The sequence below is a fragment of the Leucopleurus acutus genome, assembly GCF_964270905.1.
Source record: "Leucopleurus acutus genome assembly, chromosome: 15".
Lineage (NCBI taxonomy): Eukaryota > Metazoa > Chordata > Mammalia > Artiodactyla > Delphinidae > Leucopleurus > Leucopleurus acutus.
Window position 1 is genome coordinate 30152107 of NC_139157.1, and position 72089 is coordinate 30224195.

The window sequence follows — 72089 nt, forward strand, 5'->3', positions numbered from 1 at the left end:
TAGACTTCTGTGGTATAAGTGTTCTCCAGTTTGTAAGTCACCCACCCAGCAGTTATGGGATTTTATTTTATTGTGATTGCGCTCCTCCTACCGTCTCACTGTGGCTTCTCCTTTGTCTTTGGATGTGGGGTATCTTTTTTGGTGAGTTCCAGTGTCTTCCTGTTGTTGATTGTTCAGCAGTTAGTTGTGGTTCCGGTGCTCTCACAAGACGGAGTGAGCACATGTCCTTCTATTCTGCCATCTTGAACCAATCTTGAAACTGGAAGAGATGCATTTTTAAATAGTTTAAGAGTAAAAGGATGAGAAAAGATATACCATGCAACCAATAAACAAAAAGGCTGTAGTGACTATGTTAATATCAGATAAAATATACTTCCAAACTATTACTAATGATAGAGGTATTTCACAATCAGAAATGACAAATGAGCAAGTTCACTGGGGAGACATAACAAATATATATATATATATATATGCAGAAATTAAATGGTATGAGAAACAAACTCAAAATTATGGTTGGAGATTTGAACATCCGCCTCTTAGCAATTGACAGAAAAATTAGACAAAATAAGTAAGATCATAGAAGGTATGAAAAAATCTATCACTCTGACCTAATAACTTTTATAAAATACTACATCCAACAACAGTAGAATATTATTATTTTCAAGTGCGCATGATACTGTTTACAAAGATGGAATGCATGCCATGCTATAAGACAACTTTCAATAAATTTTAGGAGATTGAAATTTCTAGGATAGAAATATTCCACAATAAAATTAAATCAGAAATCAATAATATAAAGATATCTGGAAAATCCCCCAATAATTGAAAATTAGAAACACACTTCTTATTAATCCATGGGAAAAATAAATAAATAAGGAAAATTAGAAAATATTTCAAATTATATGATAATTTGCAGGATGTAGTTAAAGCAGTGCATAGAGAGAAATTTAAAACCTTTTGTGCTAATATTAGAAAAGAAGAAAGGGCTAACATCAATGATATGTTTCTAAAGTATAAAAAATAAGGGCAAAATAAGTCAAAAGAAAGTGAAAGAAGTGGTTTCACTGGTGAATTCTATCAGACATTTAAGGAAAAAATAACACTAATCTCATACAAACTCAACCAGAAAATATTGGGAGTAGGCAAAACTTCCATCTTGTTTTACAAGTCCAGGATTACCATGATACCAAAACCTGACAAAAGAAAAGAAAATTACAGGACAACATTACTCACAAGCATAGGTAGAAAAATCCTTATCCAATTTAGCAAATTGAACCCACCTTATATAAAAAAGATAATACTGTATGTTCTGAATTGGGTTTATCCCAAGAACGCAAGGTTGGATTAACAGTAGAAAATTGATCAGTTTATCATATCAAAAAAATAAATAAGAAAAATTATTTACAATAAATTCAAAAGACACTTCTGATAAAAATCCAACACCAATTCATGTTAATGTCCCTCAATACATTAGAAATATGAGAATTTCCTCAATCTGATAAAATGTACATATGAAAAATCGACAGCTAACCTCACACTTAATGGTAGAAGACCTAGTGTTTTCTTCCTAAGATTGGGAACAAAGTGAATATCTCCATTCTCAACCCTTCTATTCAACATTTTCCTGGTAATCCTAGTCAGTGCAATAAAGTAAGTGAAAAATGAAAGCATACACTTCAGAAAGGAAGAAGTAAAACTCATTCATATATGACATGATTATGCAGAAAATCTAAAAGAATCTATAAAACAACTGTTTGAACTAATGAGGAAATTTAGCAAGATTGCAGGATACAAAATTAATATAAAAATTAATTTACTTTTATATATAATCAACAAGTGATTGGAAAAGTTAATGTAAAAAATCCATTTTAATAACTTCTAAAACCAAAATATTTAGGAATAACTTGACGTGAGGCATGTCATAGATACCTCTACAATGACAACTGCAAAACATTTCTGAAAGAAATTAAAGAAGATTGATGTCAGTGGAGAGATATATCATGTTCATGAATAAAAAAAACAATATTAATTGGATGTCAGTTCTCTCTAAATTGATCTATAGAGTCAACAAAATCCCAATAAGAATCCCCCCCAGGTTTTTTTGGAGAAATTGAGAGCCGATTCTAACATTTCTATTGAAATTCAAAGGACCCAGAATATTTAGACTGCTCTTGAAAAAGAGCAAAGTTGGAGAATTTTCACTCCCTGACTTCAAACATACCAGATTTTGACACGTGATGGAAGCAAGTAAGTGGAAGTAGATGGCCTCACCTGAAATCCCCCCGGTGCAGGGAGGGCAGCATTCCAGGGGAGTAGGGATGAGATTCTGACTGTAGTGTCTGGTGCCTACCTCCAGCAGTGCTGACGCAGTCTGGGTACTGGGCCGCTCCTGTGCTGTGATTTTAGGCACGTAGCCTCTAAGTGGTGTGCATAATCCTCCTGATAACCCTGTGCCTTACCTAATAACCTGTGATACATTCAGTGTCTGCTTAAATGAGCAAAAGTTGTTTCTTTTAATAGCAACAGGGAACCCTGATTGCTACAAATGCTAGGAAGAAAAATAAAGAAGGATGAAGGCACAAAGGGTTACGGGTGTATCAATTTACATTCCCATAACCCTTTGTCCCTTAATCCTTCTTTATTTTTCTTCCTAGCATTTGTAGCAATCAGGGTTCCCTGTTGCTATTAAAAGAAACAACTTTTGCTCATTTAAGCAGAAAATGAAGGGTGGGACTGGGAGGGTGGGAGGGAGACACAAGGGGGAGGGGATATGGGGATATATGTATGTATATGAATAGCTGATTCACTTTGTTATACAGCAGAAACTAACACACATTGTAAAGCAATTATACTATAATAAAGATGTTAAAAAAAAGGGTTATGGGTCTGTGTTTTGATATGGGGTAAGAATGAACTCTGAGGAAGTGACATTTAAACAGAGACGATATTATTCCATTTTAGTTTGTAAAGAAAAAATGTTTCACATGTGTATATATGTCTACATGAACATATAAAAATATGAATAGATGATTGTGGTAGGCTGATAATTGATCCCAAAGATATGTCCATATCCTAATCCCTGCAAGTTATAAATGTTACCTTATTTGAAAAAAAGGTGATTAAGTTAAAGATCTTGAGATGAGATCATTTTGGATTTTGGCTCAGTGAAATTGATGTTGAACTGCTGGCCTGCACAACTGCAGCTTATTTTAAGCTCCAAATTTGTGGTTATTTGTTATAGCAGCCACAGAAGACGAATGAGATAATATTTTCGACCGTAACACTAAGGATCTGGAAGGAGGATGGGAAAGAGAGGTTAGATGTGAGAGGAAGATAGGAGTATGAATATGTGTACCACAAAATCTTATTGTAAATTAAAAGTAGATGGATGTGGGCTTTCCTGGTGGCGCTGTGGTTGAGAGTCCGTCTGCCGATGCAGGGGACGCGGGTTCGTGCCTCGGTCCGGGAAGATCCCACATGCGGCGGAGCGGCTGGGCCCGTGAGCCATGGCCGCTGAGCATGCGCGTCCGGAGCCTGTGCTCCGCAACGGGAGGGGCCACAGCCGTGAGAGGCCCGCATACCGCAAAAAAAAAAAAAAAAAGTAGATGGATGCAAAACAAGAACATGCATTTTATTAAAATATATAAAAACAAAAAAATTGTATTAAACATGCAAGAAGGATTGCTGATGGGGAGGGAATGGGAATGGGGATAGAGGGAAACACATGACAACAGAAATGAAAAATTCAGTTGAAGGATTGGAACATAAAGTTAAGGAAACTTCCAATAAGATGAAGCAAAGAGAGAAAGAGATGAAAAGTAGAAGAGAAAAAGAGTAATAAGTAAGAGGACCCAACAGTCTAGCGACCCAATAGCTACATAAAGAGCAATCCAGAAAGAGAGAGAAAAAAAAGGGGGTGTAGTCATCAAAGAAGTAATTCAAAAAAATTCTCCTCTATGACTTGATGTTAGACTGGAGCGAGAATGCAGAATAAAATAAGATTGGGGAAACAGGCAGGGATTAGATCATAAAGATTCTGGAGGCCGCTTCAAGGAACCTTTGCTAGAGCTAATCCTGTTTAGAATGGCTCTAAAACCTCTCCTAACCTGCCTGCTCACCCAGGAATTTTTACATAATCTTCAAGACCCACTGTAACATCACTTCCTCAGGAAGCCAGCCTGGACTCATTTAGCCAAAGTAAACAGTTCTTCCAATATGTTTCTCTTATAAAACTCATTGCATTATAATAAATTGTTAATCAGTGTCTGTTTTATCTGCTAGAAGGAGGTATGTATGCTACTTAGGGGCAGAGGCTGGATGGGGCTCACTTATCTTTGAACTTGCAATGCTTGGCACTAGGTAGTAACTCAATGGTCTTGAGTTACTTTATTTTACCTTGGCCCCAAATTAAGAATTTCCCAGTCTTCAAACATTAACCCTTCCCAAATAGTAAATAAGTTGAAGATAAGTGAAGCCCCTTATTTTTTTGTGCCAGAAAATTGTGAGGGTGAGAGTAACATAGCAGCCGTCATGTTCCAGTGCCAAGCCCTTCACATAGTTTATCACCAGTGCTCACAGCCATCTTACAAGATAAGCATTATAATCCCAGTCACACAGATGGAAAAACTGACCTGTGGTCCAAAGTCACACACAGCTAGTACAGTCATCCCTTGGTATCAGAGGGTATCGGTTCCCCGGTGCATATGCTCAAGTCCCTTATACAAAATGGCATAGAATTTGCATATATCTTACAGCACATCCTTCCATTTGCTTTAAATCATTTCTAGATTACTTATAATACCCAATACAGTGTAAACGATGTATAAATAGTTGTAAACAGAATTTAAATGATATGTAAATCGTTGCTACTGCTTGGCAAATTCAAATTTTGTTTTTTGGAAATTTCCAAAAAAATTAAAAAATATATTTTCAGTCCCCTCCCTCCTTGGTTGAATTCGAGAAATGCAGAAGCAGGATACAGAGGGCCGACTAGTGCCTTGAACTGAACCTCAAGCCTCTGCCTCCAGGGAGATACTCCCAGCCACTCCGCCATGCGTCTTCAGCATTCCCGCAAATATTTTTCTAATCCGGGTACTTCACATCAGTTAATTCATTGCCAGGTTACTAATGTCTGGCTTCAGTGATTACAAACACCACATCGTTTACCCACTACGAAGAATAACACACTTTAAATAAAAAATCTGGGCTGCTCTTGCCTTCTGAGACGGACTGCATTCTGCCTATGGAATGTGTATCTCTCTAAATAAACTTGCTTTCACTTAAAAAAAAAAGGGGGTCGTTATGAACCTAATTTTCTAATTCACATTTGTGTTTTTAATCTTAGGTGTTCCCTATATTTTCTGTGTCTACCTAGCTTCCTTTCTTACTCTTAGTATTCCTAAATTTTACTCATTTTAAGGTAGGGGGTTCAACTATATGAAATATAGCCTCATCCTTTTTTTTTTTTTTTTCCTCTCATACAGAGAGAAAAAGTACAGCACATCCTAAGTGGTGGACATAAACAGCCTATGCCTTAAAAAAAAAGTCCTTGCTCGGCCCTCCGCCCGCCCCCGCCCAGCCCTCGCCCCGCCTCCCGGAGCTCCTCCCTATCCTCTAGGGCTGCGTGGAACTCCCGGGGTCGCTGCCCGTAGGGAATCCGGGATGCCTGGGCCCGGCTGAGCAATCGCCGCCCGCCTTTCCGCCCGTTCAAGGTCGAGTCCGAGGGTGCGGGCTTGGACCCGGGAGCTGCGGCGCAGGAGTCCGCGCACTGCCCATGGACTCGCCGGGGGACCCCGAAGGCCCACGCCCCCCAGGAGGTTACAGAGAGCAGCGAGGCCGGATGTACCTCTGTGGCTTGGGTCGTGTCTCTAACAGCAATTCAATTAGCTTTAGCGTGCTTTGTTTGCGAGAGATTCGAAAAGGAGGGGCCTGGCAGTGGGGCTCGGGTCAGCGTGTTTTTTCTCTCTGGAAAGGGTTAAAGTTTGCGCACTGGGGTGGTGCGGATGTGGTCTCTAATGACTTTCTCTCTGTAGCTCTACTTTTAAGTACTATGTGTTTAAGAATGCATTCAAATAAGTGTGCCTGTTAGACAAACGAAAACGAGCCCCACTGTTGTCCCTCTCGCCCCTTTAACTTTCTCTCAGTTCCCTTCCTCATCCACTACCAAAAGTTTTACACAGATTCTTAAGACTTCCTCCTGTTGCACAGATTTCTTTTTCTAGACAACAATGGCAACCTCTGAAAAAATAGAGCAATTCAAATATACTTTTCTTACTTAAATTTCTTTTATCTCAAAACCATTTAATTTAAAAATAGCAAATAGATTTACTGGATGTTTGGAACTGAGTAAATGACCTCGTGTCTTTAAATTAAATGGAAATTTAGCCCTGGGAATAAGTATTAAATTAATTGATGCAGAAGACCTGTAATTATTGTAAAACACTGATTTACAGATTCATGGCACTTGTCTTTCCAGGAGCTGCCATTGTAAGTATTAATTCTCCAGTTGAATGATTTAGCTTATTTTCTCCTACTTACACTTCACTTGACTTCAATAGTACCCTCTTAATAAACCGCTAACATGACATGCTTAAAATGTGATTGAGTCCATGTAGCATATGAAGCTAGTAACTTGAGAAAGCACACTATACTTCAGAGAACAGTACTCTGGAGAGCACCCTGTGGCCTCATCCTTATTGAAGGAATCTATTAAAGGTGAAAGAAATAGACCTTATGGTGAAGGCAAAGCAAAGCAGATGGTTTGATAAATTGTGCACTGAAATCCTAATAGGGAATAGTATGTAAATGAAAGTGATATAGTTTGAAAATTGCAGTGGTATACAGGGATTGTGTTACATTTGATCAAATGTGCTGTATTCAAAATAGCCCTTAGCTCAGCAAATGTTATCCTGAGTGCATTTCTGTGCACAGAAGTGACATTTCTGTACTTTGATCAGTAGCCCCAATTACGTGTCTGTAATTGCAGCATGTTTGCCTTCAAGGTGATGGCCCTCCAGGAGGTGCAAGGGAGACATCCAGGCAGCTTTCAAGAGAACAGATTTTTGTACTGATATCAGCAGCTTCCATTAACTTAGGTTCCATGATGTGCTATTCTATCCTTGGACCTTTTTTCCCCAAAGAGGTAAGACATTTTTATATCCTTATGAACTATTAGTGCTTTTAAAAAGCCTTTGAAATATTTCATTTGGGGGATGTAAAAATCTGCATATGGCAAAGACGATGTATAGAACTTCAGCCAACAGAAGACTTCTTAGAGAATATTTGATACCAGAAAAAAAAAATTCAGTAAAAATAACATCATCTTGGGAAGTAATTCACCTAAGTATAATTGACCTTCTGAGGATTACTTTGCTTACCATGTAGTCTGATTCATCTGTTTGTTTTCTGCAACTGAAAAAAAAAAAAAAGGAAGTGCACTGAATAACTGAGATTTTAACATTATTGCAAAAGATCTACGTGAAGACAGTGTTTCCTGGAGTTTGGGTTTATTAATACTTTGGAATTAGGAAGGCATGGTCCACTAAATGCCCTTTTCTGACTTGAATTTCATATGGAATCTAGTGGCAGTGTTTGTGCCAAGGAGGAATTCTGATTAGTATTGATTAGGTCCTTCTAATCATAGTGTTTTATGTGGTGTTAGGGTCTATGGATAATGGCACAGACTCGAAGGAATAACCCCTAGAGAATCCACCTGGAATCTGGAGGTTGGTGAGGTATAGTATGGAAGGAATGATACTGACTTGGCTGAGTGGAGATAACCTGCCCATGTGTTTTGCTTCATGCTCTTTGCCAAAGCCTCTTGATGCACGGGCCCCTCCCAGTCCTCTGACTTCTTTGATAACATGTGGTCCTTCCTTCTGTGTGCTACAAAAGACGAGAAACATGGCTTCTCTGCTAAAGAAGCAGTACAGCTCTGTAGCCATAAGTACTTTTTAGTTTTCAGTGTACTTTCCCACACATTATCCCATTTGGTTTCCATAGCAACTCCATAAGATAGGCAGAATAGCCAGAATCTCATAATGTTGCAAATGAAGAAACAGATTCCGAAGTTAAGTGACTGGCCCAGTTCAATTCCATTTACTGAACGGGAGTGGGAGGTTTAACGACTTCCCACCCTAGAGTGGGAAGGCTTGGATGTGTTAGGGCTGGAAAAAAGATGATGAAAATGTCCCTCTCTCGTCTGTCCATTGGGAGTGAAAAAGTATGACAACAAAAAGTTGCAGAGGGGCTTCCCTGGTGGCGCAGTGGTTGAGAGTCCGTCTGCCGATGCAGGGGACATGGGTTCGTGCCCCGGTCCGGGAGGATCCCACGTGCTGCGGGGCGGCTGGGCCGGTGAGCCATGACCGCTGAGCCTGTGCGTCCGGAGCCTGTGCTCCACAACGGGAGAGGCCACAACAGTGAGAGGCCCGCATACCGCAAAAAAAAAAAAAAGTTGCAGAGTATTTGGATCTCCTTGAAGAGGATGTCCAAAATGTTAGGAGACTCTAGGGAAGGGAATTGTTAATTTTGCCACGGGAGAGGCTGGCTGGTGTGGAAGGGAAGGAGAGAAGGAGTAATACTGAAAGGGGCTTGGCCGAATAACCCTAAAATGAGTCAAAGAGGTTAGAAACCCGCAGGGGATAGTCACGAGATTAGCAAAGTAAATAGCGTGTTCTTAGGGAAGCACGGACGAAGGTGGGGCTTAGGCCTGGGGTTCAGTGAGGTCCGATGGGAGCAGAGGATCTGAGAAAGCAGGTTGGTGCTCGAATGCAAGGGTCCTTCCACGCAGGGCAAAGATGTAGTCAGTAAGAAGTCATCAGAGGTGCTTGGGCAAGACAGAGTAAGTAGACTGAGTAGATATCGGTTTTGGAAAAAAATAGTGATGGATGGAGCCTGTAGAATTACGATGGAGAAGAACGGGAGTAAGTGGGCCATCAAGTTAGAAGGGTATCCCGGCTCAGCTGGAACTCAGCAAGGGCACCTAGTGTTAGACTCCTCTTAGTGGAGCACAGACAAAGGAGAAGGAGGCTGTTGCTGTGTGCCTTTTTTGTTTTTTCTTTCTCAAAGTTTTTGATTTAGTTTATTGCGTCCAAGAGGCAGGGGAGAGAGTGTTCTAACTTTAATTGGTGTAGATTTGAAGAGTGGGCTCTTTTTCATTTTTAATAACAGCCTTAGGGTTGACAAATGCACTGTCAAAACTTGCTCTTTCTCCTTCGTATTCTGTTAACCTTCCTATTAGCTAGAGCTAACTAGGTCAAGGGAGAGCAAGGCCCTTCTTCTTTTTTTTTATTTTTTGCGGTACGCGGGCCTCTCACTGTTGTGGCCTCACCCGTTGCGGAGCACAGGCTCCGGACGCGCAGGCTCAGCGGCCATGGCTCACGGGCCCAGCCGCTCCGCGGCACGTGGGATCTTCCCGGACCGGGGCACGAACCCGTGTCCCCTGCATCGGCAGGCGGACTCTCAATCGCTGGGCCACCAGGGAAGCCCAAGGCCCTTCTTCTTAATTTCTGGCACAGGATTCTTATTTCTACTCATCCTTTTTCTGGCCCCCTCCTCCTTTGGCAGAGGATTATAAGTGAACTAGAAATTGCTTTTAATAGCTGTTCTTGCTGTCCTAATGTGAAGCAGGATCCTCATGCCAAAAGTGGTATTCAGCTACTGCTGTGGTATGTGATTCTAGGACATCCTAAGTCACCATCCTGCTTCCACAGAGAATGTGGGAACCCGTGCAAGATGGAAGCTGACATGACTGCTGGGACCATGACACAAGTAACTTTTGCAAGTCTGTGTCCTCATCTGTAAAATGGGGCCAGCTAAAAATACATCCCTTATTTAATTGTTGTTAGAAACCACGTAGAACAGCATGGCTCATAGTGAGGGTTCAATAAATGTTAGTTGCTGTGACTATTATATATTTTCTGCCAGACTCTAGAATTAAATACCTTTCAGAGCTATTAAGCAAAGAACATGGATGTGACTTGACCAATGAATGTTCTTTGTACATCTTAATTCACCCCTTTGTTGATACCTTCCCTTCAAGGTACCTGTTTTATGTTACTAGGGCTGCTGTAACAAAGTACCACAGACTGGGGACAACAGAAATTTATGGTCTCACAGCTCTGGTGGCTAGAAGTCCAGAATCAAGGTGTCATTGGCAAGGCTGGTTCCTTCTGAGGGCCGTGAGGGGAAGATCTGTCCCAGACCTCTCTCTCTGGCTTGTAGATGGCCAACTTCTCCATGTGTCCTTTCATACCATCTTCCCTCTACGCGTGTCTCTGTGAAGAAATTTCCCCTTTTTACAAAGATACGAGTAATATTGGATTAGACTCCACCCTTAACGACCTCATTTCAACTGATTACCCCTGCAAAAACTATATCTCCAAATAAGGTCACGTTCTGAGGTACTGGGAGTCAGGACATCAACATAAGAAGTTTGAGGGACACAATGAACCCTGTAACACCACCTGACCTTTGTGTAGTAGAAATGTGGACTCTGTGTTCCTGTCTACACACAGTGTAACCTTTTGCTAGGATACCAATGAAGGCATCGTTCATAGTGAGATCTCTCTTTTCTCCACACCATTAACTCATGTGATGATTAGTAATGGAAGGGTAATGGCTAATCCTGAGTCTCACAGAATTATGGGCTGAAATCCTGCCCAAGCAGTTTGTACAATGCTCTGGGTTCAACTTCTCCACTGTCTCCCACCACCAGGCACTTAGGGACCACACTTCAGGGGTAGGGGGTGCTTCCTAGAGTGAGGGGACCTTTCCTGCCTATAGTTTAGCCATGAAAAGTAGAGTTCACCTATCTGATTTCCTGTGGTATGCTGCTTTGAGAACTGTAGGGTTTATTTAGAGACAATAACATAAGAAGAACATTTTCTTTAAAAGACAAGGTTTGAATGATAATCATAACTTCGTATGGGAAGCAACAAAGTAAATTTTTATCTTAAAATTGTAGTCAGGGAGAAAAGGTAAAGAAATAGAATTATGGCTGTTGTCGAGGACGGATTTTAAAGGGAGTGTGTGTATGCACATGCATTTCTGTATTCAGAGTAAAGTGATTTGTGGAAGAGCTGAAGCTCTGGCAGAAGGATGAATCTAAGTCGGATCTTCTGACCGTAGCTATTCACTGCTGGCTCCTGGGTACCACGCATGATGCATAGAAGGTGCTCGGTAAATGATTCCTGACTGCCTGAGAGGACAGATGTGTGTTTCAGGCTTAGTGCTTCATGGTATGCCAAGTTGCCAATCTTATCTTTAAGAAATTAAACTCATATTTTAACCCCTTACATGGTTATAGCTAGAACCTGATCTAAGGATCTACCATAGTTCCAGGGCTTTAAAAAGGTTTTCAAACCTTTTGTCTATTCATTTGTACATCACAACTAATAGTAGCATTTGAAGTTCAAAAGAAGTAGATTTAGAATAAATACTATATCATCTGTAGCAAATTTAGGAGCTCACTGATAGAATAGGCTACAAATATTAATAGGGATCATTGATGGGCAATAAACTACTCCAAATGTTTCAGGAGAACAGAGAGAATGTCGGGAGCTGGGGGAGCTTCTTTCATCTGTGTTATTGATGTCAGGAAAGGAAACTTCATCTTCTCTGAACTGTCAGGTGGTTGAGAGTGGGTGTTAGAAACAGAACCACACTGAACAGTCTTTGGGATGACTCATGTGCCAGCTTAAGGAGCTTCCTGTTCTTGAGTTTTTTTGACCAGCAAAGTGATTTTTTAATTTATTTGCACTCAAACCTTCCTCCTGTGTGTTTCTCCTTTTTTTAAAAAATTTAATTTTATTTATTTATTATACAGCAGGTTCTTATTAGTTATCTATTTTATATATATTAGTGTATATGTATATGTCAATCCCAATCTCACAGTTCATGCCCCCATCCACTTTCCCCCCTTGGTGTCCATACGTTTGTTCTCTACATCTGTGTCTCTATTTCTGCCTTGCAAACTGGTTCATCTGTACCATTTTTCTAGATTCCACATATATGCATTAATATACGATATTTGTTTTTCTCTTTCTGACTTACTTCTCTCTGTATGACAGTCTCTAGGTCCATCCACATCTCTACAAATGAGCTAATTTCATCCCATTTTATGGCTTTATATATTCATCTGTCAGTGGGCATTTAGGTTGCTTTCATGACCTGGCTATTGTAAATACTGCTGCAATGAACATTGGGGTGCATGTGTGTTTTTGAACTATCGTTTTTTCTGGGTATATGCCCAGTAGTGGGATTGCTGGATCATATGATAATTCTGTTTTAGTTAAGGAACCTCCATACTGTTCTCCATAGTGGCTGAATCAATTTACATTTCCACCAACAGTGCAAGAGGGCTCCCTTTTCTCCACACCCTCTCCAGCATTTGTTGTTTGTAGATTTTCTAATGATGCCCATTCTAACTGGTGTGAGGTGATACCTCATTGTAGTTTTGATTTGCATTTTCTCTAATAATTAGTGATGTTGAGCAGCTTTTCATGTGCTTCTTGGCCATCAGTATGTCTTCTTTGGAAAAATGTCTATTTAGGTCTTCTGCCCATTTTTTTTTTTAGAAGATGTTGGGGGTAGGAGTTTATTAATTTATTTATTTTTGCTGTGTTGGGTCTTCGTTTCTATGTGAGGGCTTTCTCTAGTTGTGGCAAGCGGGGGCCACTCTTCATCGCGGTGCGCGGGCCTCTCACTATCGCGGCCTCTCTTGTTGCGGAGCACAGGCTCCAGACGCGCGGGCTCAGTAGTTGTGGCTCACGGGCCCAGTTGCTCCACGGCATGTGGGATCCTCCCAGACCAGGGCTCGAACCCGTGTCCCCTGCATTAGCAGGCAGATTCTCAACCACTGCGCCACCAGGGAAGCCCCAAGATACTTCATATAAATGGAATCATGTAGCGTTTGTTCTTCTATGACTGGCTTACTCCGCTTAGCATAATTTCCTCAAGGTTCATCCATGTTGTTGCAAATGCCAAAATTTCCTTCTTTTTGAGGCTGAATAATATTCCATTTTATGTGTATACCACATTTTCTTTATCTATTCATCAATCAATGGACATTTGTGTTGTTTCTATATCATCTTGGCTATTTCGAATAATACTGCAGTGAACATGGGGGGTGCAAATATATCTGAGACCCTGCTTTCAATTCTTCTGGATATATACTCAGAAGAGGGATTGCTGAATTATATGGTAGTTCTATTTTTAATGTTTTCAGGATCCTCCATATTGTTTTCCATAGTGGCTGCACTATTCTGCATTCCCACCAACAGTGTATAAGGTTCCAATTTCTCCACATCCTCATCAACACTTGTTATCTTTTGTTTTTTTCAATAGTTGCCATCCTAACTGGTGCGAGATGATATCTCATTATGATTTTAATCTGCATTTCCCTGACGATTAGCGATCTTGAGCAGCTTTTCATATATCTGGTGGCCATTTGTATCTCTTTTATAGAAATGTCTGTTCACGTTCTTTGCTCATTTTTAAATCAGGTTCTTTGTGGTGGTTTTTTGGACTATTGAGTTGTAGGAGATTCTTACATATTTTGGATATTAACCCCTTATATAGAGGTGGTTTACAAATACTTTCTTCCATTCTGTAGGTTGCCTTTTCAGTCTGTTGATGGTTTCCTTTGCTGTGAAGATTTTTGGTTTGATGTAGTTCCATTTGTCTGATTTGTTTTGTTGCCTAAGATTTTGGTGTCAAATCCAAGAAATCATTGCCAAGATCAATGTCAAGAAGCCCTCACCCCCTGTTTTCTTCCAGAAGTGTAACAGTTTCAGATTATATGTTTAATTTGCTTTGAGATTATTTTGTGAGTGGTGTAAGATAGGGGTCCAATTTCATTCTTTTGCATGTGGGTATCCAGTTTTTCCAACACCATTTGTCGAAGAGAATATCTCTTCCCCATTGTGTGTCCTTGGCACACTTGTGGAAGATCAATTGACCATATTTATGTGGGTTTACTTCTGAGCTTTCTATTTTGTTCCATTGGTCTATATGTCTGTCTTTATGCCAGTAACACACTGTTTTAATTACTGTACCTTTGTAACTTATTTTTGAAATCAAAAAGTGTGATTCCTCCAGCTTTGTTCTTTTTTCTCTCAAGATCGTAAAGCTAACAATTTTTTATAGGCTTGGTGAGTGAATTACTTTCATGTCAGAGACTAGGTTTAATAGTTTCCTTTCCTTCCTCACCCTGTTTATTTTAAAATAATAATCTTTGAAATTACTCTGCAGATAAAGGTTACAAGAAGATGATGCCCTGATCTAAAAGCTCCATTTTTCTATATTGGTGCTAATTTGCCTTTCAAACTTTGTTTTCTTTTCTGTTTCTTTAAAGGCTGAAAAGAAAGGAGCCAGCAATACAGTTATTGGTATGATCTTTGGATGTTATGCTTTGTTTAACTTGCTGGCATCTTTGGTATTTGGAAAATATGTAAGTATTAATTTTTTAAAATTGTGTAATGAGTTATTCTAATTTACTAGTCTAGAACTTCCACTGATACAGAAATAACCACCATTATATTTTATGAATCGTGCTTCAGTTGACAGTTCCATTCCTAAAGTTGATTGATTTTTAACTTCTTCCATGTTTGTAAGCAATGCATGTTGTCATTCCATTAAAGACTTATAATGTTTTGTTAACTGTACATATCTTCCCCAAATCTTTTGTTTCCTGATACAGTGGATTTGTTTATGTCACTATAGACTTGTAGCAGTCATCAATTTACACTTTTCTTTGACATTTATTATAGCTTGTACATATTGGAGCAAAATTTATGTTTGTAGCAGGAATGTCTGTCTCAGGAGGAGTTACAGTTCTCTTTGGGTAAGTCATGTTCTGATATGTTTGGGAGCTTGAACAGATTTCATAATTTATCTTCAGTTTAAAATGTTAATGGTTTATGTAAATCAGTCAATACCATGTGACTAATGTTGACGGGAGTTGAATGATACAGTGAATGGAATGAATGACATTGATCTTAAGAAAAGAGTCCTCTAGGGGATCACCATTAAGCCGGCTGCTGAATCTGTTCTTTAGGACTCCTGTGATCGTGAGAGACAGAAACTTAACTCCCTTTTCGGAGTCACAAAACCTTTTTGGCTTAAGCAGAAAGGTGAATTTCTTACCTAAAGAATCAGCTGAAGGACATAAGGATACAAATATTAAGATAATGTCATCAGAAATCTTTCTCAGGTTCCTGGTTTTGCTTTCCTCTTCCTGTGTTTTTTTTATGTTTGGGGGGAGACCTAAAACTAAGAAAGCTTTCTACATGTGTTCTTATCAGAGTGACTCTACGTTTTTCAAAAGGCCTACTTAGTATTATTATTGAGGGCATCAACTATATCAGTAAAAAAGCGCAATGAGGCTGTCATTATGACTCAGATTCCTCCCACTAAAAATATAACAAAGAAACTCTTAAAAAATTTGTATTCTGAAGAGATTTATTTTAATAACTGTGGTTGAGGTACTACTGTTTTCAGTGAGTACAGTTAAAAAAAAATCAATTTGGCACTTGAGAGTCATCTTATTCTTTTTTTAGTGTATTGGACCAAGTTCCAGAAGGACCCGTGTTTATTGCTATGTGTTTTCTAGTGAGAATAATTGACGCAATCAGTTTTGCTGCAGCAATAACCGCATCTTCTTCTATCCTTGCAAAGGCTTTTCCAAATAACGTGGCTACAGTAATGGTAGGTATTTTATACACTTTTCCTATTTTCCTTTTAGTGTAGGCTAAAATATTTATTTGGCCTTTCAAGTTAAACCTGGGGCCCATTCTTCTAGACCTGCCTTTTTTCTACTTTCTGTTTTTGTTACCTTTTACCCCAATTTCTGCCTGTAGCAGCAGGCTGTCAATAAATATACCCTTAGTCTACTTAGGTGCTCTTCCTGGGCTTAGAAGCCCCTGAATGGGCAAAACCAAATGTTCTTTTTACCCCTTAAAAAATAAAAAACCCTCTCTAATAGTATTTTGTTGTCTCTCTATAGCCTAGATTGTAGCTAGGCCGCCTGAAGCAGATTTATACTAGAGTCCTTCCTCCCCTTTTCCCAGGTTTACGGAAAGGACCTTAGAGATCATTCTGAAGTCCATAACTGCTTCTGTGCAGTCAGTCTGAGGAGCGCCCTCTTATTTTACCAAAAAAATCCAGAGCCTGGTAGCATCGTATTGGTGTACATTCTCATATATTGCCTCCGCGCCTCGACACCAGGTATTAGTGACATACCAGGTTCCTGTCCTAGCTCTTGGCTGCTGTCTCCCTGATCCCAACTAGCCTTTCCCATAGCTCACTCCTCTGGACCCAGACATCCCCGAAGGACTCCTGGTTTGCATCGCAGAGCAGGCACCACCCTCAGAGACCTCAGGGTCTAATCAGCTCAGTACCAAGGATTCTCCCATTTACCCATATTAATACTACAGTTTGAAAGTTTTGACACTCAGGTAAACTGTTTGCTGTATAAATATAAATCTTCACACTTCTATTAAATATATGTACACATATATTTATACACCCATGTAAGTATATATATATATATATATGTATGTATATATATCTGTATAGATTCACTTTAGGTTCTGTAGTCATTTGCCATGCAATGGTGGCCACTGTAACAGGTGTACTCTTTACATTTCTCAAGAAGGGTTCAGAAGGATGCTAATCCATTGACATGCTCTGTAAGACAAGGTTTTGTGGCTAAACATGTTTGAAGTGTGCCTTTGCTGTCCTGAAACTTAGAGATGGCCAGTTCACATTAGAGCTAGTTGTATTTCATTTTATGTGTCAACAGTCTATTTACAACATTTTCCCATTTTCCCATAGGATTGTGTTTTTTCTTTTCTCTAAATTTTTTTAAATGTTTATTTATTTATTTGGCTGCATTGGGTCTTCGTTGCTGCACGCAGGCTTTCTCTAGTTGTGGCGAGCAATGGCTACTGCTTGTTGTGGTACACGGGCTTCTCATTGCAGTGGCTTCTCTTGTTGCAGAGCATGGGCTCTAGGTGCGTGGGCTTCCGTAGTTGTGGCATGCGGGCTCAGTAGTTGTGGCTCGTGGCCTCAGTAGTTGTGGCGTATGGGCTTAGTTGCTCCACGGCATGTGGGATCTTCCTGGACCAGGGATCCAATCCGTGTCCCCAGCATTGGCAGGCAGATTCTTTTTTTTTTTTTTTGCGGTGCGCGGGCCTCTCACTGCTGTGGCCTCTCCCGCTGCGGAGCACAGGCTCCGGACGCGCAGGCTCAGCGGCCACGGCTCACGGGCCCAGCCACTCCCTGGCACATGGGATCTTCCCGGACCGGGGCACGAACCCGTGTCCCCTGCATTGGCAGGCAGATTCTTAACCACTGCGCCGCCAGGGAAGTTCCTCCCATAGGACTGTTGCTTTTTCTCATTGGTTAGTAGTTGCTCTTGTGATGCATTTGGGAAATTAGTTCTTTGTCAATATTTTTTCCCCATTCTTCGTTTGTCTTTTGATTTTTTTTGCCATTCATAGTTTTTCATATTTTCATGTAATCAGATTTATCAGTCTTTTCTTTTGTGTCTTCTAAGTTTTTATGTCATAATTAGAAAATTTACCTCACCATAAGGATTAGAAAACAAAAAACTCTCATTTTTAATTTTTCTAGCACTTATATGATTTTAATATGTATGTTTAAATTTTTGGTCCATCTTGGGTGTGTGTGTGGTATGTGTATAAATTGTAAAGTGGATAGAATTTTTTCAGATCCTGCCCATTAAATCTTTGTTCATTTTTCAAACAAAATATATTAACTCAATTTTCTTTCGTTTTCCCATTTGTAGGGAAGTGTTGAGTCTTTTTCTGGACTGGGTCTAGTACTAGGGCCTCCTTTGGGTGGCTTCTTGTATCAATCCTTTGGCTATGAGGTGCCTTTCATTCTTCTGGGATGCATAGTTCTGCTGATGGTTCCCCTCAACATGTGTATTTTACCTAATTATGGTAAGGCCTCATATATTACTCACTTTAAGAACCTTAAATTTAAGTATTTTTATGCTTTTGTAGGAGACCAATATCTCCTCCCTCTTGCCTTTCCCTCCCACCCTCCCTATCCCACCCCTCCAGGTGGTCACAAAGCACCGAGCTGATCTCCCTGTGCTATGCGGCTGCTTCCCACTAGCTATCTACCTTACGTTTGGTAGTGTATATATGTCCATGCCACTCTCTCACTTTGTCCCAACTTCCCCTTCCCCACACCCTGTGTCCTCAAGTCCATTCTCTACGTCTGCATCTTTATTCCTGTCCTGCTCCTAGGTTCATCAGAACCATTTTTTTTTTTAGATTCCATATATATGTGTTAGCATACAGTATTTTCTCTTTCTAACTCACTTCACTCTGTATGACAGACTCTAGGTTCATCCACCTCACTACAAACGACCCAATTTCGTTCCTTTTTATGGCCGAGTAATATTCCATTGTATATATGTACAACATCTTCTTTATCCATTCATCTGTCTATGGACACTTAGGTTGCTTCCATGACCTGGATATTGTAAATAGAGCTGCAATGAACATTGTGGTACATGACTCATTTTGAATTATGGTTTTCTCAGGGTATATGCCCAGGAGTGGGATTGCTGGGTCGTATGGTAATTCTGTTTTTAGTTTTTTAAGGAACCTCCATACTGTTCTCCATAGTGGCTGTATCAATTTACATTCCCATCAGTAGTGCAAGAGGGTTCCCCTTTCTCCACACCCTCTCTAGCATTTGTTGTTTGTAGATTTTCTGATGATGCCTATTCTGACCGGTGTGAGGTAATTCCTCATTGTGGTTTTGATTTGCATTTCTCTAATGATTAGTGATGTTGAGCATTCTTTCATGTGTTTGTTGGCAATCTGTATATCTTCTTTGGAGAAATGTCTATTTAGGTCTTTTGTCCATTTAAAATGGTTTGGCAAACTTTCTGTTTATCTAAAGAAGGATCTTCTCTTTAGATTGAATGGAAAAATCTGGTATTTTTTTTAAAATCTCAAAAATAGATAATGTTAAGGGTATAAATATTGATTTAGGGGTTCCCATTGAGTACCTTTAAATATTAATGTTTTAGGAAAGCTTATAGATAGAAGCTAGAAAATTAAATTTCCTTTTATTTTGATGATATTGGCAGAATTTTGTTCTATAGGTTCCACCTCACTCATTTAACTGCTTCTAGATCCATGAACAATGTAGCTTTAGGTTTGGGTGTCTAAGAGTCAACTTCGGTCCCTCCCTCTCTCTCATCCTTTATATCTGCTCGCCAAGTCACCTCTTCCATACTGCACTAAAGAAATATTTTTAAAACACAGTCAAGTACATGACAATCCTCTTAATAAAAATCCCTAAATCCATGAAATGAGAGCTTTATCCTGAAAGCCACTGGGAGCTGTTGTTAGGTGTCAGCAGGGGAGTCACATGAGTTGAACTATCTCCCACTTCTACTCTACCTAACTCCTACTCATCCTTCAAAACTTAATTTGTATGACCTCTTCTGGGAAGTTTTTCTGAACCTTCTCAATCAATGATCTAAATGCTAAGTCACTAGTGCCACAGTGCTCTGCATTTTTCCTGCCCCTTCACACCTGAGGGCCACACCACTTCCTCATCTCTAAGAGCAGTTTCCTGTGGCAGGCATTGTCAACCATGGAGTTCTGTCCCTCCAAGAAGAATGTATCAGAATTGGAGGAAGCAGAGAGAATACCTGAGTAGCTTGGAAAAACTTCCCAGGTGATTTTGTCACGTGCCTCTGGAAGTAGGTATCACCATAAGTTTTCATTGCTTGGGCTTCATCAGCAGCTTAGTTAAACTCATTATGTGTTCATTTTCATGTATGTTCCTGTATGTTCTTATTGCGATAATCCCCTTTCCCACTTTGGATTTAGAGAAAGGGACCATTTATGCCATAATAATTTGTCTTATAGCATACATCCATAATACCTTCTATATGCATAATAAATGTAATTGATTACAGTTGATCTTTTATCATTTATATGTTAAAGGTGACTAATAAACATCTGTAATATACAGTCCAAAATCCACACCCAATGAAGTCTCCCTGCTGGCACTGCCACACTGAGCCCCATGGTGGTGCCTATCCCCGTTCTAAGTCAAATCTGTAGTTAAACATCCTAGGCTGGGCTCACAATTGGTTCATCATTGAATATTTGGCTAATAGTTAAGAAACTAACACCACAGTTTAACTTATCCCTCATCTCCTGACAAAGTCCAACTGTAGTACTTAAAATAGTTGAACTACACTTCATGTTTTTTTGGTACTTTGCTCCCTACTGGATCATTATTCACCAAGAATTTATTGAGTAGTGAACTGTGGTGGGTGCTTTTGGAGAAATGAGGATATGTCAGTGCTGATTTGGCCCTCAGAGAGCTTCCTGGCCTGGCTCAGTGCACAGTCTCCTAACTCGTTCCCCTGTCTCCATTTCCCAGGAGACCACAGAGGGGTCTCTTTAAACCACAAATCTGATTCTCAGTCTTTGTTTGCAGTGTCTAGTGATTTCCCGGGCTTCTTAGCCTATTTTACAAGTGCTGCATAATCTTATCACTACATCCTTCTCCAATGTGATCTCTCTTCCCTACCCTCCAATTTCCATCCTCCACCTTTGCTTCTGCTCTTTCATTTCCTCAAACAGAATAGTTTTCCCTCACTTCTGAGTCTTGGAATGAGCCATTCCTGGATAATATGCCTGGATTATCCTTTCCTCCTTCTTTGCTTGTTCATCTCAAGCTCATCTTTTAGGCAGCAACTTAGATATTACTACTTTTGGAAATTCTTTCCTAAACAGCTTTCCCTGTTTTTTTAAGGCAACCCTCTCATGCTCCAATCCATACCCTCCTAGCTCCATCCTAGCTCTCTCCACACCTTACTGTATCTTCTCTGTGAGGTCAGGGTCTGGGTTTGTCTCTTTTCCCTTTGTCTGCCCAGCATTTTGCATGGTATCTGACTCAGCATAGATTTTGTTCAGTAAATTAGTTGGAAGATAGGAAAGTCATCAAACAGTAGTAAACCACGTAAAATGAAATACAGTTTAAGTGCTAAATTACATGGTATAGATTAGAAGTGCAGTAGGAAACAGAGGTAAAATTTGTGGGGTAATTAGGGTCACAGCCAGACTTACCGAGTGAATAGAACTTGAAAAATTAGCAGGGGAAAAAGAAGGGAGTTGTAGGATGTGATTGGCGGCTTGGGAACAACCATGCCTGGTGTTTGGGACGGTGCAGAAGTTGTGTTGCTGTTGGAATGGCAGGACATGAGGTTGCTGTTCAACTGACCTTTACTGCCAAATGGAATGTACACATGATTCAGTAGCATCTCATTCTTTTTTTTTTTTTTTTTTGGCCATACCACACGGCATGCAGGATCTTAGTTCCCTGACCAGGGATCGAACCCATGCCCCCTGCAGTGGAAGCAGGGAGTCCTAACCACTGGACTGCCAAGGAAGTCCCGAGCATCCCTTTCAATCCAGTGTTTTTTTTCACGAGCAGAAAAAAGTTGTTTTGTATTCTTTGATTAACTCAGATTCCTCCTCAGCACACACACATTGTTCCCTGATAAAGCGTCTGGCTTTTCCTATGCACCAAATCAAACTTTACATATTCTCTACCCCATCTGGGAAGGCCTCACTGACTTCTAGGTTATGACCCGTAACCAAGACTGCTTCTTCTCACACTCTGATTGCAGTTGATTCTTCTTGAATTAGAGAAATTATTTTTAAGAACACTGAAATGGCCTCTAGTTTTGAATAACTTATATGCAAATTTTAGGCAAACTCAAAAGTGTGGTTATTTTGATTACTGGATAAAGGTGACCTTACCAATTTTACTTTTCAAAATAGATTGAAAGATAAAGTTAAGCAATTTTCTTTACTCTAATTTCTTTTTTTATTTTTACCCCACAGAGTCTGATCCAGGGAAACACTCATTCTGGAAACTCATCATTTTACCCAAGGTTGCCTTTATATCCTTCGTCATTACCTCACTCAGCTCAGGTTTTGGCTTCCTTGATCCTACGCTGTCCCTCTTTGTTTTGGAGAAGGTGAGTAGCCTGGTGATGCAGACCTCCACATTGTAGCGGGTGGACATAATTGCTTGCTCTTGGGCCCTGCTTGATGGAAAATCCTAGGAGTGGCTTCAAGAAGGAGGCAGAATGAGAGCTACTCACCAAGACAGCCTGTACCTTCCCTCTGTGATGTCCCTATAACTAGGGGTCTGATTTGGTGTAAATGAAAGAAGCCTTTCATCTGGTCTCCTTTTTCCAAGGCCTTGCTCGAGTCATCATAGGTCTGGCTTGGGCAACATCCTGGCTGCTTAATAAGGATACTTTCCTCTGTTTTGATTCCAGTGAGGCATTTGGGATACTTAGTGGCTCATTTAATGTGAGGTGTCCCTTCTTTTCTAACAGATCCCCTCTGGGTCCATTTACTTTTTAGTCTATTGCATACATATTCAAAAGACTATGGGCTATATTAATCTGAGATGAGAGAAAGGAACCAAGAATCTCTCTCCATCTTTTTTTTTTTCAGTATGCGGGCCTCTCACCGTTGTGGCCTCTCCCTACTGCAGCTAGTAGATTTCTGTCTTTATAAACACAGATTAATTCTCCAGGATAATTAACTATCAGATTTAGTAATTTATTGCATTATTTATTAATAATCTTTTTTCAAAAATATCTAAGAACAAATTGCTATAACATCAAACTTTAAAATTCAGTATATAATTTTCAGCATTAAAAAGATGGAGGGCTTCCCTGGTGGCGCAGTGGTTGAGAGTCCACCTGCCGATGCAGGGGACGCGGGTTCATGCCCCGGTCCAGGAGGATCCCACTTGCCGCGGAGCGGCTGGGCCCTTGAGCCATGGCCGCTGAGCCTGCGCGTCCGGGACCTGTGCTCCGCAGCGGGGGAGGCCACAGCAGTGAGAGGCCCGCGTACCGCAAAAAAAAAAAAAAAAAAGAGTAAGACAAAAATTAGGAAGGTTGCTGACTGTTAGTAGTAGCCTCATGGCAGATAGTAAGAGCTGAAGAAATGGTAGAAGGAAAAGATAGATATTTATTGAAAAAATGACTTAACCATGTAACTTTAACACAGGATTTCTTTTACAGTTTAATTTACCAGCTGGATATGTGGGACTGGTATTCCTGGGTTTGGCACTATCCTACGCCATTTCTTCACCACTGGTGGGCCTACTCAGTGATAAAATGCCAGTATGTATGCTCTATCGATATTTAAGAGTTACTTTTGTATGTCTAGACTGGTGGTTGTCCAACTGTCCTTCCTGAACTCTAGAGGTCCACTGATTAGAATTAAAATAATCAGTTTTTAAAAAATTTTATCTTTATTGAGGTATAGTTGACAAATAAAATTGTAAGATATTTAAAGTATACATCATGGTGATTTGGTATACATACACCCTGAGAAAGGATTCCCTCCACCTGGTTAATTAACATATCCATCACCACAGTTACCTTTTTTTGGGGGGGGGGTGGAGAGCAGTGAGAACATTTAAATTTTAATGTATTCAATATTTTAAGCTGATGGAGAGGTTCCAGTGTGAGGTCTCAGTATGTGCCAACCTGCCATCACCCTGAACAGGTTCACTTTTTAATTGCTTCATCTGGGAAAAGAGGAGGAGTCTTATGCTAAAACTGTTGAAAAACTCTTGGATTAGACTTTCTAAAGGAAAAAGTTCCCTTGATGCAAAAAAGTGGTTTGACCTTAATAAGTAGGGCAGAGCCCCAAAGTAGTTAGGACTTGACCAATTTGAGAGGATAGAATTTAGTTTTTCTGTGGGAGTGAAAGGATTGGTCGTGTAAATATGCCTCAGTTATCCCATAGCCATCCTGACAGAAAATCCTTTCTAGTCTCCTTTAACTAGGTCTAAACCATTCAGTCCAGATGACTAGTATACAGAGCTAGTACTGTTAGCCAGGTCTCAAGCTTCTATGACTTTAGTGCTCATTTTTGTGTTTCCCCTCTTAATTAGATGTGGGTATATACTTATGAAGACTTATTACATGGAGATTACTTGGTAATCCAGGTGGAAAAAAACAAGTGTCTTAAACAGTGTTTGTAACTTAGTGTTAAGGCATAGCCTTATATAACTGAATAGATACCGCACCCCTATAACTGTTAGCCTGTGTTTGAGTAGTTTATAAAGAAACATTTTATTTGGTACTTTTTAATAATGTGAATTTTCTAGATAGTGCATCTACTTGGTCATTCCTTGTGGTGACTGCTTTTTAAATTGTTATATTTGGAACAGTTTATCATGTGCAAAATCTACAATACAATCCCTTTCCAAGGAATACTTGTCCTTTGCTCAACCCCTGTCTTGGGGTATATTGCACTTGCTTTTGTGTTTACCATCTACCTGTTTTCTCTTACATGTAAAATTTTGTTTTCTCCAATGTATTTGGATTTTTTAATATCATGACTTGTGTTCTTCAATGATTTCGTTATTTTCCTGAACTATGGAAGATCTTTACCTCTAAGAGTTTCTGTGGTCTTTCTTTATCAGCATCTAAGGAAATGGCTTCTCGTTTTTGGAAACTTAATCACAGCAGGGTGCTACATGCTCTTAGGACCTGCCCCATTCTTGCACATTAAGAGGTAATTTTTTTTCTTCTTTTGAATTTGTGGCAAAATAACATTAGGAATTATTTTAAAAATTTTTGGTGTAACACTGATATGCTTAGTATCTTTGAATCTTATTTAAATAATTACCAGATTTAGGACTATATTGAATTGTTTGTTTTACTGACAGTATTACTGGATGCTAGCAGTGATCTAGGCAAACAGGAATGCATAAAATCTGAATCAAATGATAAAAATGCTTATTCTCCCTTTGTATTTCAATTGCACATTTGTACTTTATTTTAGTTAATTTTTTAAAAATTTATTATTTATTTTTGGCTGCGTTGGGTCTTTGTTGCTGCACGCGGGCTTTCTCTAGTTGTGGCGAGCATGGGCTACTCTCTGTTGTGGTGTGTGGGCTTCTCCTTGCTGTGGCTTCTCTTGTTGCGGACCACAGGCTCTAGACGCGCGGGCTTCAGTAGTTGTGGCACACAGGCTCAGTAGTTGTGGCTCGTGGGCTCTAGAGCTCAGGCTTAGTAGTTGTGGCGCACGGGCTTAGTTTCTCCATGTCATGTGGGATCTTCCTGGACCAGGGCTCGAATCCGTGTCCCCTGCATTGGCAGGCGGATTCTTACCCACTGCTCCACCAGGGAAGTCCTGTACTTTATTTTAAAAGTAGCATTTGTTATCTACCTTTAGCTGATAGTTCTTAGAATATACTTTTGTTTTTTCTATTCCTTCTTGCCCCTTGAGGAGGGAACTAAATCATTTTTGTTTCTGTATCATCCTTAGCATATGGTAGCTACTTAATAAAGCTTGTTTATTTTTTTTAACGAAGATGTTGGGGGTAGGAGTTTATTAATTAATTAATTTATTTTTGCTGTGTTGGGTCTTCGTTTCTGTGCGAGGGCTTCCTCTAGTTGTGGCAAGCGGGGTCCACTCTTCATCGCAGTGCGCGGGCCTCTCACTATCGCGGCCTCTCTTGTTGCGGAGCACAGGCTCCAGACACACAGGCTCAGTAGTTGTGGCACACGGGCCTAGCTGCTCCACGGCATGTGGGATCCTCCCAGACCAGGGCTCAAACCCGTGTACCCTGCATTAGCAGGCAGATTCTCAACCACTGCGCCACCAGGGAAGCCCAAGCTTGTTTATTATCATTTATTTTCTAAAATAAAATGAGCTACTTAGAGCTTTTTGGGTACCTCTGGGACAAAACATGATATGGATAAAGGAATGATTTCAGAGTCTTTCAGATTTGGGTTTGTATTTGGGCTTTGCCCCTTCCTTGGTATGTGAACTTGAGCAAATAATTTAACTTCCAAGAGCCTCAGTTTTCTTATCCACCAAAAAAGCCAATAATAGTACTGTTGAAATAATTTTCTAGGCTCAAGATAGAGTGACTCCAGCCCAGGGTGCCATGTCCGCAAACCAAAACTTAGAAAACTTTCATGTCCCTGTAAATGCTCCTCTTGACCAGAAAAGCAGTCTATCCCGTCACCCAGTCACCCCCAAACGCCAAGCCACCAACTGTGGGCCGCTCACCCCAAACAAGATGGACTGCATAGCCCCAGGCAATCAGATATTACCTGTTTTTCTCTTCCTTGTTTTTTTTTTGTGTGTGTGTGGTACGCGGGCCTCTCACTGTTGTGGACTCTCCCCGTTGCAGAGCACGGGCTCCGGACGCGCAGGCCCAGTGGCCATGGCTTACGGGCCCAGCCGCTCCGCGGCATGTGGGATCTTCCCAGACTGGGGCACAAACCCGTGTCCCCTGCATCGGCAGGCGGACTCTCAACCACTGCGCCGCCAGGGAAGCCCCTCTTCCTTGTTTTTTTTTCCTTATCCTGTAAAAGCTTCCTGCCTTCTATCCCATTTTTCAGTTCTCCAAAATGAGACCATCCACTTCATGAAGTGTTAAATAAAGTTTGTTTGTATCACCTAGATTGTCTTCCTTAATCATTTTTAACAGACTTACATGGCAGGGTTGCTGCAAGCATTCAGTAGAATAATGGATATGAAGTAACTGACGTAGGGCCCGACATGGAACACGTAGCAGGTTCCTGTCACTTCCTTTACCATTTTCCGTCTCTGCCATTTTTCAGTCAGTGGAATTTCAAAGCCAAGTGCTTGAAGGAGCAACATTGACATTTTAACCAACTTTGAAAGGCTTTTACATGGTGATAAGAAGGCAGGTCAACTCTGGGCATGTGACATGTGTGACCAAAGATATTGGGATAGCAGGAGAAATTGATCGTTGGCCCCCCTCAAAAACGTAAGGAGTTAAAAGGTGCTTTCACTGAACAAAATGGGATCAGATGGGGGTAAGGACCAGACTAGTCATGTCATCCGTGAAACGAACTTGTCTGAGATCCTGCCCACCCTCCTTGGCGTGAAGCTTTGCTGTCTCTTTAAATGTTAATTTTTCTCCCAAACTCTCTTGCAGTCAGCTCTGGTTGTTGGTGCTGATATTAGTCATAAATGGTATCTCTGCTGGAATGAGTTTAATTTCAACTTTCCCGGAGATTCTCAGCTGCGCACAGTAAGTTACTTCCATGCCTTGAAGAACTGTATCGTGATTAGCAATAAACATCACAAGCTTCCTTGAATTTCTCAATTTTGTAGGATGTTGGATATTTTTTTACAATACTAAATCTTCATGATTTCATGTCATGCAATATTGTGATATAAATAGTATAAGCAAAAGTACAATAATATAAATGATAATATATAGTAATGTTAATACAATGATAGGTAAAATGGGTTGTGACTAGAGGCTTAGGTTAGTTTATACCTCGGTATAGGTATATTCTAAAAAGCCAAAGCACATGTATGTATAACTGAAGCACTTTGCCGTACAGTAGAAATTAGCACAGCATTGTAAATCAACTATACTTCAGTAAATTAAAAAAAATAAAGGCAAAGCACAGTGGGAAGCCCTCAGCATCATTTCCCTCTCATCGAGGAGGTCCACACAGGGGCACAGAGTGACCAGGTAAATGGATTCTAGTAGCAATTCCAATTCCCTCACACCACCAAGCTGGGTGTCCTGCAATTCAACTAATTCTGACACTATTTACCGGGAGGTAACACCAGATCCCACAGGTTAAGGGCTCAGTCCCACAGCAGTGCCCTCTGCTTCAGATGCCATTTTCAAATGCAGGTTGTTACCTATGTTTCTGACCGACTGGCTGTAAACCAGAGGTTCCAACGGGCCCCTCCGTGGGTTCTCTTCATTTGCTAGAGCAGCTCATAGATCTCAGGAACCCAGTTCACTCGCTAGCTACTGGCTTACTGCAAAGGATATTAAAGGATACAGATCAGCAGCCAGATGACAAGATATATAGGACGATAAGGTCCCAAGCAGCAGAGCCTCTGTCCTTGTGGAGTTTGGGGCCCAGCACAATGGCACATGGAAGCATTCTGGCTTCCCAAGCTGGAAGCTTTCTGAACTCAGTCCTTTTGGGGTTTTATGGAAGCATCATTACATATGCATGGCTGATTAAATCATTGGCCATTGGCGGTTGATTCAACCTCCATCCCCTCTCTTTAGGGGGGAGGGATGTGTGGGCCTTGAAGTTCCAGCCCTCTAATCATATGTTGGTTCTCCAGGCAACGTGGGTGCTTCTCGTTAACATAACAAAAGACATTTTTTTTTATGGCTTTCATCACTTAAGAAATTCCACGGGTTTTAGGAGCTGTGTGCCAGAAATGGGGAAGAAGACCAAATGTATCTTTGTCACTTGGCCATCAGTCTTTTGTTTAATAGGCATAAAGATGAAGAACACAAAGTGAACTTGAGCAGGGAGAACCCTGATGGCTCTGCTGTTGTCAGTTCAACAAGCCTCAAAGCAATGAGGAGCTGCCTCTGTATTTTCTAAAGGTTGCCCATCGTTCTCTCTACCTGTTCATCTCATTTGAAGAATTTCTTAGTTAATTATATACTTTAATAAACATTTAATGCAAGTGGGTCACGATTCTTAATATTGTATCCTATATATGCAGTAGAAGTATTTTTAGAAAACCCTGGAGGAAATATTACTAGAGTAATATCTTCAAATGAGATTAGCTTTTTATTTTAGAAATGGAGTATTCTTGCTGTTGGGTTTATCCAGATTATCCCTGGTTTATTTTTATACCATACACTATTCTTTTGTTTCACGCAGGTTTCCCTTTTAACCACAGACACACTCGTTTCTCTTTGCAGTGAAAATGGATTTGAAGAAGGATTAAGTACCTTGGGACTTGTGTCAGGTCTCTTCGGTGCATTGTGGTCAGTTGGGTGAGTAGCTATTGAATTTCGTTCACATCTGCAAGTTGGAAAATGCTATCCCCATTTTACAGATGAAGAAATTGAGACACTGAGAGGTCAGATGAGTTGCCAGAAGGCACGTAATTCATTTAGGGCAGAGCTACAGTTCTAATCCAGCTGTCTGACTTCAAGATCAATGGTTATACCAGCAGTTTTAATACATAATCAAAATGGTCTCATATACTTTGTCTTATTTAAGTGATATTTTAAAGTTCCTTTAAAAGGAGCCTGTCTCAGTTTTGAAAATGTATTCATTTATTCATTCATTTGTGTATTTATTTTTAACTCTCTATTATACCAGAGGGATAACTGTATGCTGTCCATGTAGCTATCATCACTAAGTATGTACTGAGTTGTTTTAAATACAAATAGCTAGAAGAGTAGAGAGAATAATATAAAGGTTCTTTTGAATGCATATCATCTTTTAAAAATTTTCATATAAGGCACCAACTTTTCAGAAGCAGTTATAATTTTAGGATTGTTTAAAAATTTTAAACATCATCACTATCAGGTAGAATTATTTTCTTACACCTAATGCTCTGTCCAGGAATTGGCTTTTTTCGTTAGTGTTTATAGTTTCAATATAATGAATTGAAGCAGTCATGCAGCCTATAAGGAGTAACTTTTTTTTTGCACTATAATCCTCTTTCTTCTTTTCATTGTTAGTGCTTTTGTAGGACCAACGCTGGGAGGATTTCTGTATGAGAAAATTGGTTTTGAATGGGCAGCTGCTCTGCAGGGTCTCTGGGCTCTGACAAGTGTGAGTAATTAGTCTTTTACTTTCATTTTCCTTATGTTTATGGAGAAATGTGACTTGGATAATTGACATTAACCAGTACCTTTCATTGTGTTCAAGGGACTAGTGATGGGCTTGTTTTATCTATTGGAGCATTCAAGGAGAAGAAGGAGGTATGGTCAACTCTTGAGTTTTTTTCCTCCCTTTAAAAGTTGGCTTGTGGGAGTGGAAAAAAGACACCATTTTACATCCATTCTTCCACTCTGGAGATTTCTGGGCACTCTGAGCCTCATCACTTGATAGACACATTTACGGAAATAGTTGGATAGAGATGTAGGTACTGAGGTTTTTTTTTAAGGTGAGAAATATTGAGGTTGGCCTCTTCTTTCCTTCAACGTAGATCTAAACTTCAAAATAGCCTCGGCACAGAGGAGGAACGGACTGCTCTCTTGCCTGATGAAACGTAGCCTTACCTTAGGGATCCCTACTGATACGGGGCTGGGAGATGGATGCTCCTGGCCTTGAACTTCATCGCTGGAAGGATTTTCCTAATTTTTACACACAAAACTCCATGGACTCCACACCAGCATCCTGAAATTGTTAACATAGTTTTGGATGATCCTGTGTTGGGCTGCACATACTGTTGTCCTGAAAAGCTGGCCTGCTGAACCAGCCGTATTTGAAACCTTAAGTATGCGAAGAGTTGTTGAAAATCAACAAAAGTTTTTGGTTTTGAGTGACCAGATTTGGCCCTGAGGATGTTACTGACTCTGGGTGTCCTGTTTCCTCTGTTTACTTTTTATCCTGAGGGCACTGATTCTGTGACTGTACCCTTTTTATTAACAGGGAAAGAAATGAATTGATTTGATATGCTTAAAAATAATATAAAGATAACTCAAAATATACATAATAATTACTGTGAAATCAGTTTTTAAAATATTTGCTTTCTCTGTGTCCTAAGATTTTTTTGTTTTTGTTCAAAAGGCAAAATTCCAGCCTACCGTGGAAAAACTCTATTGCATACCCTGGCCATCAGCTCTTCTAAAACTATTGTTTGTGTGAAAGATACAAGAATAATGTTACTTAACACTTCCAATTTTGTAACATGCTGTGAATTAGGATCTGGATTTATAAATAATGCTTTGTATAATATTATTCATTTCCCTTAATGTCTCTGTTTTAGTTATATCATTAAAAAAAAAAAAGTACTCCCAATAGTTGTATCCCATTCCCAGAGCAAGTGAGCCCCCAGGAATGCTTGTTCTATGTTAGGGAAGGGGTTCCTCTGACTTCAGGTAAAATCCATGCTGTCGTTTGAAGTGAGTGAATCTCTGCTGTGCAACTCTCATACCTCCTGGTCCATTTTCATGCTGTAGTAGCCCCATTTACCCACCTACCCCTTTTTAGTAGAAGAAATGTTTTTTATCTGTTTATTAATTCAAAAATATTTATTGAATGCCTTCTCTGAATTGACATTGCACTTGATTTTACAGATTTAGCTGTGATCAAGATAAACAGAGTCTAGTCTTTATGGAACTAATATTCCAGTGGAAGGGACAAGCAAGAAATAAATACCAGAATCTCTAGTTATCTTGCAGAGATGCTATGATGAAAAACAAAAACCTGGTGATATGAAAGAGTAATTGGCTGGAGCTGATTAGGTGTGAGGATCCTCATTTAGGTAAGGCCTTGAACTGAGCTCTGAAGGATGAGAATGAGGCAGCCATTCTGAGGGGAGAGCCCTCCCTAGCATGTGCAAAACGGCTTGACATGGTCAAAGAGAAGGCCGTGGCCCACATGGCTGGAGTCTAGTAAACAGAGGAATTTGGGCGGGGGAGAGGAGCTGGCTTTTGAATGGAGGATTCTAGAATTTGATTCATATTTCAGGAAGGTCATTGTGTTTGCAGGGCCAAGGTGAGTGGGGATGCGGATTACCAGGGGTGGAGGGAAATCTTTGGAAGCTTTGAGAGAGACATTAATGGTTTGGATCAGGAAGGTGGTGCTGAAGTAGAGAAAAGGATGTGTTTGGAAGTAGAACCAACAGGGTTTGCTGATAATGGACAGAGAAGGGGAGAGAAATTCAGGAAGACTCCTAGGATTTGGCTTGAGGGCATGGGTGGTCAACTGGTGCCTCTTAGTGAAACGGGGAAGAATGGGAGAGAAACAGATCTGGAAGAGGCACATTAAACCATGCCCTTTCACACCACCATAAGGAAAAAATAAATAAAATTTAAAGGATCACAATACCCAGGTTGGAGAAGATGGACAGCAACTGGACCACGGACTGTTTCGGAAGACTGTTTGGCATTAATTCCGCAAACTGAATATTCACAGTTCCCATGAACTCTTCACTCTCCTCCTCCCCGCAAGTCCCTTCGCCCTGAGAACTCCAGAGGCTGGTCCCTTGCCTGCCAAGCACAAGTGGCCTGTCACCCGCTTACCGGAGCGGCACCAGGACGAGTATGACCCCAGCCCCCTGCACTCGTGTGCACTGCGGAAACGGCCAGGCCTCGATCTCCCGGGTTAAATCGTCCTGGCCCCTCTCCAGGGCTTTCCTTCCTTGGGCGCAGGATGCAGGCTAATGCGGGGCCGCCCCTCGTCCGCCCAGTGGCCGAGGATGCCGCCGAGTGCCTGTAGTTCTCATTTGTACCACGTGGGGCCGCTATTAAAGCACCGCGGGGATCCCGCAGCTCAAAGCCGGGCCGCGGCGCCCGAGCTCGCACCGTTCCCACCCGGCGTCCCGGCGTCACTCAGGGCTGTCAGCCTATTACCGTTACCAGCGCTGTTGACTGTTGAGACTAGTTCAAGGTCAACGCAAAGATTCCAGGCTTACTGGCTAGAGAACTTTTTGTTCCCCCTCCCAACATGCCGCTGTCAGTACCTACTGTGGATACCAGTGTATTTAAAGCCGCTTTGTACAAAAACAACTTTGCCCCTTCCTCATTTTATGACTTTGAAGTATTAAGATAAATGACAAAAAAAAGTTAAAAATATGAGAAACAATAGCAGAACTTTTAACCTTTTGAAACCAAAAGGTAGGTCAAAATTATCAAAGGAAACCTGTGTATGTGTTTATATTTATATATATTTATATTCATCTAAATGTAACAAAGTGCCCAATTTAAAAGCACTTTTAAAAAAATGAGACTGAATGTAGAATATAATAAATTAAAAAGTATCTTTTATGTTAAGGTCACGTTGCAACCTATACATATATGACATACAGACTAATCCCAAGGAAAAATAAAAAGGACAAATTTTTTTAAATCACAAATTGTTTTTTCAATTAAAACTTTTAAAAAATGTTTGAGGTAATTGTTGATTCACATGCAGTTGTAAGAAATAATACCCAGAGATCATCTGTCCTCTTTACCCAGGTTCCCCCAATGGTAACATCTTGCAACACTTAACAGTACAATATTATAACTAGGATATATTGGTAGAGTCGAGATAAAGAAAGATTCCCAGTCTTCAGTTGCCCATGCCCATACTTTTCTCTCACCCTCACTCCCTCCTTACTCTCTGGCCATCACTAATCTGTTCTCCATTTCTGTAATTTTGTCATTTCAAGAATGCTGCGTGAATGGAATCTATTGTATGTTATTTTTGGGGATTGCCTTTTTCATTCAGCAGAATGCTCTTGAAATCCATCCACATTGTTGCATGTGTCCATAGTTCATTTCTTACTGAGTAGTATTCCACGGCTTGGTTATTCATCCATTGAAGTGCATCTGGATTGTTCTCAGTTTGTGGGTAAAACAAATTAAGATGCTATGAACATTCATGTACAGGTTTTTGTGTGAAGATGTCTTCATTTCTCTGGGATAAATGCCCAGGAATACAACTGCTGAGTTGTGTGGTAATTGCATGATTAGTTTTTTCCCCCAAATAACCCATATATTTTACAAGGGAAATTTGATTTGGACAATAAATATTAAATATCATACATCACTGCAATATTCTATTGTTTATTAAGTTATCAAGATTTAAATATGTTAAACATACCTTCTCATATCTAGCTGGCAAAAGAGGTGGGTAATAAATACTGACATAGCCAACTAATTTTCATTAAGTACAATTAATAAGTGAGAAGTAAAACCGATATCTTTTATTTATATACGATCATAGCAAAAGGGAATGATCCAAAGACTATGATAGTTAGCTTTCCTTTGGTCTCACTGTCATATGTCCTCAACTTGTGAAATAAACACGCAGGAGAGTAAGAAACAACATACTTAAGACAGAAAAAATAAAATGTTATCCAAAGTACTAACAAATGAAATAAAAGCCTACTTATTCAGTTTTTCATTAGGAACAACTAGCAACTCTTAAAATACTTGCACTAGTTTCTTTCAGAAAATCCGCAGCTCCACTTCGAATCCCAGTTTATTTATAGGTGACAATCTGAGAAAGCATGATGTTCAGTAATAACTTCTGGTTTATAGTTTAGTGCAATTGCATCAACAGTACTAAAATAAGCCAAATGCATTTCTGGTTGATCATGGTCAACAGTAGCACAAGTACAAAAAGCAGTATATTATTATCATTTTTTAAGTTTTTGTCATTTAAGATAAATTTGAATACCAAATCAGTTAAGTCACGTTATTATATGTTTCAGAAATGACAGCCGTGAGGGACTTTCCTGGCTGTCCAGTGGTTAAGACTCTGCGCTTCCACTGCAGGGGCACCAGTTCGATCCCTGGTCGGGGAACTAAGATCCCACATGCTGACCATTGAGGCTAAAAAAAAAAAAAAAAATGACAGCCATGAAATCAGTTGTTGGATGAATATGAATAGGGTTTTTTCTTTTGAGAATTAAAACCAGTGTAGGTATATATTTCATTTGAACATATTGACCTGAAACAAATAGACAGCCAGATATTTCTTCAACAAAGATGGGTTTATTTAGAATCAATAGAGAATTGCAATTCAGGGTTTGTACAAGTGCCCACACAGCAAGGGAAGGAGAACACTTTTATAGATGGAAAAAGGAAGTTGGGAGGGCTCTGGTAAAAAAACAGCCCATGGGGCTTCCCTGGTGGCGCAGTGGTTGGGAGTCCGCCTGCCGATGCAGGGGACGCGGGTTTGTGCCCCGGTCCGGGGGGATCCCACGTGCCGCGGAGCGGCTGGGCCCGTGAGCCATGGCGCTGAGCCTGCGCGTCCGGAGCCTGTGCTCCGCAACGGGAGAGGCCACAACAGTGAGAGGCCCACGCAAAAAAAAAACAAACAAAAAAAACAGCCCATGGTGTTTCGTTGGTTGAGTTCTTGCCAGGAAAGAAGATGAATTTTTCTTTTCCCTGTTGGGCTCTGCTATCCTCGCAGGGTGTGAGAGCTTCCTCTCTGGTCTCCCAACTTTATTGAGATTTCTGTTTATTAATTTTTTGCAAACATCACACTAATACTTTTCACTTTCAGAACTTAAGTGAAATGAATGGCTATATTCATTTCCTCTGTTTTTTTCTCTCGCTGTTACTGGTTTGCTTTTGCCTCTTTTATTTACTTATCTGATAAAGATCAGAGTTACCTGGTTGTCGATGTGTCCATTCCTAAGAGCTGGGTCCAGCCTCTAGATCTGGAACACGAATAGTGTGAGGAGAGGGATGTGCATTAAGTGGCACTGCCGTCTGGTAGTAAGGAAGCTGCAGGATTTAATTTCATGCGTGTCACTGAAAACTCTCTGAAAAAGCAAATATTCTTGAGGTGAAACAGCATTATTAATTGGAAAAAAAACTGCATAAGAAAGGAAGATCTGCCCACACTTTTCCATTTCTGTACCTGGTGAATGTGTCTTAATGCAGCTCTCAGGACTTTGGTTAGTTGATTCAGAAGAGCAAGAAGTCCCAAACAGGGCTTCCCTGGTGGCACAGTGGTTGAGAGTCCGCCTGCCGATGCAGGGGACACGGGTTCGTGCCCCGGTCCGGGAAGATCCCACATGCCGCGGAGCGACTGGGCCTGTGAGCCATGGCCGCTGAGCCTGTGCGTCCGGAGCCTGTGCTCCGCAACGGGAGAGGCCACAGCAGTGACAGGCCCGCGTACCGCAAAAAAAAAAAAAAAAAAAAAAAGTCCCAAACAGATGCTGCACATTAATTGATCTTCCATATGAACAAATTCCATTTAGCAAAGCATAAGGTTTGGATTCTGGGTGGTCAAAGCAGACAAACGCAGACTTTGGCTTTTCTTCTCTGTCTTTGAATATAGTCACTTTGGTTAATGGCCCAGCTTATAAGAACCTGAAGAAGCAGCTCATATAGAAATTCCCAAGCTGGTTTCCAGAGTGGCTGTATCATTTCACAATCTTCCCAACAGCAACGCAGAAGTAACCCAGTTTCTTGGTAAATTTTGTGTGTGTGTGTGTGTGTGTGTGTGTGTGTGTGGTGTGTGTGTGTGTTTGTGTGTGTGTGTGAGGTTTAAAAAAATAGAATGATGTGCGAAATAGGGAGAGCTGTTGATCAGAGGGCGAACCTGTGGGACTGCTGGAGGAAAAGCCATCCAGATGAGCTCGTAGAAATGGACTTTAAGTTAATAATCCCTGGAGAAGCCATTCAGGTCAGATTGACATAGAAGACAGGAAACATGAAGGACTTTGCGGAAAGCGTCAGAACAATGAGAAAATAGAGAATGTGAACTAATTGACATTCTTTTAGTGAGTTAGTGGCCAAGAACAGGTGAGCATCTGACCAGGGAGATTTAAAGACGTGGGTCCACACTGCACTGGGCATTGCCCTCACAATAGGGCCTCCACCTTGCGGGCGTGAGATAATAATACCAGCCAAAACTATTCAGCACATTTTAGCACCATTTTGCAGGTGAGGGAAACTGCAGCCCTGAGAGGACATATAACTTGCTCATGGCCACACAGATAGGAAGTGTTTCAAACCCAGGCATTCTGGCTACAGGGTCCATACCCCTAACCATCACCCAGTATCATCTTAGTTCAGGCTGCTACAACCGAATACCATCAACTGGGTGGCTTAAAAACCACAGAAATTTCTTTCTCACAGTGCTGGAGGTTGAGAAGTCCAAGAACAAGGTGTTGGCAGATTCAGATCTGGTAGGACCCAGTTCCTGGTTCGTAGATGGTGGTCCTGTGTCCTCACATGGTGGAAGGGGCAGGTGGCTCTCTGGGGTCTTCTCTCTACGGGCAGGAATCGCATTCAGGAGGGCTTCACCCTGAGGATCTAATCACCTCTCAAGGGCTTCACCTGCTAACACCATCACACGGGGGATGTGATTTCATTATATGAATTTGTTGGGGGGGGGTGGACGCAAACGGTCAGTTTATGACACCAACTAACAGACATTTCAGAAGTTCCTGTTGGTGAAGTCAATGAACTTTGGCAGAGTTGGATCCGAACAAAATAAAGGATTTGCAAGTGAAATCATCAGGAAGAGAGCTTGTTCCTATTTTTCTTTTGAGGAAGTGGGGACCTTCAGACAATGGGGGAGCACACTGCCAGTTCAAAGGGGCTTCTGCAGCCCAGCAAACCACGATCCTAAACTTCTAACAGCAGAAAGTAGAAGGGTAGTTTGAACCACATGAAATCACTGTTGCCGCAGGTCCAAAACAGGTGGCGATTAGCAACTTCCTGTGGCACAAACCTTTCCATCCGTTTTGGGAGCAGCAGGCTGTGATGAATCATTACTCTCAGATTCTCTCTTGGTTTGAGTTGCATGAACTGTCTGAAGAGCTGAACACCAATCCAAGTCCAGAGCTGGAGGAGCACCTCACCTGGGCTGGGATGTGGCCCCAAAAGGTGGTTAAAGCTCAGGCTGGTTCTGCTCAAGCAGCCATTTCCTTTCTCAAACGCTGACTCAGACAGGCTTGCTAAAGACCAATGCAAGTCTCCGATGCGGACAGGGACAGAAACATTTTTCTTTACCACCAAGTACTTTTGGGGGGGGCGGGGAGGGGTACAGTATCATCCTATTTTTGGTATACAGTATCAAGAGAAAATAGTTTTAAATGTAGGGCCTGGAGCTTCCCTGGTGGCGCAGTGGTTGAGGGTCCGCCTGCCGATGCAGGGGACACGGGTTCGTGCCCCGGTCCGGGAAGATCCCACATGCTGTGGAGCAGCTGGGCCCGTGAGCCATGGCCGCTGGGCCTGCACGTCCGGAGCCTGTGCTCCGCAACAGGAGAGGCCAGAACAGTGAGAGGCCCGCGTACCGCAAAAAAAAAAAAAAAAATGTAGGGCCTGGATTTTCTCTTTTGCTTACTTATTTTTTGATGCCATCTTTGCTGCTTATGAGGAAACGCCATCAGTGACTGTACATGCTATTTCCAACTCTTTGTTAATGTCATTTCACACCTGGGAGAGGGGCCAGACCAGGAAGTCCTGAGGCCTGAATCAGAGCCGGGAGCCACCCCTTGTCTTGCTGGGGCCTTGGTGCTCTTACGATGCCTTCGCCATGCCAAGGATGTACGTCTGCCAGGCCCAGCTGGGCATGGTCCAGGAGTAAGTGCCCAGGGGCTGTGTTCCCCATCCCATCCTCAGCACAGTGCCGCAGATAGACCAGATTTGTCCAGCTGAACAATAGTAGCTCTGTGGACCTAACGATGAATTATGGAGTCAGGATCATTACATTACTAAATTGTCTCCCCTTTTTGTTAATTATTGTCATCCCATCATAATCTTGCAGAGGACTTTCATATGTCTTTGACTCTCAGAATAACTTTGTGAAGGTGATGGAGCAGGTATGATTACCTGAACTTTTAGGTGAGAAATAGGGTTTCAGAGAAGTGGAGTGCAAAGCAGAAACTACACTTCTACTTTTCTTACTTATTACAGCTAGAAAACGAAGTCCAGTTGAATACTATTTTAAGAGATGATCAGATTCCCAGTTAGAAACAAATATTTGAACTATGTCTATTTTTTTTATAGTGGCCCTTTGACCATATAATTTTGAATTGATTGGAATTTTCACCCTTGTAATCAAGTCCATTAATCACAAATTGGTAAATTAGTAAATAGGTCCTATTAGCAGTGACTAATACTTAATCAATGTACCCTGTGGCCAGGTAACATTATTTTATAACAGAGTTAAAGAAGTTAATTAAGCCTTACTTAATCAACCACCTTTATGAGCATAAAAATGTAAACTCTTAAAGTTCTATGTCCTGAATTTAGTCTTTCACCTCTGAAGATTTAAAACAATATCAACTGCTTCTATGACAAATGTATGTAAAAAAATTCACTTTTTTCCTTATGTCTTATGGATTTTTCCATATTTAAATTATTGTTTCATTTACTAGCTTCTGACTCTTCCATGCCATTGTCTTTGTTACTCAGATTCTCAGTTTTTATGACAATTTTGAAACGCTGCAGAGAAAAAAAGGGGCTTAATCACCTTGCCTTTGCATCAGAAACCATTTCCCCTTTCGCCCTCCAGCCAAAAAACCTGAATAAACATGACACTATTTCTCTTGTTTATAGCCACAAAGAGAGAAAAACGTCCAGGAAATTTGGGGACACTGAGATACGAGAGACATATATGATTGTTTCTGTTCTTACCCTGCAAAAGTAAAGATGTTAGCTTATCTTCACCAGCTTACTTAACTATTTACGAGCAAAAGAGATAATGAAGTATTACTAATTGGTGAGATTAAATCACAAAGAAGTAGATCATGATCCAAATTATATTGATACTTGTAGAAATGAAAGAGCTTACAGTTCTCAATTGCATCAAGTACTCACTCAGTACTTAGATTTATCTGTGGTCTTCCTAAGGTGGTCATTTTGAATGGGGTTCCTTAAAAGATACAAGTGAGGGACTTCCTGGGTGGCGCAGTGGTTAAGAATCCTCCTGCCAGTGCAGGGAACGCAGGTTTGAGCCCTGGTCCGGGAAGAACCAACATGCTGCGGAGCAACTAAGCCCGTGCACCACAACTACTCAGCCTGCGCCCGAGAGCCCGCGAGCCACAACAAGAGAAGTCACCGCAATGAGAAGCCCGCACACCGCAACGAAGAGTAGCTCCCCTTCTCCACAACTAGAGAAAGCCAGTGTGCAGCAACGAAGACCCAATGCAGCAAAAAATAAATTAAAAAAAAAAAGATGCAAGTGAGTGTCCAGACACTTGGATGCAGACATTAAACCAGAGTACAGACTCGTGCATGATGTCTTGGGTATCGGGGAAGATCCTGGAATCAGGAGTGAAAAGTCCTACGCCCTGCTCTAAGTCACTCTGCCTCTCTATGCCTCAGGTTCCTGTCCTGTAAAGTATGGGCGTTTGCGTTACATGCTCTGTAGGCTCTAAAGGCACTCATAATCTACTATATAAAACTAGATTATAAAAATCTCTTTCCCTTCACACTATCCACTAAAAGCCTTGACCATTTTTCTAAAAATTATTTTCAGTTTTCTATTCTATAGAGGTAAGAAGTTATTTCTTTACTAAGAATTTCTATTCAAAGCAGAAAGTTTGAGCAGACCTCGTTTATAGCCCTTAGATCTCACCTATATCAAGACTTTTATCTCAGTATGAGAGAAAATATAAAAGAATTTTATTCCTTTCTTTCTACTCTTCTATGCCGTCTAAAAGCATTTGAATGAAGAGACTCAGATTAAAAAACAAAATCAAAAACCGAAAAACCCCACTAAACTCTTGTGTGATAGGATTGGGACTGGGGAAGGGAGAATATGGATGTCCTAGGAGGTTATCAGAGGTCACATAACATATGCGTTTTTTTTTTAAGTTCATTTATGTGGTTATTTGCCTCTAACAAAAATGAAAATTACATTTTATCTGGGTTATAATAGAGATGATCTTTATAATCACCAACCGGAATGAGATGCTTCCCTTCCCTTCCATCTATCTCCAAAGAAAGGAAGGAAGCGGGGAAGGAGGGAAGAAAGGAAAGAAGGAAGGAAGGAAGGAGAGAGGGATGGGGCGGAAAGGAGTGGGGGAGGAAGGAGGCTTAGTCCCCGGAGGGCTAGGGCCCCCTTAGCAGAAGTACTTGATTTCTCCTCTGGCCAAACACCAGGGACCAGCACCCGGAGGATCAGTTCTTTGGGTACTAAGGATGCAGCAGTGAGCAAACCGGACACAAAATCTTGTTTTTATGGAGTGCAAATTCAGAGTCTTTACTAGGTAAGTCAGAGTGTTGACTTGGGTGAATTTTCTTCCCAATATTGCCCTGTATTGCATTTTCCTAGTAGCAAATATTTTTAAATTTTTTCTTCTCTTCTAAAAATAAACATGATGTAGATCTGTCAACAGAACAGAAAAAAATTATTATCTAGTTTTTGTAATTTAATAAATGAGATTTGTTGTGTTATGGTTTTGCACATGAGAGTTAATTTAGTTACTATTTTCTTTCTATTAATAAAAGGGTACAATTGTACTACATTTGAATTTTGTCTTTTTGAAATTTGACATTATATCTTATCAATAGTACATGTACAATCCTTGTAATACTTTTTTTTTTTTTTTTTTTTTTTTTTGCGGTACGCGGGCCTCCCACTGTTGTGGCCTCTCCCGTTGCGGAGCACAGGCTTCGGACGCGCAGACTCAGCGGCCATGGCTCAAGGGCCCAGCCGCTCCGCGGCATGTGGGATCTTCCCAGACCGGGGCACGAACCCGTGTACCCTGCATCGGCAGGCAGATTCTCAACCACTGTGCCACCAGGGAAGCCCTTTGTAATACTTTTTGATTGTATTCAGGGAACTGAAATTTTTTTCCTCCAAAATGATCAGGCATAATATTCATGAGATTGTAAAATAAGAGCTGGCAGTCATGTTACCTAAATGTTCCTTCCTTTATAAATACTACATGAATGTTACTTTCACTTGCAGAACTCACTAGACCTTGACCATGATCATTTCCTCTTTTCAAACCTCCGTGGCAGTTTTTGCCCTAATTATTCTGCATGTCAGTGCTTTGGCTACTTTCAAAGCTGCAGTATATGAACATGCTGTCATATTGCCAAATGACACAGAAACACCCGTTTCTCGGGATTATGCCTTGCTCCTCATGAACAGGAATATAGATATTCTGGAGAGAGCAATTAAGCAGGCTGCTGAACAGGTATTCTTTTATTTCTGCTAATCATAATTTATGAGGGGCATGAGAGCTGGTGAAGATTGGAGTGTTGAATTATCTACATACATAGAGAAATAATTTTGATTTAACTTGTTTTGAACAGGGTGCTCAGATCATTGTGACTCCGGAAGATGCAATTTATGGATGGAAATTTACCAGGGAAGCCATTTTCCCTTATCTGGAGGATATTCCAGATCCTCTGGTGAATTGGATTCCATGTCAAGACCCACACAGGTATTTGAGTTATCCTAGGTGTTTGTACAAAAGTGCTGTGGTTCTCTAAAATGTACACGTTCACTTCAGCAAAATGATAAATTCTGAATGATCACGTATGTGGTGTATGTTATTGTTTTATATTTATATATATAGCTTGGCATTCATTAGATTTTAAAAATTGTACCTAGATGCCATTTAACAATTATTTATAATCTAGTATCTTTATTAAATTTGGAGAAATATAAAAATATTTATTACTGGGATTAGAAACTAAGGGGAACACGATCTCATGAATATTAATTTCTCATGAAAATTAATTTCTGAAGTGGACACACAGGGTTGTGTTTGGAAAATATTCCAAGGTCTCTATTGAAGGTACTATATTTCAATTCATAGTCTCTCTGCTCTAGAATCTGTTTCCCAGGCAGAAAGACCTCACTATCTACTTTCTAGTGAGACTTTATGTTTTGAAACTTTGCATTTTCCTAGGCTCATAAAGCTAACTTTCCTGGGAAAAAGTAACCTAGAAACTTTCTAATGTAAAATATTTAATATATGTGTGTATATTTAATACATAACTCCTACTATCTACTAAGGCTTGAATTATTGAGGCATGGATTGCACACTTCCATACTGGCAGTAAAAAGTCCCTCACTCTTTCACACTCGTTCTTGCACTTTCTCTCACCCTCTTGCACTTTCTCTCACTCTTGTACCTCAAATTAAGTTTGTTAAACATCCCTTTGCCATGTTCTTGCTGGAGGATTATGGATACCACGCTTTTTGAGGCACTCGTGGTTAGTGTAAATTTTATATAAGGGTTATCAGAAAACAGCTTTTCTCAGCTCTAAAGAGACTAACCGCGCAACGAGGAGAATATCAGGTTACATGACAGTCAACCGCTCCACTTGCCAATCATTCCTGTTCTGAGCTGATGCTTCCTATGATGTTTGTAAGAAACACTTTTGTGGAAGAAGAGGGGCAATAGCTGGACAGTCTTTCTTTTTTTTTTATAAATTTATTTATTTATTTTTGGGTGTGTTGGGTCTTCATTTCTGTGCGAGGGCTTTCTCTAGTTGTGGAGAGCGGGGACCACTCTTCATCGCGGTGCGCGGGTCTCTCACTGTCTCGGCCTCTCTTGTTGTGGAGCACGGGCTCCAGATGCGCAGGCTCAGTAATTGTGGCTCAGAAGCCTAGTTGCTCCGCAACAGGTGGGATCTTCCCAGACCAGGGCTCGAACCCATGTCCTCTGCATTGGCAGGCAGATTCTCAACCACTGCGCCACCAGGGAAGTCCTGGACAATCTTTCTGCCTAGAAGTTTTGAGAAAGGGGACAACCCATTTGTTTTCATCTCACAGTAGGATTGTAAGATGGACTTCCTGTTAAAAACAACATATGTTGCAAATTTATGGACTAGTCAAATATCACAGTAGCTTTGGAAACTGGTGAAGGTTGGGAGAGAGGTCTATTCCATATGGTTAGTAAATACCTCTTTCATAGCACTACGCTAGAAAAAAGAAATTTTGTCAGAAAATGGGCTTGCGTTGTCACCCAATACAGTTACATTTAATTCATTTAACTATTACTTATTGAGCATTTACTGTGTGCCAGATACTATTTTAAGAATAGGAGATATAGCACTTATTAAAACAAAGTCTTTGCCCTCCCTGTGGCTTATGAATATTCTAGCGGGAGAAGATAGATGTAAACAAACACATTTATTATATAGAATGTCATTTGGAGATAAGAATAGGGATGCTGACTGAAAAAAAAAAGCACAACCTAATAGTTGACAATTATGTTTTCTTTGGGGCTTTACCAAGGACTTTAGCCTGGGATACAGCCCCTCAGATACCTCTTCAGACAGTTCCAAAGAGGTAAGGTAGGAGCCAAGATATATAGGAGTTTTTACAACCCCCCAAAGGAAAAAACAAACAAGGTAGCCCAACATCAAAAGATTACTGCTAATGAGACATCCCTGGCGGTCCAGTGGTTAGGACTTTGTGCTTCCACTGAAGGGGCGGCAGGTTCAATCCCTGGTCGGGGAACCAAGATCTCATAGGCCACTCGGCACGACCAGAAAACAAAAGAAAACAAACAAACAAACAAAGAGGGACTCCCAAGTGTTTGGCCTGAGCAGTTGGAGGCGTGGAATTGCCATTTACAGACATAGGGAGTGTTACTGAACCAAACTTGGGTCCACTTGCCCAGGCACAGCAAAGCCTATCTACTGACACCGGGCTGTGGTGAAGGAAAGTGCAGGGCCAAGCAAGGCATACAGGCAGCTCATGCTCAAAAGACCGAAACTGCCCGGTGGATTTTAGGGAAGGGTTTTTAAAGGCAAGGTGAGGGAGATAGTGGCAGGGTGTGTGATCAGCTCTTGCAGTTCTCTGATTGGTTGATGGTGAGGTAACAGGGTGATGTCACAGGGGTTAACATCATCTATCCTCAGGCTCCAGCCAGTCTGGGGGTTATGTGCTCATGGTCATCATGCAATTAGCTTCTTTCATCTGGTGGGGATTTTGGTATCTGCAAAACAATTGAGGAATGTGTGTCAGACTCTGTTGTTTATGTTCTTTGGGGAGGAACTAAAGATTCTGTGACTCTGCTGTATAACTAATCTATTTTTTAAATTGTTACCAGTTCTCCCCGCCCAACTGCTTTTTTTTTTTTACTATGTGTTTACATCCTTCCAATCATTAATTCTTGAGCCAGTTTTTTGTGACTCAGGGGAGGCCTGGAAGACTAAAGCTTTTCCACAAAAAAAGAGGCAGGTAGAGGGCATGGAGGTTGGGGGGAGTCTGTCCTGGGAAGGTCCCATAGGGTCCTCTCGGTTACAGGAGCACTGAAGGAATAGAAAGTCTGGGATGGAACTCAGGAAATCAGTTTTGTGCATCTGAAGTTTGAGCTGTGATTTAATAGATATCCAACTGGAGATGTAACCCTGGCAGTTGCATATTCGAGTCTGGCATGAAAGAGTCTGGCAAGGTCAGTGTTGGAAGGGGAAAGTCAGGGAGAAAAAATTTTTAAATCAGATTTACTAACCTGGATAAGAGTAACTATCAATCCATCCCTTTTCATGCATTCATTCACTCATTAACCCATGTAACCAGCAAATGTATAAAGAGCTGCAGTAAGGAAGCAGGAAGTGCAGTCATGATAAAGAAGCATCTGAGGTTTGAATTCAGATTGCCTGTTAAATGCAAGCTCCAAAACATATAATTGTGCTGTAAAAATCAAAGGTGAATCTTACTAGATTCTCATTGGTGAGGTCGGGGTTGTGCTTTAGCAGTGGCAGCTCAAATGAGGAATAAATATCTCCTAAGTAAATCTAGGTCCACAGTAATCTTCTCACATACAGGCCTTTTTTTTTTAATATAAATTTATCTATTTAAATTTATTTATTTTTGGCTGTGTTGGGTCTTTGTTGCTGCACGTGGGCTTTCTCTGGTTGCAGCGAGCGGGGGCTACTCTTCGTTGCAGTGCGTGGGCTTCCCACTGCGGTGGCTTCTCTTGCTGCGGAACACGGACTCTAGGTGCACAGGCTTCAGTAGTTGTGGCACCCGGGCTCAGTAGTTGTGGCACACGGGCTTAGTTGCTCAGCGGCATGTGGGATCTTCCCGGACCAGGGCTCAAACCCATGCCCTTACATTGGCAGGTGGATTCCTAACCACTGTGCCACCAGGGAAGCCCAATACAGGCCTTTTTTTCAAATCACATTGCTCTTAATGAAACTAATGTAATAATGTAGTTTATAGGATGGATAAGTTTATCATCATTCTATTCAGACACTCACGTTTATAAATTTCCTCGTTTGCCTTCTATAAATAAACTCCATGTTCAAACCTATTAAGCTTTAGGAAATAAAACACAATATCTATCATCTATGCAAGAATAATAAAGTTGCATTTTTAAATATTGATAATCATATTTAGTTTTAAAAAGATACCCTAACATGGCTCTCACTCTGTTCCTTTCACATTTAGTGTGACTATTCTCAAGTAAGGTTAATAACTTATCAATAAGTATATTGCCACCTCCACATTGGTCAGTAATGTCAAAGAGCAAAGAATCTTGGTCCTCAGTGGAAGCAGAAATATCTCAAAGAGTTACCTATTCACAGATGAAACCACAAAAATAAAAAAACACTCTACATATTCTTTATTCAGGGTAAAAATAGAGACCTTTCAAGCACATTTTAATTTTTATTTTTATTTAGAGATTACTTTGTTAGTTTTTGTAATCAAACCCATGTAGATGAGACCTCACATATTGAATACAGTGTGTTACCCCTGTACAAATGGAAAAAATTATGTGTTAACGTTTCTAGACCAATATAGCTGTTAATTTCTGTACAGTGCCAACCCAACACAGTACAACTGGGATACTTTTTCCAAAGTTGACAGCACAGCTAAAGTTTCCAAAAATTCCAATTTTATGTATATACATATATATGTGTATATATATATATATTTATTTATTTATATTCAAAGACCAAGAGCAGTATTTTATACGTCACTAGCAGCAACAGCGTTTCCAGGTTCTGCAGGCATCTGAACAAAATTATAGAGACATATAGCGCACTCCATTCAAGAAAAAAAGGTAAAAAAACAAAACCTCAGAAAACAGCAAAGTTCTGTTACTGTTGTGGTACCTGGAACCATTTTCTTTATTAGCTTCTCAATCATCATCTGGAAAGAAGACATTCTAGAATAACATCATTATAAATAGATCTGATAAAGCATGGTCACTACTATGTATCATAAAGCAGGTACAAGATGTTTTACATTCACAGAGCTATGATACAGTACTGTCCTACATCTGTAATGCTATAAGATATAATTAAAAAGACATTATTTGAAACTTGATTCTACTTTTCCAGCAGAGGGCCCAAAGGATGGTTACGACACAGCTCTGGTACAGAAATGTACCTTCTTAGATAGGATTTCCCTTCTTTAGTGTCACAGTTCTAGGCACTCACTGTCAAGCACATTTTTATGTCCTTAAACATAAACTTTTAAAAAGTATTTCTATAGTAGGAAAGTTAGTTTCATCATATAAAGTTATTCAATTCATTGTAAAGACACAGTAGTCAAATTTTCTATAAGACCTGCAAACATTTCTATTCATACTCCTTTCATCTCCAAAGATAAGAATTATTGACCGCTTTGCATAACATAAGGCCACAGAGTTACAGCTAAAAAGAAAGTCACAAAGGTAAGAATAATGTCCCTTCTGTTGTAGTCTGCTATTTATTTGTCAGTTATCTTGGTATCTTCAGAGTATGGACTTCCAAAGTTCAGGGCACTCAGAGCTGGCCTTGGTCTAATGGCTCACAGCACTACCATTTCTAGGGGAGTTCCAGTGGTGTTCCATTCCTGCACTACCCAGGTAATACGTCTGCATTTCGGATTACCACAACTAACACACTGAGACCACTACCTCTGCCCTCACACCAGAAGGAAAGCTCATTTGGCTATTCCCTAACTACCAAGAAACAAATTCCCAAATACATCTTAAACTTCAAGACTTTAGGAGCTGGATTATTTTTGGAAATAATAAAAGAATAAACTTCCTTTATAAAAAGAAAAGAAACTTACCGCTAAGAGGGAGAAAACAATTTTTAACACCGTGATGAGTTCACCTGTGGAGTGAGTTACAGAAGAGATCTAATGCTTGAGCTATAAGAAACTACAGTGTTTAGACTCAGTGCAGACGAGGAGGAACCAGAAAAGGAGATGGAGAAAAGCACCCAGTGAGTAGGAGAATGAGAGCGTGGGGTCCAATAAGCAAGGTGAAGTGTTTCCGGGAGAAGGGTGTAAGTAACTGTGTCAACTGCTGCAGGTAAGTAGCACAAGATCACAAGATGTCACATGAAGATGACATCATGTGGATGTCATCATCAGTATTAGAGTTGTCGGGTGGGATGATAGCGATGAAAGCTGATGTGAGCGCTTCTAAAGAGAACGGGAGAAGATGGGCTGAGGATTGCAAAATGTCCAGCTCTTCCAGGGAGTTTTGTTGTAAGATGGACCTAAGGTATGGAGCATAAAGTAGAGGGGCATGGGGGACAAGAGAGGTTTTTATTTTATTTTGATTAAAGAAGAGAGGTACTAGAGCATATTTACATGCTGATGGAATGAACTAGTAGAGAGATGACAACTGTTGGTGCAGGAGAGTGAATAATAAATTGCTGGAGCAATAGATACAATGTGGAAAAACATTCATCAAGGTTAGGCACAATTTGTGACTTCTACATATAATCTCTATCATATCACATAATTATCATTTCTTTTTTGTATGAGAACAATTAAGATCCAGTTTCACAGCAACTTTGAAGTTTATCATGCAGGATTGTTGACTATAAGTGCTATGTTATGCATTCAGTCTCCAGGACTTATTTATCTATTAGTTGCAAGTTTGTACCCTTAAACTTCATCTCCCCAGTTCCCCACAATCCAGCCCCTAGTAACCACCATTCTATCTTCTGTTTCTACAAGTTTGACTTTTAAAAATTCCACATATAAGTTATATCAGACAGTATTTGTCTTTCTCTCTCTGACTTACCGAAATGTCTTAATTCAAACTGGATTTAGATTTGGTCATACACCAGTACAAGCAAGACTCAGCTGCCTGGCCAAGGACAACTCTATCTATGTCGTGGCAAATATCGGGGACAAAAAGCCATGTCATTCCCGTGACTCCGCGTGTCCTCCTAATGGCCATTATCAATACAACACCAACGTGGTGTATGATGCAAATGGAAAGCTGGTGGCACGTTACCATAAGGTAAGAGGGGGTGGGTGTGTAATATGGAGCCTGCTATGAGGGGGTGGATGCTGTGTTTAAGAGTTAGAGCTTCATTCTCTTATAACACAATGTTACCAAGATTTTTTTAAAGCGAGCAATAAAGAAAATGACACTTTAGAAACGTGGAAAAAATTGTAGGCAGAGACCTCTAAGAAAGGTTTGGTAATAGTCCAGGATTGAGGTAAAGTTTTTGCATATATAAAACAAGTAATTTTAATATTGATATAAAAGATACTGAGATGACTGTAGTCTGGATACCATTTAATTTTGAAATGATAAAAGATGTTTCCACATTGTATGACTCAGTTACATGGAAATTAATTTCCCTGCTTTCTATCAAGTCACAAAAATGATCTTTCTCTTTTAGTTTTTATACCAGTTAACTTAATTATCCTCTTGTTGATTTAAGGTCAAATCATAAGATTTTTACTTTAAAATCTGAATTGAAAGAGTAAAATAACCTGAAGTCATAATTTTGTACTAAATTGGACCGGGAGAGAGGCTGACCTTTTAAATGGTTATGGGATGTGCAGGTCAGTGTGAATGTCCCTTTTCCTCTCCCATATGTTTTCTAAGCATCTTAATTGTGGCTTCAAAATCTTCTGACTGGAGAAATTATCTCCTGGAACTCCTAGTGAAAAATAAAAATTACTCAAGAAGAGTGATATTGAGCCAATGACTTTCAAATGTTTTTGATCATATACCTCTATATGGAAAAAAATTTTAACGTGAGTCCTCAAAATAAAATATATTTATGTTTACTTGTGTGTTTATTTGTGTATTTATAAATAAAACACAAAACTTTCAAAAAGTTTTCTTCATAAACTTGTGGGTTTCCCAACTTGTTTTTATATGTAATTAAACTTCTGTGTTCTCAAAAATGTGTCTCAGACTGGAAATAGAAATGTCAGTACTTCCATTTTCCTTGTTTCAGAGACTGTGTTTGCATTGTGAGTATCATTTTTAAAGGCTCTTTCTTTGCAGCTACTCTTCCATTCTGTAAGTGTTGACCTAGTTAAACTGGTAGCATAGTTGGTCAATCCATTTATCCGGGCCCAGTAAACGGCAGGATGGCACAGTGCACTGGATGTGGACAGCTAATGAGGACCTGGGTCATCCTAAAGTGAGAAGATCTCACTCTTCCATCAGGGTACCTTGGAACAGTTCGTGACCCATGCTCTCTGACATATGGATCTGATAAGAGTACTTTTGTCAATCAATTCTTAAAATGCTAGTAAATTTCAATTAAAAATTTTTTTTAGGTAGAAAATAAATTTAGAGAGAAGTTTTAATAGTCTGGCTCCCAACCCTCAGTCTTTTCTACTTTGCAAATCATTTTATTAAGCTGTTGACCCTGATTATTAAGTTAGACTAGGTTCATTTCTCAAGTTTACTTGGAAGGAATCAGAGAGAATGAAATAAAATATTTATTTTTAACAACAATTTTGAAAGCTGGGTAAGAGTCCCTGAAATTACTTTGGATGGGACACTGTAAAGAGGGAGAGGGCCTCCCTCATCTGATTAATAGATATTTATTGTGCATCTATTATGTTTCTAGGTATCAGGGACTCAAAGAAAAATGATGTATGTCTTCAGCTTTCAAGAAGCACATAGTGTTTAGGATTTATGGGGAGGTATTTGGCTCCTCATTGAGAGAGGCAGGAAGATAAGGAGAGAGAGGGAGGGAGAGAGAGAGAAAGAGAGGGAAAGATAGAGAGAGAGAGAGGGAGAGAGGGAGAGAGAGAGGGAGAGAAGGAGTGAGAGAGACTATATTTCTTCGTATTTTTCTTTGGAAATTAACTTCCACTCACCAGAGTCATTCACCTTCTATAGATTTCCTGCTCTTGAGCATTGCCAAATCTCAAAATTACTAACTTGGAGAGTTTTCATGTGTCACCTTTTCAATAAAAAAGCCTTTCCTGGTTTCATCCTGTGTGTTTGTTATAGTACAACCTCTACTCTGAGCTTCAGTTTGATGTCCCCGAAAAGCCGGAGCTGGTGACTTTCAACACCTCCTTTGGAAAGTTTGGCATTTTCACATGCTTTGATATCCTCTTCCATGATCCTGCTGTGACCCTGGTGAAAGATTTCCACGTGGACACTATATTGTTTCCCACAGCTTGGATGAATGTTTTGCCCTTTTTGACAGCTATTGAGTTTCATTCAGCTTGGGCAATGGGAATGAGAGTTAATCTTCTTGTGGCCAACACACATAATGTCCGCCTAAAAATGACAGGTAATTCATGACCACATGTGGTTTGCTGATTATATTTCTAAATGCAGAGAAATTTGTGCCTCAGATATGACCTGTTGTAATTTTTTGGTTCTTTGTTGAGACTTCTCACTATGTTTGTATCCTTTTATTAAAAAAAAAAAAAAAAGGAAGAAGAAAACAAAAGCTACTGCTTGATTATAACAGCTATGGCTGTGTTAAGACTTTTATATGTATTATTTCATCTATCCTCACAACAACCCTATGTATGCACTGAGTACTAGCATTCCAATTTTGCAGATTAGAAAACTGAGACACACAGGGGGCAAAGCAGGGAACGAAACAAGATATGCTCTATAACTGGCAAGGCAGAGTAGTGTATTATTGACATGTTGCTGTATAACAAGTTGCTTTAAAAGTAAAAAGTGAAAGTAGCAAAACAATAAACATTTATTATCTTACACTTTGTGTTGGTCAGGAATTTGGGAGTAGCTTAACTGGGTGGTCCTGGCTCAGGCCATCTCTTCAGGTTACATTAAACTGTTGGCTGGGCTAAAAGTCATCTGAAGCCTTGATTGGGGCTGGCAGGTCTGCTTCCAGGATGGCTCACTCATATGGCTATTGGTAGGGTTCCTCTCTTTCTCAGTGGGTGTTGAGAGGAGACCTTCATTTCTTGCACATGGGCCTCTCCATAGGGCTGTGTGATGTATCCTTATGACATAGCAGCTGGCTTCCTCCAGAACAAGTAATGGGAGAAAGAGGGAGAGAGAGAGGGAGATAAAGAGAGAGAGAGAGAGAGAGAAAGAGGAAAGCTGCATTGCCATCAATGACTAGTCACAAACCATTATTTCTACCATGTTCTGTTGATTAGGAGTATGTCACTAAGTCAAGCCCACACTCAAAGTGAAGGGAATTAGATCCACCCATTGGAGAAAGGAGTGTTGAAGAATTTTGGAACATATTTGAAAACCACCACAATGGAGAACAGGAGGGAATTTTGTATTAACTTCCCTACCTCTCAGGAACGCCTGAGTACAACGATTTTAATATTTGGCTTAATTTTCTATAATGCTAGTAAATTATATTCAAAGTTTATTTGAAATGAGACCACTGATCATGTAGTTTAATCTCCTCCGGTAGAGAATAGGAGAAGTATTATACTTAGGTGTTCAGCGCCTTGTGCTTTCTCCTTGTGACTGATATTGTGACATGATCACTGCTCAATTCTGATGGGGAAACTGGTGGTGTTGGGTTTGCTTTTTGTTTTTAAAAGACTTGTCTTCCATTCACAGGCAGTGGTATCTATGCACCACACTCTCCCAAAGCATACCATTATGATATGGAAACAGAGTTGGGAAAGATCCTCTTTGCCGAGGTGGATTCGTATCCCCGAAACTCTCCAACCTACCCACCAGCTGTGAATTGGAGTGCCTACGCCACCACCATCAAACCATTCCCAGGACAGAAAAATTCCTTTAGGGGCTTTATTTCCCGGGATGAGTTCAACTTCACAGAACTCTTTGAAAATGCAGGAAACCTTACAGTCTGTCAAAAAGAGCTGTGCTGTCATTTAAGCTACAGAATGTTAGGAAAAGAGAATGAAGTGTATGTTCTAGGAGCTTTTGCTGGACTTCATGGCAGAAGGAGAAGAGAATATTGGCAGGTAATCTCAGCTCAAGAGAAAGGGAATGTTTGGATGTCAGTAAATTCCAGGGTTAAGTTTTCATATTTGTCCCAGGGAACCAAATGCTTTTCCTTGGCATCACTGCATGCATTGCCAGTGTCTCTCTCTCTCTCTCTCTCTCTCTCTCTCTCTCTCTCACACACACACACACACACACACACACACACACTTTGGGACTAATCATGTGATATTTGCAGGGGGGCTAAGTATCATTGATTGTTTGCTTTGAGCACATTAAAAGAATACATTAGCCTGACAATGCTGATTTTCTATTTGACTAATGAAACCAGTTTACATATTGAAATGAACTTCAAGAAGGCTTCTTTAAGTAGCTTTGCTGACACATCTGAATATAAAGTCTTGTTTTAACTTTTAAAACCAACAATAAGTAGGGATATCACTTTTATTTTAACTTCTCTTGTAACCAAATGTCCTGATCATTTAATGCCCTTCCAGTGACAATTTTTTAAACTTTTTGTATAATGTTGGCTATGCATTTGTTTTTTCTTATTTTACTCTGTGCCTCACTGCCTTCTCCTAAGGAAAAAGATATGAAAAAAAGAGAGATGGTCAAAATTTTAATCATCCTTTTGGCTTTTGTACTCCTGTTTCCCAAATACCTCTACTTTCTTGGGCCAAATGCCATCATCTGACATGCCAGACTAATGGTTTATATCTGTTAGCAAGTCCAAGCTTGTACTGCTTGCTGTATGACAGACCAATACATTGAAAGATGAGTTGTTGGGACAAGGAATAGTGACTTTATTTGGAAAGCCAGCAGACTGAGAAGATGGTGGACTAGTGTCCCAAAGAACCATCTTCCCTGAGGTAGAATTCAGGCTTCTTTTACACTAAATGGGGAGGGGTAAAATCCTAGTTCCATTCAGACTCTGGAGGGGATGTGTTTATTTTTTCCTTCCTGCAGCCATTCATAGGTATGCCTGGGCTGGAAGTTTCCTGTGAACTAAACAAAGGTATTTTAGCTCATTACATGAAAGGCAGGATTCTTAGAGATGGTTCATTATGTATAATTTAAAGCTTATAGGCAGCATGCCTTTAGCGATTAACTTGTAGCAAAAGCAGTAGACTACAAAGGTTTAAATAAAAAGAAACAGATCCAATATGGAGTGGATTTGTTCTTTCCTATTACAAATCTAGTTTTAAACTGGCTTCTTTCTTTCAATCCTGCTAGTTACCCAGGAAGTGGGGGTTGGTTCTTAATCATTTGCCATTTTCAGTAAAGTAGGTAATTATATGATCCAAATCCCTTTATCAAATGGTGAAAATATTTACTTTGCTACGTTTGTAAACTGAGTCAACAGTTCTAGTACAAGTAACTTAGATGCAAGACATTGCATTTTATTTGTGTCTTTTCTACACAGGTATGCACAATGGTGAAATGTAAATCTACTAATCTGGCAACTTGTGGACAGCCAGTAGACACTGCTCTGACAAGATTTGAAATGTTCTCCCTAAGTGGCACATTTAGAACGGAGTATGTTTTCCCTGAAGTGCTACTTACTAAAATCAATCTGGCACCTGGAAAATTTGAGGTAGGATAACTTTAAGAGTGTCTTCATTTTATCTGTTTTCTGAAGTCTAATAAAACAGTCTATGACAACTGTATCTGTTAACTTTTGCTGTGTAAGAGACTCCTCAAAATTTCATGGCTTTACACAATAACTATTTCTTTAGCCCTGATTTTGTGGTTGGTGATGTGAACTGGGTGTAGCTAGGCTGTTCTTCTGGACTAGAAGAGGCTCGGTTGATCTTGGTTGGGCTCATTCATGCATCTGCCGCTAGCAGGAGGGTTATTTGGGGCTGGCTGGTTTGTGATGGCATAGTCTTAGAGAGGTGGGATGATTGGGGCCACTCTCCCTCTGTGGTCCCTCATCTTCCAGAAAGCCTTGTCTTGTTCACATGTTAGATTAAGGAGTCCGAGATCATAAATAGGGAAAGACACAATAGGCCAGGTCTTTTCAAGTCTCTACTTGCAACATGTTTGCAAATATCTCATCTACCAAAGCAAGTCACATGACCAAGGTAGATTCAAAGGGTGGAGTAATAAATGCTGCAGAACTCTCAATGGGAAGAGCTGTAAAATCATACTGCAAAGGGTATGGATAAAGGAGGGGAAATTTTTGTGACCATTTTTGCAACATACAGCAACTAATTCTAAAGTGATGACACTTTGTTGGAATAACACCATAAGATACCTAGACCCTATGAGCCTGAGGCAACATTCATTGCAGAATATTTACTTACGGATTTTTAGTTTCTTTTTGTCACATGTGGAGACAAACAGAAAATCAAATATTTATTTCATAAACCATAGTGACCATAGCCAATTAATCCACAAATTAAGCTAGTCTCAAATTAAAATTAAGATTCTGTATGTTTGTATCTTCTAGTCAGTACATGGCACATATACACATGTACATACACATACTCTACAAGTTTGGCCTTTAATGTCTTCACTGAACTGTGACAAACAGTGGCAGAGTTTCAGAACCTAAAGTGAAATCACTGCATTTTTTTTTATAAAAGAAAAAATAGGATGTAAGTTAATTAATCCAAAACATCAAGCAAGGAAATCTTTAAAATTGCAGATTGCTTATGGTCCTATATCTGTGTCTGCCTGTTTTATCAGATTGGAATTGGTCATATTTATAAAAATATTTAATTCTGTGATACCAACAGTTCAACATACAGTGCAGCCTTAAGGCTGGGAAACCCAGAGAATGGGAATGCTTGGCTGCCATAGAACCCAGTTAGGCAGAATCTCATCAGCAAATTGAGGCTGGAATAAAAGCTTAAATGCCAACTACAGAAAATCTTGATCAGATCTGAAGTAAGGGGTCTGGAACTCAAATCCAGTAGTTGAAAGTTGGCTAGAGTGGCACAAATATGTGTAAATGAACTGAAAGTTTCAGGGGCCAATTCAAGGAAGTCAGAGATGGGAAAGTACGGTTCACCCAGGTAAGCTTAGGTATGGGTGCACTATATCTTGTAAGCCCTGCCATTTACATTTAGCACACAATCTAATTTTCTGAGTATGATTTTAAAAAATAGATCAGCGGCGGCATTAGATTCTCAGAGGAGGCGGAGCTCAGGCGGTAACACGAGTGATGGGGAGCAGCTGTAAATACAGATGAAGCTTCGCTCACTTGCCCTCCACTCACCTCCTGCTGTGTCGCCCGGTTCCTAACAGGCCATGGACTGGTACCGGTACCAGTCCGTGGCCCGGGGGTTGGGGACCCCTGCCATAGATGACAAGATTTTTACATGAGTCACACTGACCATGTCTTCCTGAGTATTTCCCCAGTTTCCTTGACTAATGGCCTCTCCATCAACACATATATACACATTATCTTTGAGGATCACTTCTGCAGAGATTCCAACATATTCATTGCCTATCTTTTCCCCATCCTTAGTTCTACGCTAAGAGCATGAAGTATTACTGACCATCACCACAACTGTGGGAAACATCTTGCTTTAACATTGTAGGTTAACTCTGGTATATTATCAGAAGTGTGGCCTCTGCAACTAACTAGTTATGTAAGTTTGTGCAAGTCAGTTAACCTCTGAATTTCCTGCCTGTAAAATGGGGAGAATATCTTCCTCACTGATTTGGTAATGCATGTGAAAGCACTTTGTGAACAGTGAAGCATTATACAAGCATCAGGATGTATTTTTAGGTACTTACCTCAAAAGGTTTACCTAGTTAACCAAGTTCATCAACAACTGGAGGAAAAGCTTGCCAGAATTAGGCCACGTGTACTGAACATCATGTAAGTACACATCAATGTGCAGACAGAGTGGGGGAGTAGGAGGCCAGGTTCCACTGTAGATACAGTAAATCAGAATCTCTGAGGATGAGACCTATATTTTTCATAGTCCTACAGGTGATTTTGATGGGTAAAAACTACCAGTTTAAGGGAATAGTCAAAAAGGTCAAATTATCTTGAGTGTGTAACTTAGAAGGCCAGCTATATAGTATACTATTATACTATTATATAGTATATTTTAGGAAAATTTGTAACAAGAAAACAGTAAAAAGCTAAGTTCTAACTAGAACCCAAGGGACAATCACCGATGTGGAACAATTAATTCCAAGAAGGTCAAAATAGACAAAATTTTACTATATTGATGAAAAGTCACAAGAAAACTAAATATTTGTGTTTAACTTGTTTCAAACTTTCACCCAAATGTAATTTGAAATATACCTCTGTTATTTCATTTTTGTTCTTTAAGGAACAATTTAATAAACAAGGGACTATTTAGAAACAATGAACACAATAAACAATGAACATTTAACATTTTATATTTGTTCATTTAATTACCAACAGGTTGTGTGTTTGACGACTTGTCAGTGAGCTATGTATTTGTGTGTATGTGTCACCACAATAATCATCTTTGAGGATATTTAGTTATTTTCTACTTCTAGTTATAAAGTATCTAATTTCTCACCTTCTAAGCTCTTCCCCATCCAAACTGTCCTTCTCACAACTTATGATGAACTCATTTTCTTTAATTCTTGTTCTATCTGTTGTCTATTTGTGTTTTTTTCTATTCTTGTTCCATTACTTTGCATACATTACTCCCTTACAGAGAAGCCTCTTGCCTTCAGGATATAGATCTGATCATTCATGGCTTTCACAAATCCGATCCCTACAGTTCTCTTTGACCATATGGCTTAGTCTCCTCTTCAATATTCTTCAACTCCAGCTAGTGATGTGCTGTAAATTGTAACAAGCCACTCTCTGAGGAAGAAAAAGAAAAGTTCAGATTTGTGGCATTTGCCAGTTATCATGATGTAAATATTCTCACCACCATCAATTTCAAGAACAGCCATGTTTAACAACCAGCTGTCAAAGTTCCTGGAGATTTAACAGTCTGTTGTTGTGAGCTTACACACCACTGGCTCCAGCACACAACTTGTTCTAACCAAATTGGAGTGAGAAAGCACATTGCCTAGATCTGTCACATACATTCCTGTCTCAGAATGAGCCTTTGCTGCTTGATTTCCACTTGGCACAAAGTCTTCCTTCATACAGCCCCAGGGAGAAATTCCTAACTGCTCCTTGTAGCAGACTGTATCCCACCTTGGGAAGCAGAGCAGTTCAGCTATTCCTTCTCAGACCTCCTAAGCACATACCTGTTTCTCTCTGCAATATACTAATATACTGATTTCTCTCTTTATATGTGGGATCTTCTCAGTTTCACCATTAACTTTTAAGCTTCTTGAGGGAAAGGTGTTATTTGTGTTCCTCTGGTTCCCGGTTATCTTGCATATAATTGGACTCAATAAATTTTTGCTACTGATGATTTCTGACTTTTCATTAAGGGTTACATCTGATTGTTTAAACTCAATTATTGAACCCTCTAGAATGGCTCTAGTCTTCCTTACATATAAAATAGCTGTTTCCTATCTTTCCCATCTGTTCCCCAACCCCCAACCCCAGCCCTAGCCCCCTTACCTACCATGATATCTAGGATGGTTTCAAAATCATGAGTCTGCTTGTAATGTATATTCTAATCATGTTGACTATATTTTTCCCACTTTTTCTTTAGGTACTAAAAGATGGGCGTTTGGTAAACAAGAATGGATCATCTGAGCCTATCCTAACAGTGTCACTGTTTGGCAGATGGTACACTAAAGACGTACGTTCCATCTCAGGTGGGACCAGCAACTCAGCAACAACTTACCTGATAATATCCACATTATTAATGATCATAGCTTTGCAAAATATTGTGATGGTGTAGGACATCGCTTTATCATATTCATTGTTGCATCCCAAGTTTACTAAGAAACTTCGAATGGCTCGCTCCCCAGTATAGACCAAGGATTTCCAAATATATATTTTTTCTCATCAAGGATTATATTTAAGTGTTATGGTAATTTTGCCTCTTTTTTGGCTACGCTGAAATAATACAGTATGGTATAATGGTATAATTGAGGTTTGGGTCATGTAAATGAGGATTAATCCTGGCTCCAGCCTTATTAGCTGTGTGTGTGAGCATAAGCAGAGTGAAGAGCTTCAAGGACATTGTAAATATAGTGGTAGCCTTGGGAGAGAACAGTAATGATGGGAATTGAGACGTTTATGACTGAATTCCCTTTGACATTAAAGACAGTTTGAACTCATCTAGTTTTCTGTGCTAATGATTGGGGAGGATTTGCTTTCTAATCAGATGGAAACATAAACTCATTGGAGTTTCACTGGAAACATAAACTCCAACGTTGATGTTTATCTTAACAATGAAAGTTGTTTTGAGATGTTCTAGAAGAAATAATAGCTAGTCCAGGTTAATGGGTATTCATAGCTCCAAACAGTCCTGCCTAAAGGCTGTGGTGTAATCTAACAGGCACAAATCCCATAACACAAAGACCATGACTGTTTTTTGTTTTTTGTTTTTAATTTAATTAATTTATTTATTTTTGGCTGTGTTGAGTCTTTGTTGCTGCGCACGGCCTTTCTCTAGCTGTGGCGAGCGACGGTTACTCTCTGCTGCGGTGCGTGGGCTCCTCATTGCGGTGGCTTCTCTTGTTGCGGAGCATGGTCTCTAGGCACGTGGACTTCAGTAGTTGTGGCTTGCAGGCTCAGTAGCTGTGGCATACGGGTTTAGTTGCTCCGCAGCATGTGGGATCTTCATGGATCTGGGCTCGAACCCATGTCCCCTGCATTGGCAGGTGGATTCTTAACCACTGTGCCACCAGGGAAGCCCCACCATGACTGTTAATGGTAACACTATTTTCAACACTGAGTATCTGCTTTTTTAGTGATGATGAACGTATATGTATGTAAATAGTCCAAAATCACATAATCATCAAAATTGTGTGTTCTTTTATCTCTTCATAAAATATAGAACATTTCAGATTTGCCAGGTTTCGCTTGAGGAAGTTAGACATTATGCAATGGTTTTGCAATATGTTCTGTGACTCTTGGGCAACGGTATTTCACTTCCAGTCGACTGCTGAAACTAAACCCACAGGTTTGAGAAAGATACAAGCAAGGATATCCTCACAGATTCTAAGGGACAGTTCTTCCCTTCATTCACACTTAGAGCTGTCAGCTGTACTTCAACTCATTAAAAATAAAAACAAAAATAAAAAACAAATAGCACAAGTCCCAAGGAAAATAAAGAGTACTTAATTGCAAAATTGCATCACAATGTTTTAACCCATATCTCATCAGTGGTTTTCACACACCCACTGTGTTTTATCAAACAACTCAAGTAGTTTCATTTGGCATTGATTTAGGGAAATACACCTGAGGGAGTAACTCTTTAGTTTCTAACGAATCTGATGTTAGAGTCCAGTTTCTGTGATAAGCGTCTTTCTGTCTCACCTTAAAATTTGTTAGTTCTCGAGTCTCCTGTGGTTCTGGAGGGAATAAACAAGGTGCTGGTTTCCACCTATCCTGAATTTCACCAGGATTCTTCCTAAAATGCGCTGTCACAGCTTCCCAGTTGCGGGCACCTGTACTGCAAAGCTGCTCCTTCAGCTTCCTTCCCTCAGGGCTCACTCTCTGTCTTTTGTTCTTTCATTCACATAGCATTTCTTGATTTCATACTATGTTCCAGGCACTAGGTACTGGGACATGGTCTATGCATTCTCTTTGATCTTTTTACCATTCATTCTGTGACACTGCCCCTGTCATATCTAGTCCAGTAATTTCTGTGATATATTCGCAGCCTACTCTGCAAGGATCACTACCTCTACTTTCTACTTTTTTATTCCTTCTTTGCATTTTGACCCATCCTCATGGTGTTAGCATATTCATCTACATAAGTGATTTCCAGTGGCATTTTTTTCTCAGTTTTGACCTCTCTTAAATTCCATTCACATTCTTTAACTCCATTCTGACCATCTTTCTTAGGTATCTCATAGATGATAATGTTCTAAAAATATCTTAGGGCTGATGCCTGCTTAAGTAAATATGGTCATAACACACACACACACACACACACACACACACACACACACACACACTCAAGCACTTAGCCACACACAGATACCTCTAACAAAGGCATTCTTAAAAAGATATTTGGATGTATTGAATAAAAACAATAACAACTGGGAAGAGGATTTCTTGAGTTACTGGACCTGGAGACATGAAGTAGTACTTGGAGGAGGAAAGAAGATATTTTAACAATCTCCTAGAGAATTTCCAGGTCACTTGATGATAAGTCAAAGGAGAAAAATAATATGGGTGAACTGCATGATATTAATTTACCTGTCCTCAAATATCTTGTGACACCTCATATAAATATGGATCGAACAACCCTGATGATAGCTTTGATCAGTTATAAGAGCTGTGAGCCCTTGTTTCCCTGCTCCTCTTATGTACTTTTCATTTTTCTTTTTATCCCAGATGTTAATTTTTAGAAAGATACGCTACCCTTCACTTATTCCTGTTGAACTCTCAAAATTCAGTCCATTAGCTGGAGACTCAGGAATTCTTATGCTAAGGTCATTTTACACTATAATTTCAATCTTTTTAATAAAATAAATAATAAAGAATGAAAATGTTTTAGGAGATTGCTAATATTGAGTTTTTCATTATACTGTTTGAAGATGAGTTTCCTAAGAGAGTCTGATTTTTATGAACAAAGAGAAAAGAGGCAAAAAGGGTCAATACTCATTTTTTATGATAAAGAAAAATGGCTGTTTATATATCTTCTAGAATCAGAAGTGCAAACTTAAATGCAGTTACCCAGGATGACTAATGAGCCAGAAGGGCTTTATAAATGAAGAGCGGGTATAGCAGACATATAAAATATTTGAATTCCAGAAGGCTAAAATGGGGGTTTTCATAGACAACTTTACAAGGACATTCACGTGGTTACCAGTGATAGGACAGGAATTTAATGTTTTGGGCATCAGACCTTACATAGAATGCACTTCAGGTGGCTTTTTGGTTTGACTTTCATTCCCCACCCACCTGCATTTAGCCTGCCCTTCTCTTATCTGTAATTAGGAGGTCCACCATAGCAACTTCAAGATTACAGGTAAGGTTCCATGTGCTAGAATTGAAAAGCCAGAGCTAAAGAAATCTAAGACTTAATTAAAAATATAAGAAATGGTAGATTTTAAAGCAAAGAATGTGAAGCCTAAAATAAATTATTCCTACAAGACTTTACATCCATTTTAAATTCTTACAACCCTCATGGCATTGGTAAGTACTAGTAACACTTCATGTCATAAAAAGCATCACATTTGATATATTTACCACTGAAATGAACTTCTCAGGGACAGAAATCATGCTTACTCACCATGATGTATTTCTAATGTATGGCACAGTGCCTGAAACAAAGCTGCTGAATGAACTAAAAAACATTACTAAGAACAGAGAGAATGGGTGCCCAGAATGGGTGTCTGTTTGTATTTAGGACATGATGGTTCTGTAGATCCTACTGTACAAGATATAAATCTTTCACTGACCAGATCACGCTTCCAATATGACCATATATGAATTTAGATTTAAGTATCTTAGCAATTCATAGAACATATCAGTGAATTGTGAGAGCACTGTCATTTGGACATGACGGAAAAGCAATTGCTTATAATTTATTCCTGCTGGGAGACATCTAGTATAAATATGCTCTTGACTACATGAAAATAGAAGTAGGAAGTATGTAGTTGGAGGGCAGATATGTGCCTTACTATTAAGTCCTAACTCATGCCTCATGGCTAGGAACCTATTCATCAATTAAACATCTAACTAATTTGAAAGGAATCCAAATATACTAGAAAAGATGATAAAGTGATAGTACAAGAAATTAAGTGAAAGAATATGTACCCTCTGCTCCGTTTATGGAATAAGGTGTTATGAATAGAATGGGCTCCTTTTGTATTTCCTTCCAATTGCATTCTTCTCCTTTCCCTGTTTGCTTTTATTAGAAGAAGTCATTATCCTAAGGTTATTTTAGATCATTCCCATGACTTCTTGGTAGTTTATTACATATGTACATAAATACCTTAGTACTATTTCGCATTTTTTAAGATTTTGTATACGTGGCATCAAATTATACATATCATTCTGCATATTTCTTATTTTTACAAGAGAAACTTTGAGCTTTATCTATGCAAACAAGCATCAACCTACCTCATGCATTTTCACAGTGTACGTTGTACAGTTGCCTTAGCGTGCCAGTTATTCAGCTATTGTCTCTCAGCTCCAAACCCACCTTTCTGTATTCTTCTTTGTGATGATGAGGCTGGGACCAGGCAAACATATTTCTCCTTTGTCACCTGGCTCCCTGTTAGGTTCTGCCAATAGAGGACGCTAGAGGGAAACAGAAGATTGGACGAGGAGTGGAGAGACTTCTGTTTGCTCACCTATCAGTGTCATACCTGACAGCAGTAGTTTGTTCCAGTAGCACTTGGTTCTAGTTTTCAGTTTTTTCCATACTTTCAGAACCAGCGTCATTACCCTCCTTCAAAAATACCGGCACCGGGGCTTCCCTGGTGGCGCAATGGTTGAGACTCCGCCTGCCGATGCAGGGGACACGGGTTCGTGCCCCGGTCCGGGAAGATCCCACTTGCCGCGGAGCGGCTGAGCCCGTGAGCCATGGCCGCTGAGCCTGCGCGTCCGGAGCCTGTGCTCCACAACGGGAGAGGCCACGACAGTGAGAGGCACGCGTACGGCAAAAAAAAAAAAAAAAAAAAAAAAAAAAAATACCAGCACCAACCAGTGTCTCCTCAAGGGATGAGTCCCAGCTCTGTGGAGGCCCTCCTCTGAGGTGCTGGCTTATCGGCAGAAGCTGAAGAGCACCCTCTCCCTAGGGCTCTGAGCCTCAGCTCCACAGGGCCCCCTGGAAAGCTTATAGCTCCCGCACTGTCCTCTTCCCTTTGTTCACGTGTATAAGGAGTGGTAGTTGCTTTCCTCAGTTATCCTGTCTGTGTTACCTCAGTGTTCCTTTTTTGTCCTTCATTCATCAAATACCTGTTTAACCAAATCCCTATGTTAAATTCTCTTAAAATAACTGGTGTGGATTCTGTTTTCCTGGTTGCATATCGTCTGATACAATGGATAAGACAGTATTCATTTGTCTTCTCTCCTACTGACGAATATGGTGGGCATGGCCAAACCCACTGCACTGAAATCTTGGGTAAGCTTGATAATATAGTAAAGGACAAAAAGTGGAAGCAGTCAACTGTGACGCAGTGGTGGTCCCAGGCATGTTGTCATGGCCTCTCACACAGACATCAGTGAAAAAGCAGCAGGCCCATTCTCTGGCTTCCTCTGAGCTGCTATGCTCTTCACTACAGGAGGGCTGCTGAAACCATAAACTCTGGGTGCACCTCTGGGAGAAGAGGCTTTGTGGACACGTATATCGTTGATCTCAAATATATACTTTGTGGGACTTATGTGAATTCTCAGTGACAAACTGAATCAAAAGGTAACAGCAGCTGACTCTGAATCACCCGTTTCAACAGTCTTTGTCCCTGTGTTTGTTTCTGTGGTTTAGTCCAGCTCAACGGATGCTTAGGTTTTTTACTTTTGGGATTTTTACCTATTACGTTTATTATTAATATTATTTCCTATTATAAAAAAAGCTTCTCTGAGCATTCTTGTACATATCTCCCTGTGCATCTTAAGAAGTCCAACAACTTATTTTTGATTCCTACAACTGGTCAGGAAGGTCTTGTGCTGGATGGTGATGATGAATAAAACAAAAGTTTCTTTTCTAAGAATCTCAGTCTAGGAGACAGAGCACCACCATCATTATTGTCACTCATTATCATAATAATCAAATATTGAGGGCTTCCCTGGTGGCGCAGTGGTTGAGAGTCCACCTGCCGATGCAGGGGATGCGGGTTCGTGCCCCGGTCCGGGAAGACCCCACGTGCCGTGGAGCGGGTGGGCCCGTGAGCCATGGCCGCTGAGCCTGAGCGTCCGGAGCCTGTGCTCCGCAACAGGAGAGGCCACAACAGTGAGAGGCCTGCGTACTGCAAAAAAAAAAAAAAAAAATTGAGCAAATAGAATATGCCTTACACTGTCTTATGCATTTTCAAGTATCTCATTTAATACATGTAATGAACATCACAGAATATTATAATGGGTCAATTTTGCCTTGGAAGACAAGAGAGTTCTCAGAGACCAGTTGGGTAAGTCAATCAGAACATCCTAGGTAGAGACAGTCATGCATACAAAGACATGGAAGAATGGCATGCTGCAAGTAGAGACCAATATATTGAGGCTGGGGGAGGGTAAAAGGAGGAAGGGTAAGGAGAGACAATGGAAAAATATGAGGCCAGAAAGATAGGCGAGGGCCAGATCGTTGAAGCACAAATGAAGTCTGGACTTTATCCTGAAGCTAAAAGACCCATTGAGGGATTTTAGAGTCAAGTATCATGATGAACTAAATAGTTTTAAAAATTACTTTGCACTTTATATACAGAATGGATAAACAACAAGGTCCTACTGTATAGCACAGAGAACCATGTTCAATATCCTATGATAAACCATAATGGAATAGAATACAAAAGAAGAATGTATATATGTGTATAACTGAATCACTTTGCTGTACAGCAGAAATTAACACAACTTTGTAAATCAACTAAATTTCCAGAAAAAATTACTTGGCTAGTAGGTTGGAGGATAGATAAGAAGGGAAAATTCTAAATGTAGGGTAGCCATATAGGAGACGATTCTAATAGTTCCCTCCGGGTAGTGGTGGCAGAATAACACTGAGGAACATCAAGGAGGCCAAGGCCAATACAACTGGAGCCAAATGAACATGGAGGAAATCACTAGGAATTGATGCTAGAAGTAACAGAAGGCTGGATCTTGCAGGCATTGCAAGAACTTGGCTTTTTACTCTGAAAAGTGAAGTAGAGGCCTTTGGAAGTTTTTGAGCAGATTGACACCATTAGTTTTACATTTTAATAGGATCACTCTAACTGCTGTTGTGCAAACTATAAGAAGCGGTGCCCGAAATGGGTAGCAGGGTATTGGAATAATCCAGGACAGAGACGATGGTGGGCTTGGACCAGACCTGCAGCAGTGAAAGACCTCCTGACTGAACATGTATAGAGTGAGAGACAAAGACAGAAGGAAGGATAACTCCAAGGGCTTTGGCCTCAACAACTGGTAGTTTACAGAAGCCGTTAACTGAGATCTGGAAGACTAACTTCAGGAATGTCAGAAACGGAAGGTCAAAAGCTCAGTTTTGTTTATGTTGATCTGATACGCCTTTATATATCCAACTGGAGATTCCAGGCAGACAAAATTTTTAGGACACAGAAGTCTGGAGTTCAAGAAGACGTCTGAGATAGAGATAGAGATCTTTGAATCTCTAACATATAAATGGTATTTAGAGCCACAAAATGGATGAGTGTAGATAGGAACAGAAGACTTCTGAGAATTGGGCTCCAAGGCAAACATCGTTGAGAGGTTAGGGATGATGAGAAGGAAGCAGGAAGAAAAAAGCCCACAAAAAACTCTGAAGTAAGTAAGTACAAAAACCAAGAAGAAAGAATGAGGAAAACCAGGAAATTGTGGACGAAGAAAGTATCTCAAAAATGACACAGCTGCGTCAAATGCTGCCAGCATGTCAACTAACTTAGTAATGCAGAGATCAGTGGTGACCTTGACAAGGTGGTGAAGTCATGGGGACAAAATCCTGATGGGAAGGAAGGAATTAAGACAAGAGTATACACAGCCATGGAGAAGAGCTCTGTTGTACAATAGAACAGAGAAATGAGACAGGAACTGGAAGGGGTCGTCAGATCAAGAGAGGGTTTTGTTTTGTTTTTATTTAAGGTAAGAAATACAACAGGATATTTGTATGCTGATGGAATTAACCCAATAGAGAAAGAAAAATTGATGATAAGGAGGAAGAGAGAGAATTTCTAAAGCAAATGTCTTTGGGATCTGGTGGACAAGGATAGGGAAAGGGCATATAGAGAGGCATGAGCAGTCATGACACTGAGAGGAGGGGAGGTGGACTTCATAGGCATGGGTGCTGCCAAGTGGATTGATGCTTTGTAGGAGCTCGTGGAAGTCTATTTAGTTGGATAAACAATCCTGGAGTTCAGGAGAGAAGTTTGAGCTAAAGATAGAGACAGTAGTTTTCAGTTCATAGAGGGTAGTTAAAGGTATGAGATAGAAAAGGATCTGCTATGGGGGCAAGACGGTAGAATACAGAACGAAAAGTAATGAATAATGTGGCTACTGACCATAAGCGCATTCAGAGTTCAGAGAAGTGAACAGCAACAGAGGTGAGAGGTGAGAAACTTGAGTTGGAAGGTCAGGATTTAGCGAGGAATCAACCCAGGATCAGAGCAGTAGTAAGTGTATTAAAATATAATAAGAAGGGTGGTCTTAGCTAAGAACAGGAAAGATAAAATGGGACTGAGTGGGAGAAGGCTCTGATTATCTGCCTTGATTTGATATACACATGGGAAGCATTTCACTTAATGAGAGCAAGGATTAGGGGAACTCAATAGTTTGAAGTATTGATTGAAGATTAGGTTGGGAGGAGTGAGATCACAAGGGCTGATGGAGGGCCTGTAAGAGTAACTCTTGGCCACAGAGTCAGGACTCTGATGGTAAAAATAGAAAGCAGGTTTTATAATGGATATTGGAACTAACGACCTGGGGAGAGCCAACAAACTTAGAGATTTTATTCTATGGGCCCTTCTCTCATTTGAAATTTGTACTTTACATATTTAAAGGCAGAATTATATTTATTTTAATACAAAACTTTAGACTCTAAACTTCCTAATCCCACAATAATTTTGAATTGTCATTCAAATTATGTACTTGAATGTTTATGTTCAAACCTCGTTTAAATAATTTGCATCCACAATCCCTATTCCTTATGTACAAATGAGGCAAAGGCATTACTAAGGACACTTGCTATCAAAATAGTTAATGCAAGTTTCTATTGATTTCAACATAATAAAAAGTTGGTATACTTCCTGATATTAGGGAGAGTGAAGGGAAATTCCTTTGTTTCTTTTTGCTTCTATTCAGAAAGTCAGGTCAACTGAAGCAACAGGTAGAATTTCAACTTGACATATGAAAATAAGTTCCTTCTCATTCTAAAGTAATTTATCTGTCTTACACAGGTCTCATCTTGTCCTCGAATAATTTTTTCTGAAATGAATTTGTGTCTGATGGATATTATTTCATAAGGACACATGGAAACTCACCAGGGGGCCTGGGAGAATAAAGGCATATTCAGATAATGAAAAAAAGTTATTAGAATTAAAGGGCTTAAGGGCTTCCCTGGTGGCGCAGTGGTTGAGGGTCCGCCTGCCGATGCAGGGGACGTGGGTTCGTGTCCTGATCCGGGAGGATCCATGTGCCGCGGAGCAGCTGGGCCCGTGAGCCGAGGTCGCTGAGCCTGCGCGTCCGGAGCCTGTGCTCTGCAATGGGAGAGGCCACAACAGTGAGAGGCCCGCGTACCGCAAAAAAAAAAAAAAAAAAAAAAAGAATTAAAGGGCTTAAAATTATAGAACTGAAGCAACCAAAGAAACAAAAGGCACAAATATCCCAAACCTACCAGTTTTCCTACATCAGACGAGGCATAAGGAAACAACCTCTTGAAAATTAGATTTTGAGCGATGTGCTAGTATAAGTATTTAGGGAAAAGGGGTTCACTTGAAAAATGAGCATATTCTATAAAGATGAAGAAATTGTATGATCCCAGAGCCTAGCTCCCTGGAGTTTATGTTTTCTGCACATGAACTCCACAGCATTAGCTGGGTTCCCAAGAGGTCCGGAGTTTTAACCTGTTGGGCACTTGCCATCATTGACCACATTATCATCTATCTATGCTTTGCACAGTGTTCAGGTAAAGTTCTAATATCTCAGATTATTAGGCAGTCTTTCCTGTGTTTTCTGCTGATAGCTTCTTATAAATGCAAGCATTTATGGTCACTGGTCGTGAACATTGAGTTCAGTCATTTGCATGTATATTTTGTGAGCCATTTTGTGAGCTCTGTTAAAACCAGGGCTTGGATAGGGAGGGTGGGAGGGAGGGAGACGCAACAGGGAAGACATATGGGAACATATGTTTATGTATGACTGATTCACTTTGTTATAAAGCAGAAACTAACACACCATTGTAAAGCAATTATACCCCAATAAAGATGTTAAAAAAAAAAAAAAAAAAAAAAAAAACAGGGCTTGCCTAACACTCTGTTCTGTCTCCTACAGCTAAATATGTAAATTTTCACAAATTGTTGCTACGATAGCTCTTACTACAGTGATCCCATATTGGCCCTATTAATGGAAGTATTGAACTACCAGGAAAATATATTTTATTAAAAGAAAAGAGTTTAACAGCCAGTGTGTTTTGGAATGGGGTGGACTAATCTGTCTGGCTCATTAACTTCACTTTTAGACTTGGGTTGACCTCTGAACGATGCCAACAACAGCATCGCACACTTGAGTCAATCTGATGATGTACTTCTTTCACAATATTCTTTCTCAACCCCGTGCTGTGTAATCTATTCACGAGAAAGTACAGATAGGTGGTAGCAGACAGGAAGGTCTTTAACATAAAAGTTTTTCCAGTGATACAAAGTACAAGAATCTGAGTCTATCAAAGCGCACTAAGTTTTAGCTATGATTATATCATATTTTCCAAAATGTGGTACCATTTTAGCTGTTTTTGTCCTGAGTGTTGGTGCACTGGACACTCTTATCGCTGCAGTGTATGAGCATGCTGTTATGTTACCAAACAGAACAGAAACTCCTGAGCCAGCACTCCGGTGCTGGCTCAGTAGTTGTGGCACACGGGCTTAGTTGTTCTGCAGCATGTGGGATCTTCCCGGACCAGGACTCGAACCCGTGTACCCTGGATCGGTAGGTGGATTCTTAACCATTGCGCCACCAAGGAAGTCCCTATTCCCATTTTAAATATGAAGAAAAGAAGGGAGGGCTTCCCTGGTGGCGCAGTGGTTGAGAGTCTGCTTGCCGATGCAGGGGACACGGGCTCGTGCCCCGGTCCGGGAAGATCCCACATGCCGCGGAGTGGCTGGGCCCGTGAGCCATGGCTGCTGAGCCTGTGCGTTCGGAGCCTGTGCTCCACAATGGGAGAGGCCACTACAGTAAGAGGCCCGTGTACCACCAAAAAAAAAAAAAAAAAAAAAAAAAAGAAAAGAAGGGAGCTTAAGGTTTCACAATTGGTAATTAGCCTGGCTGGAATTCAAGCAAAGCCATTTCCACTGAGCCACACTAACGGAATGGACTTCTGAGTGCCTGGAAGCACCATCTTATGCTTGAAATTTCCAGTGACTAGTGAATCCACTTCTTAGCATGTTCTGGTTGCTAGAAATTTTAATCTTATTTTCCACTGAAATCATCTATCTATAACTTCCTTTGGTGTTCATACTGCGCCTATCGTATATTAAGATACGTGACTCATCTTCTTCAAATTAGAATCATTCAATTATTTGAAGCCAGCTATAATCCCAGCTATTTCCTCACCTCACTCCCTTCTTATTTCTAGGGTAAATATCCCCAAGGTGGGTGGTTTGGGCATTACTCCAAAAAGCAATTTCATAGTCTGTATTTATCCCAGGGTTTCACTCAAGGGCCCTCTAAGATAGAAGGGAAGCTATTGTGTTGCATTGACAAATGGGGACACGGAGACTGCCTAGTGAAATTCTTTTTTCCTTTTCTTTTCTTTCCTTTTTAAAACTATTTCTGGTACCTAATGCTGCATTTGTTCTCTGTAGAAGATGATCTGCCTGGGCCCAACTCTATACTGCCTCCTAGTAGGACTGTGGCTTGGATTATGGAAAAGGTCCTCCCCATTAGAAAAGTGTTAAATTTCAAGCCCTTCATTTGTGCTCCTAGGAGAACATCATAAGAAAATGTGTTGCTTCTCTTCTTTCTCGTCTTCCCCCTCAGTTTGCTCTGTGCTTCAGTCTTGCACTGCCATCCTGAATCTGTCAGTTAAAAAATAGGTTAGTTTTCATAAAGAAGAAGATTGTATTACATGTGAGTTTTTAAATCTTTACTGTTGATTCTTAACCTAGAACTGTTGTGTGTTATAGGTAACGGGCAAATGAAGTATCACTTTGGAAGTTCCAAAATCACTAACACACAGTGAGTTTAAGGCAGTATCTATTGAATTAGGTTTGGCTGCAGCCCAGTGCAAGAAAGGCTCAGCTGTCTGGCCAAGGACAACTCTATCTACATTGTGGCAAATACTGGGGATGAGAAGCCATGCAATGCCAGTGACCCTCAGTGTCCCCCTGATGGTCGTTACCAATACAACACTGATGTGGTGTTTGATTCTGCGGGTAGGCTGGTGGCCCCCTACCACAAGGTGAGAATTACTTGTGCCTTAGCTAAGCTCGATTTACTTCTCTCTTTTTTTTTTTTTGCGGTACGCGGGCCTCTCACTGTTGTGGCCTCTCCCGTTGCGGAGCACAGGTTCCGGATGTGCAGGCTCAGCGGCCATGGCTCACGGGCCCAGCCGCTTCGCGGCACGTGGGATTTTCCCGGACCGGGGCACGAACCCGTGTCCCCTGCCTCGGCAGGAGGACTCAACCACTGCGCCACCAGGGAAGCCCCTCGATTTACTTCTTTTGTTTGTGATATCTAGGTATATTTGTCTGTGAATGCTGGTGAGGGAACTGTTGTGAATGCGTTTCTGAATTATTACCTTTAGTTGAAAAAGGGATTTAACTTACTTTGATTTCGTATAAGCGTTCTGAATTTGAATTAGTCATAAAATAGAATCTACCAGACTATTTATTTATTTTTATATATTTTATTTTTGGCTGTGTTGGGTCTTCGTTTCTGTGCGAGGGCTTTCTCTAGTTGTGGAGAGCGGGGTCACTCTTCATCGCGGTGCGCGTGCCTCTTCACTATCGCGGCCTCTCTTGTTGCGGAGCACGGGCTCCAGACACGCAGGCTCAGTAGCTGTGGTGCACGGGCCTAGTAGCTCCGCGGCATGTGAGATCTTCCCAGACCAGGGCTTGAACCCGTGTCCCCTGCATTAGCAGGCAGATTCTCAACCACTGCGCCACCAGGGAAGCCCAAATCTATCAGACTATTAAAGCAGATGTGCTAATAGCTGCACGAGGATTTTAATATTCACTGAGAAAGGAGAAATGCTCAGTTTCATCACAAGATTTAGTACTAGAGTTAGTTTTTTGACCCAATTTTGTAACATTTGGTATTAAGCTGTAGTCATTCATTTCATTGGGACTTTTTTGATTGCAATGATAGAAAACCCCCCCAACTGAAATTGGCTTAAAAAAACAACAACAGCACAGAATTTCCTTGCTTAGGTACCTGAGAAAATATAAATCATAGAAAGGGTAGGTCTAGTTTCCGATGCAGTCTGTCCCTCAGAGGCCCAGAAGATGTCTTCCATCCCTCTAGCTCTCTTATTCCTTTGTTACAACTTTTTCCCAGGATGACTGTCCTTTCAGAAGCCACATGGCTGCTCATCACAAAGTACATATCCTAATAGCAACAAAATCCAGAGGAAGACTGCATTCTTCTTTCCTAGAAACCCTGCA

General features: G+C 40.4%; 3 protein-coding genes across 4 annotated transcripts in view; all 3 read left to right on the forward strand.

Moving 5' to 3' along the window:
• Positions 1 to 14357: 14357 nt before the first annotated feature.
• On the forward strand, positions 14358 to 30659 carry SLC18B1 (solute carrier family 18 member B1). The gene is made up of 12 exons (XM_082856004.1): positions 14358 to 14449; positions 14769 to 14842; positions 15558 to 15705; positions 17810 to 17966; positions 21915 to 22051; positions 23114 to 23215; positions 24529 to 24620; positions 27025 to 27120; positions 28786 to 28860; positions 29557 to 29650; positions 29747 to 29799; positions 30027 to 30659. The coding sequence occupies exons 1-12, from the start codon at positions 14390 to 14392 to the stop codon at positions 30091 to 30093; spliced, it is 1155 nt and encodes a 384-aa protein (XP_082712130.1). The 5' UTR covers positions 14358 to 14389; the 3' UTR covers positions 30094 to 30659.
• A 10776-nt stretch (positions 30660 to 41435) lies between these two features.
• VNN2 (vanin 2) lies at positions 41436 to 58627 on the forward strand (the record flags this gene model as incomplete). Of its 2 annotated transcripts, XM_082855274.1 has the most annotated exons (7): positions 41436 to 41648; positions 41767 to 41897; positions 48476 to 48668; positions 50637 to 50925; positions 52194 to 52564; positions 53968 to 54138; positions 58160 to 58627. In XM_082855274.1, 7 exons carry the CDS (start codon positions 41436 to 41438, stop codon positions 58349 to 58351), a joined length of 1560 nt encoding a protein of 519 aa, XP_082711400.1. In that variant the 3' UTR covers positions 58352 to 58627. The 2 variants fall into 2 exon arrangements, with proteins under 2 accessions (XP_082711400.1, XP_082711401.1); XM_082855275.1 differs by lacking the exons at positions 50637 to 50925; positions 52194 to 52564.
• Positions 58628 to 69174: 10547 nt separating this feature from the next.
• LOC309972299 (vascular non-inflammatory molecule 3-like) overlaps positions 69175 to 72089 on the forward strand; it is a gene marked incomplete at both ends in the record, with an annotated part of 7384 nt that continues 4469 nt past the window's right edge. The window contains 2 exon segments of the mRNA XM_082855939.1: positions 69175 to 69320; positions 70693 to 70885. Of these exon segments, the coding sequence (XP_082712065.1) occupies positions 69175 to 69320; positions 70693 to 70885 (339 nt within the window).

Bases quoted from the DNA above. Each gene is read 5' to 3' on its own strand.
- SLC18B1 (XM_082856004.1), top strand. From the start codon at position 14,390: ATGATCTTTGGATGTTATGCTTTGTTTAACTTGCTGGCATCTTTGGTA. The intron at 17,967-21,914 runs GTAAGGCCTCAT...TTTACCCCACAG, and splicing joins GTGTATTTTACCTAATTATG to AGTCTGATCCAGGGAAACAC. The intron at 27,121-28,785 runs GTAAGTTACTTC...TTCTCTTTGCAG, and splicing joins GAGATTCTCAGCTGCGCACA to TGAAAATGGATTTGAAGAAG.